This window comes from Sapajus apella, unplaced genomic scaffold (genome assembly GCF_009761245.1).
Source record: "Sapajus apella isolate SASKATOON/1434 unplaced genomic scaffold, GSC_monkey_1.0 scaffold4, whole genome shotgun sequence".
Lineage (NCBI taxonomy): Eukaryota > Metazoa > Chordata > Mammalia > Primates > Cebidae > Sapajus > Sapajus apella.
This window is the reverse complement of record NW_022436944.1, coordinates 19,294,254-19,366,342: the sequence shown is the minus strand read 5'-3', so window position 1 is coordinate 19,366,342 and position 72,089 is coordinate 19,294,254. Positions and strand designations below refer to the sequence as shown.

General features: G+C 36.5%; 1 protein-coding gene and 1 pseudogene across 2 annotated transcripts; one reads left to right on the top strand and one right to left on the bottom strand.

Annotated features, from left to right (window-relative positions):
• Positions 1-14,938: 14,938 nt before the first annotated feature.
• Positions 14,939-15,272, bottom strand: LOC116540356 (annotated as a pseudogene).
• A 1,763-nt stretch (positions 15,273-17,035) lies between these two features.
• Positions 17,036-62,737, top strand: AGTR1 (angiotensin II receptor type 1). Of its 2 annotated transcripts, none has more exons than XM_032263830.1 (3): positions 17,036-17,287; positions 27,217-27,300; positions 60,732-62,737. In XM_032263830.1, exon 3 carries the CDS (start codon positions 60,779-60,781, stop codon positions 61,856-61,858), a length of 1,080 nt encoding a protein of 359 aa, XP_032119721.1. In that variant the 5' UTR covers positions 17,036-17,287; positions 27,217-27,300; positions 60,732-60,778; the 3' UTR covers positions 61,859-62,737. The 2 variants fall into 2 exon arrangements, with proteins under 2 accessions (XP_032119721.1, XP_032119728.1); XM_032263837.1 differs by lacking the exon at positions 17,036-17,287 and adding an exon at positions 17,335-17,467.
• The last annotated feature ends 9,352 nt before the right edge of the window (positions 62,738-72,089 follow it).

The following is a 72,089-nucleotide window of genomic DNA, read 5'->3' as shown; positions in this document are numbered from 1 at the left end:
GTGTTTTTTGGAGTTTATTGAGTGGCAACAAATGGAAAGAAAAAGCATTTATTCCCTAAAAGAGTGACTGCTGTAGAGCTATTACAAGTTGGTCAATTTAAAGCCTATGCTCCTTATATCACTTAAAAATATGTATAAAGTGGACACATATAGAAGGATATTTGTTCCAATAACATTTGTAATATTAAAAATGTCAACCCAAATGTTTTGCAATATTGGTTGTATAGTGGTGAGCATAGCTGCCTTCCAACCCAAATGCTTCTCCACAATGGAATAAATGCATGAGGTAGGTATGGTTATTCAATCAAATACCCTATCATAATAAAAATGAACAGCCTAAATCGATACACAGCAACTTGAACAATCATTACCAACATTTCAGTGAGCAAAAGAAGTAACATGGAAGCAAATACATTAACAGTATGCCTCCCTCTATATAAAGTTTAGAGACTTGTTTGGAATATACTCATATGCAAAAAAACTATATAGAAAAACAAGGAAATGATGACTATACAAGTCAGCATAATGGTAACTTCTAAGGGGAATGGAGGGAAATTTGATAGGAAACTGATACACAGCGGGCTTCTGAGATTTTGGCAATGTTGATTATTTTTTCTTACTTGGATGTCTTTACATGGATGTTTGCTTTATAATTATTCAGTACAATGTATATTTATTTTGTGTACTCTTCTATATTTGTGTCATATTTTACAATGAAAATGTTTTTAAAATTATTACCTGAGTTTCTGTTATTTTAAAAGTTTGAATTTTAGAATAAGGAGCCTTCTTGGTAATTAAATAGATAATCTCTTTCCAGGGAACTTTATGCTTAGAAATAACTTCCTGTGGTTTCTAATCTTTAATTATAGCACTCACCAGATACAATAAATTAGAAGTCCAAAACATTTTGTTTCTGTAACCTCTTTGGAAAGAACATCTTAGGTTTATCTCCATTGAGGAAGATGATTTGTTCCAGCACACATTTGTTTTCAGAAGAAGAAACAGCATAAAAAATATAATGGCTTGGTCTCAGAAGCAAAGAATTATAGTATGAAAAATCATTAAATTACAACTAAAGTAACATCAGTGTGCCAAAAATACACATATATAATTGGCATCTGAATGACTTTGGACTCTGGGATGTAAGGGTAAGGGGTCAAGTTAGTGATGAGAGACTAATATCCCCAGGGATGTCTGCTGAGAGAAAGTGAGTCTAGGGCAGAAGGGAAAAAGCCAACTGAAATTAAATGGAAATTAAGCTAGGGTCTTAATTAGAGCTCTGAAATGATTTATTCACAGAAAACTTCATCTTCATATAACATTTTGACTTTCATACTTTGAAATTTAGAAAAGTTCTGTCATATCTTGGCTTTGTTTTTCCTTTAAAAAACAAGCATATTAGAAATGTGACTTACACGTGGTAAGAAATATTTAATAATTTGGCGTGTTGAGTACTATTATTTTTTCTGCCAATTTATTCCAACTTGCCTTCTATTTTCATACGAAGTGTGTTCTGGAGCTGTACTATGCTTCTTTCTCCTGTCAAACTCCTTTTCTGAACATATTTTTCTCATAGCCTAAAATGTTTCTATATGCCTTAGTTATGCTTGCATGTTCAGTTACATTTTATTTTAAATGATTTTCCTTGGAGTCCTCTTGCCTTTCCTTGTTAGCACACACTAAAGACTCCAGCCTTGAAGGGTTTAGTTATTGTTGCATTAGTGGGTAGAGTGGCCAAGACACAAAGGAAATAATTACTTCTCCTTCATCAGGTTGGGTAGGTAGCATTGTCTCCAAACTCCTCTGGATAGATGGAGGCCCTAGTCAAATTCGAACTGCAGGTAGAATTTAGTCTTGAAACACCACCACTTGTACTCTCTTATTATTTTTAGATTATGTCTCTACAACAGTCTTCAATTGTTTTGAAAATAAAGGGGAAAAGAGATGCAACTTTCGATATGGTTAATATTAAAAATTTCTTCAACATGGATTAAATTAACACACTCCATTATGTTTCAACTATTTACAAACATCTTTAAGTTTTTGGCAATTTTTTTTCACCCTTGAAATGTTCTATTTATCTACTCCCCTAATGGCTAGAGGATAGTAAGGGCTGACCATGACAAGACAATTATCCTACAAATGACATCATTTAAGCAGGCCTCTTTGCACATGAGTAGGAATTGCCCAAATACAGTGACGTAGCAAGAGTTGTAATTCAATTTTCCTGAGATCTTAACAATTTTAGAAGCCAAAAACTCCATCTAATTATAAAAAAATCAATACGCGTGTATGTCAAACTTCAGAAATAAAAATCTACAAGGATTTGACTCTACTGTAACATAGCATTTAAATCAAAAGATCTCTAAATACAAGTAAATAGATGAATATTTCATTCAAATCTTATTTAAAATATTACCACTAAACCCTCTTGCAGGTTGCAAACTTACTTAGAAATAGGAAAGAAAGCAGAATATAATAAAAAGGGAATTGAGCTAGAATTAGAGGATCTTGGTTTCTAATCTACCATCTGTTAACTAGATGTCTATGAATACACTGAATTCTTCATCCTCATGTTTTTTATCTCTAAATTGTTGGTAGTAACACCAGACTTATCTGTCAAACGGAATTATTTCAAGGATGAAACTGAATTCCTTTCAGCCATCTTAGAAGCTTTCTTAGAAGCACAATTCAGAATAGAGACCACAGGAAAGAACAAGATGGCTTAGTCCAACCTCAATCAAAAGACAAGGAGAACCAAAGGTAATCTGTCCACCTGAAAACAGAAAGCTGTGTTCTCCTACCTTCCACAGGATCTTGTTCTGCCAATGATCTCTACTCTCCTACACTTGTGATCTCTCTTCTTTTTCACGTGGCTCTTGTATCTACAAAAATAAAAATGAAAAATAAAAGGTCAAATTACCTACATGCTGAAACAAGCAAATAACACAAGAAAACTTTCCTAAGCATTGCCTTTCCCTTGAACATCACATTTATTGTCTTTTTCTCCCATTAAACGTTTAAAAATCTCTACACCTATTCTATCCCTTCCTGATTATTCCCAAAACTAATACAAAGGGATTTCTGCCCCTTCACTCTACTGAAACCACTTTTGCTAGGTTATCAACTGCTTCCTACTTGCAACATTCAAATAATTTTATTTGGACTCAAATGCTTGCATTTAACACTTTATACTCTTCTTTTTCTTTAATCCATGGATTAGCACACCACAGCCCACTCCTTGTTTTTGTATGGCCTGTGATCTTAGAATAATTTCACAATTTTAAATAGTTTGAAAACTGAAAAGAATAGTATTTTATGACATGTAAAAAGCATATGATATTGAAATTTCAGTGTCCACAAATTAAGTTTTCTGGAACACCGTCATACCTATTTGTTTGTCTACAGCTGTTTCTGTACTATAGAAGCAGAGCTGCCCAGTTGCACTCTAGTTGCTGTAGAGACAGGATAGCCTGAAATATTTACTACCTGGTCTTTTACAGATTAAGTTTGCCACTGTAAACTTAAACTCCCTCCAGCCAAGGTTTCAGGATGCATTTCCTGGAAAAGTTTCTACTTCTCTGATAAGTCCTCCCTGAGATGTTGTGAAGATTAAATAATCTAACATATACAAAATACCTAAGTATTTTAGGACAGTATTGTCCCAAAGCTTATGTTTGGGACAATACCTTATTAGCTCTTTGTTGAATCATTCCCCTCTTTCTATGTCCGTGTTCCCCGAAGATTCCATTTCATTTTTTGTTTTCTCTTTATTCCTTACACTCTTCTTGTTAACCTTATTTCCTTCCATAACCTCAAGCATCATCTCCATGCTGATGACTTCCACAGCTACATATCCAACCCAAATTCTGCCATACCTGGATGTCTTTTAGAGAAAACAAACTAAATGCATTTAAATTTAAACCCATCCTTTACCACAAAATTTGCTCCTTAAAAAAACAAAAACAAAAACAAACAAAACAAAACCCTGTTTTCAAATTTTCAGTACTGCTATCCTCCCAAACTCTTAGCCCAAAGACCTCTTGATTTCTGCCTCTCTTTCACCCTCCACGTCCAACCAGTCCATGAATCCTTTGTACCACATTTTAGAAGCTTGTCCCAACATCCACAAATCCACCACTTTAAGTTTACTTTATTTTTCTTCTGGAGTAAAAAACTCATCTATCTGCCAACAGTCTGGTCTACTTGTATCCATACTCTACATTTTCAAGAATTGCCTTTCATCTTCCTATATAACAAATGGGATCATAGGACAACATGCTTCATCATCTCTGTGACTCACACTCCCCACGGAATACAGTCCAAACACTTGAACCTAGCCTTTCACAGTATACTCATTCCTTCAACAAATATTTATTAACTACTATGTGCCAAGCTCTGTGCCAGATTGTGGATAGGACAGTGAACAAAATCAGCATGGTATCTGCTTACAGGGAGATTCCAGTCCTGCAGAAGAGACCAAATATTAAACGAAGAGCCATTGCATTTTCCATCCATCCATATGGAAAAAGGTACACTTTTATAGTGCCATCTGCATGTGCAGTGACCTCTGTCTAGCATACCCTAACCTTCAAAGTAAGTCTCAAATATTTACTCCTCTGGTATGGAAACTTTTCCCAACTTGTGGCTGTCAGAGTTAATTCTGGCCTTCTTTAATAATCTCTTAATTACTTAAACACAGTATTATACATTCTTACTGCTCTCACCTTACTGGGATGTGAACTTCTTATCTTCAAGGACTATGTCTTATTGATGTCCCATGATTAACCTGGTAATTATTATATTTTGTTTAATTAATGAATTATGTCTCCTCTGTGATTAAGGGCCAAAAACCAGGTTAGATCTATGTTGTAATTAACAATAAGCAATATTTGATAAAATAATAAAAATATTTAAAGAGATAATATATGTTGCTGATAGATAATAAAAAGTAGTATTTTCTGAATTTCTAAGTAATTAATTTTAAAAACATGACTTTTACATTTATTTCATTCAGCAAAAGCCAAATGATTTGCCAAATAAAAGGCATAAAAGCTGTTAATGCTTAATTTGTATCCAATAATTTTGTTTCTTATTTTAGTATGTTCAAAGTATATTTTAGTGAAATATAAATCTCTTTGCTAAGAAATATTTGAGAATATTACCCTCACAATAAGATATTTGTTTTATATAAATAATATGTTTACATTTTGTAGATATTCAAGTCATAAACAATGCAGAAATAGAGAATGATGAATGAGCTGCAGAGTCAAGAAAATCATTGTAATAATAAGTAGCCTAATTTTTAAGATGTGCCAAAGGGGAGATCCAGGAAATTACCAAGCAGTTAACATCAATACTAAGAAAGAATAAGAACAAATAATAATAGAATTGATCAGGAAGTACTTAGGCAAGAACAATTTAATGAGCAACTAGCAGCATGAGTTCATGTAGAAAGATTACGGAATACAAACCAGACACAAAGTGTGAGAACAGGCAGAGTCAGCCCAAGGAACCTGAATTTGTCTATTTTAAATTATATCAATAGCCATGTGAAAAAGTGTCATAAATTAAAATTATCCTGTGAGGTTCATTTATATAAAATTAACCTCTGGCTCATATACTAGAAAAGACAGTATTTTATTTAAAAACTTTCCTATTCAGAAGATACCTTCCAATCCAATGATACTTGCACTCCTGGACTCTGAGTTGTGCATATGAGTGCAGCTGATATTAATTAATCTTAGCCCACCTCCCAACAAATGGTTGCATAAATCTTGTTAATAACGTGGTTTACAAGCCAGCCACATACGGCTGTCTTTGTGAGTGCCTATGAAAACTACTATAAATGAAGTCCTAAAAAGATGGCAGTTATTAGCAATAGATCCAGGGGCTACAGGTGGTGCAGCAAGTTTTACTTTTCTATAGATAATTAGATTCTGTGTAAGAACTTAAAGCAAAATCTGTAAAAGTATTTGGACTACAAAGTGAAGTTAAAGATTCTAAATGGGACAGAGAAAGCTTCACTCATTAAGGACTGTCTCTAACATAATGGAGCTCAGGTCAGCTGTAAACAACTCTCCTCTAGAAAGACATGCCTATCACTTATTTATCAGAGAGAAACCTTCTGCTTGGATCAGGAATCATTCAGCTCACTCAGCAGAGGCGGGAGTGTGCCCTGGCCAACAGGGGCATTCTCAAGGTGGCCGGGTGCCAAAGAAGCATTGGCCAAGTGGACAGTCTGCTATCATGACCTCTATAGTGGGTAAAGGACAGCCAACATAATTGTGTGACTAATTTGTTTGACAGTAAAGAAGGAACCACCCACCAAAACTGAAGCAAAATAAGAAATATGGTGGAAAATATTTGGGTTTTATTGTAATGACACAATGAAAATTTAACTGTAACTGGGACAGCCTGTCCTCCTTATTGTTCCTCAGCCAGTTAAGCTCAAATACAATTTTTCAAAAAAACTTTTAATCTCAAAGTCTGTTGATTCTTTATATAGGCCAAAATATATACCCTTTATCATCTTAAATATCTCCCTTTTTCTTACCTGATACTTCATTATTCAGCACCTCCATTTAACATATAAAGCTTTCTTCTCTTAAAGTTAAATATTTAACTAATTGACATAATTCTCAGGTATACCAGTTTCTTTATACAGAGTATGATATGTGTATTTGCTGGTTATCAGCCATGATGTTCATAAATTTAAAATACTCACATATAAAACTGTCCTGTTGAGAATTTTATTTTGTAATACTTTTCCTATGATCCATCAACATTTTTTGTATTGGTGAATATAGTAACCTGGCTTTTTTTAGAAAGTGAAATTAATTTAATACAAAAGTGATACATCTTCATTTACTATATCTGACTTCATCTCTAACATTAAAAATAGCTTTTTTCTATTAGTTTTCTCTTCTTCCCTCATGAACATTTGTGTAATTTTTAAAATTTTTAACTCATAAAGCAAAACATAATTTAGAATAATACATTTTACTCTTTTAGATTATTCTAATCCTCTACAAATTTTATCACATTTACCAGCTTATTGGATAATATTTAAAATAGCCTTCTGCCCTGATAAGTTACAGAACCTTGTTAATGTTCATTCTCTATTTCTATAAAGATAATAAGAAATAGTAGAAATCCTGCCTGATTAATGATCTGTGAAGTTTATAACTTAGTTTTTTAAGAGGTTATATCTGTAAGAGGTAGAAAATAAGAGGGATAAAGTTTACTCACTCTGCATATTCATTTCTAACAGTATACCATATAGACAACTGAAATAAATCACCCGAGAAGTAGGCCCTCATTATAATACACAGAACTGTACGACAATTATACTAGTTAGGCTATAAACATGCCCTAGTAAATAATGTTCAACAATACTGTGTGTTTTGTTTTGCTTTGTTTTTTGTTGTATTCATCTCTTTCTTCACAGCCTTGTAAAATTACTTAAAGCCAGGATATAAATTTTGGTAAAGTGTGTTACTTAAGATAGATTCCTATCTTATCAAAAGCATTTCTTGGTGACCGAATTTAAATATTTGGATAACACACATGTAGAATTATTGGAGTTAATAAAAATGGCTAACATTTACTGATCTCTAACTACAAGCCAAGCACAGTTCTATTTGCTTTTCCTCATTTAATCCTCATTCACATTGAGTTAGGTGCTATTACTACCCACATTTTACTAATGATTAAACTGAAACACAGAAATCTTAAATAACTTGCCCAAGTTCACAAAACTAGTAAATAGGATATTGGAAATTTCTTATTTTAAATGCAAAGAGATATCTGGATGTAAAGATATTTTCATATCTTGGACAATTTTCATATCTTGACCAAGCTCCATTGGTGCCTCTTGAGAGAAAGGAAAAAGGACTCTAGGTCTCTGAACTCCTAGTTAACATTACTTCCCATAAAATCATGTTACATTTTTATTTTCAAAAACAAGACATAAGTTCAAAGGAGAGAGTAGTGACTTCTGGCAGATGTGATCAGGAAAATTAGGAAACTGGCATTTGATCTGAGTCTTTGAGGATAGGCAGGTTTTTCAAACAGTGAAGGTTGGAAGATAACCTAAACAATGGGTCAGCAGGGGCAAAAGGATGAAAGCAAAAAATGAAGAAATGTGAAAGGTATCCCTCAAAGAATTTAGTAATATGAGTAAAAATTTTAAGAGCAGGGCAGAATGATGGAAATTGGAATCAGAAATAAAGCTCTTCTTATAAATTGAAAATTCATAAAGCTTAATGATATTCTTAGAAAAAATTAAAAGAAAGGAACTAGAGAGTGGTTTCTTTTACATTATAAGTAATATAAGTAGACATTTGCATGAGTTCTCATTTATAATCTCCAGTGGCTGTGTAATGAATTTATTTGTAATCTACATAGGTTAATAATATAATATGATTACTCTAACCCTGTGCTTTCTCTGAGATTAAAAAAAAAAAAAGCCACAGAACACACAGTGACAGACTAGGTTCACACTGCTGCCTGCCACAGTATCCATCTCAAAAGCCTGGCTCGATTCTCTCAGCATCTCTTGACTATGATGGATTCCACTTAGAAATAAACCTGAACATGATGAATTTTTATCTACATATAAACATAACACCCTTTCTCACGTAAATACCAGCTGAAATTTTATGAAATGGCACAAAATTTGGGAGAACCAGCTGCATACTCAAAACCAGAGGAATGCCCTAAAATACAGACCTCGGCACATTTACAAGGTTGAGTCACTGGGCCTTCAAGTTTAGTGTCAGCAAAAGCTGTCCACAAAAGTTTCCCTCAGTGGCCCTTGCTTTCCAGATGGATCCTATCTTAAGTTCCCTGCCCTCTTGTTCATTCTGCTTATTATCTATACTAATTGTTATATAAAATTTAGACAATATAAGCAAGCCAAAAAGAAAATGTAATTTCAAATTACCCATAACCCCTATATTCAGAAATAACCACTGTAAGGATTTTAGGAAATACGCATCCAATCTTTTTCCGTGTGTGTGTGTGTGTGTGTGTGTGTGTGTGTGTGTGATGTTTCACAGTTTGGATAACAGTGTATATATTGCTCTATAAACTGATTTTTTACTAATTATCATATCATGAACATTTCCCATATAATTAAGTATCCTTTGCATTACTTTTAATGGTTAAGTTCTATTCTAGAGGTATCATAACCAACCCTCTACTTGAAAGATATTAGGTTTGTTTCCAATTATGTGCTATTATACATGGCAATGTAAATAACATCCTGTATATAAAGCTTTGCTCATATCCATTATTATTATTTAGAATAAGCTCCTGGTTGATGAGGTTATACAACAATCCAACAAATACACACACACACATTTATATTTGTGTGTTTATAAGTGTATATGTATATATACATATGTGTATATATATACACACACGTATATATGTGTGTTTGCGTGAGAGTACCAACTTCCCCACATTCTTGCAAAAACTGAATTCTGATATGATCTTTTCTTTTTAATCTTTGTTAATTTTATAGATGAATAATTGTGCCTTGTTAGTTTAAATTACATTTTCATTATTAGAAAGAGTAAATTTTTTTCATGTTTATTATATACTGCATTTCTTTTGCATGCCCTATTAAATTTCTTCTCCAGAATAATATTTTGAGTTGGGCCTTTGGTAGGTGATCTAGAATCTGATACCAGCCAAGCCCTGGCCTCAGCAGAAGTGGGGTTCTGGGGCGCTGTCTTTGCTCATCTAGCATTTCAACAGCTTGGCTTTCTTTGAGCTGTGCGTTCACACTTCCAGCTACACAGTGACGGCACCACCCAATCCTGCCTCACGTGGCACGTACAGAGAGGAGAGAGAGAAAGAAAAAGCCTATACTTGAGTCCATACCACCAGAACTGCAATTATACCAAAATTTTACAATTTTGATACTAGCAACAAATTAATCAGAAAAATAACAAGATGTTTTATTCCTTTTTAAAAAGTATCAAAAAGCCAGTATATTCCTGACCATGCCTCAAAATTGCCTGCTTTTCAGTAAAACCAGCTACTATCCATTAAGCACTTACTATGTGCCAGACAGAGTCTGAAGCTTTCACATATACTTTTTTCCTTAGCCCTGACAAATGTTTAGGGAACATTATTGGCCTTTATATTAAAATCCATATTAGAGGGGTAGCTTGTTTAAGAGTACGGAGTGAACAATAGCAAAGTTAGACTTCAAATCCCTGCCTCTAGTCAGAATTCTAAGGCACATCCTTTTACTTAAGACCAACATATTAACACAGTAGAAAAGCCCAGGATTTAAACTATACTGTTACTCAGCCAATTTGTTACAATAATAATGATACCATCAATTTCTTGAACACATTTTCTTCTTATCTGCTTGTTTCCAATGATATAATATCTGAGATCAAATCCCACCCTTTCAAAAAGTTTTACCAACACAGTTGACTCTCTAAGAAATTTGCAGTCTTCAAAACTATACCATCACTTCTAAAACCAAGTTGGAATTTAGTTCAGAAGTGACTATGGTTAATGATTTTCAGCAGTAAATAGATTCAAAAATATAAAGATCTCCTGAATCTTAATATGCAGAGGAGCATTTTCTATTTTCAATCAGATTCTAGATTTTGGTTGTCATTTACTTCTGGCTTCTTTACAAAGGACTTGTGACAATTGGTTCCAAATATCTGTGATGGCATGAGGTAAGTCTCACAAAGAGTCCAATTTCAATGATTAGAGACATAAATGAATGTCTAGAACAAGGTTTACACCATATACGAGAGTCAGATGTTGTGTCTCCTTTCAGTCCAGACTAGCAGTGACTTTTATCTTTGTTCCCTCATCACTTAGCATAGCATGAAATACAAAGAAACTCAATAAACATTTGCTAAGTAAATAACTCAGGAGAGACAACAGAAAACTCTATACACAGGAAGATATTACATAAAACAATAAAAAATAATGCCACTGTGGGTTCTTGACTGCTAGAAGGCATGTTACAAAGGGGGAATGTCACATCCAAGAAAGTGTTGCCTATTTAAATTGGAGTACTCCAAGGCTTGGACATCAATGCTGAAAGACAAGAAAAATGCCCAGAATCCTAAAAAAAAAAAACTTCAAAAAATCTTGCTGTATCTTCACCCTTCCTCTATTTCCTGATTTCATCATGCCCTCTCTTCACTGCCAAACTTCTTGGAAGGTTCATTCCTGCAGCCACCCCTGCCTCCTTGTCAGTTACCTACCACTAGACTCATCTCCTGATTCCAGTGCCCTTTCCCTTATCAGGAGACTTTCACATCTAATTCCTGGTTACTCTGGTCTTGAATATAAATGCAAATCTTTAAAATCCACCAAAATCTGTGTATATCTTTTCTAGCTACTTAAACTAAAAACAAAGCACTCTCACCACGAAAAAATCAACAACAAAGTAAATGCCTTTAAGCTCTCCAAAGGAGGCCCATCTCTCTTCCAATTATAATGGCCATTGTGACACCTGTGCAAGGTTCTTCAGTAGATGAAGCTGATCAGCTGCCTCTTACAAGCTCAATGAACCCCTACCCCCAGTTATTTTTGTAAATTCTCTGTATTCTGTCTTGACTTTGTTTCTTGCCCTAATTTCACTGATGTGGGCGTTTTGTCTGTGCTAATCCTAGCCTGGTCCACTGTTATTCCTACTTCTAACATCTCCACACTCTAATCTACCCTACACATCATGCCTCTCCTCACTCATAAGCCTCAGCCATTCCTCAAGAACCAAATTAAATTCAAACCTCTCTACAAACTTGAGCCCCACATTCATGATAATCCATCTTTCTAGCTCTTACTACCACACCCTCTAATAGCAAATACAAGGCCTTTTATGCCAGACAATCTGGACTCTTGTCTTTGCCTCTTACAAACCATGTAACCTTGGATAACTTGCTTAATTTCTGTACCTTACCTTCTTCGTCTGTAAAATCTGTAACTTTTATATACAGATTTGCTGTAATGATTAATTAGATTAATAGCTATGAAGGTCTCAATAAGACACCTGATGTATATAGTAGGCATCCAGTAAATGATAACTCATCATTATTCATCATGTAATCTAGAAAAAATCAGTAACTATCTCTTCCCAAACAAATGACACTTTGTTGCCATGGTACTTTAATATAGGCTGTTCCCTTGGTCCTCAGCTCAAATCATGCTGTCTATCCTTCAAGATCCATTTCAAATAACATTTCCTCCAAGGTAGAGTTCTCATATGAACTAAAAGTCAGTCTTATGTGAGAGCAATTTGCTTGTATTTGTGGGGATTCTTACCCCAGGAATACAGTGAACTGATAAGACAAGGCTCTGTCCCAGAGGCACAATCTAGTGGAGAAGGAGATGCCGTTTCCCTTCTGGTTAGCACACTCAGGACTCAGGAACCATGTCTTCCTCAGCTTTGCAGTCTGAGAAAGTTCTCCTGCAGAAACCTATGGTTATTACATGTTCGATTACATTTGAGTAGATTTGCCCTTTTTAATTTTATGAAAATTCAAAACATATAAGTCATGTCAACATATGATATGTTGCTAAATAAAACTTTTATTTTTAAAATAGGTTTTAATTAATAACAACTTAGATCATGTTCCTGATCTACAATGTTGTCTAGCACAGGGGTGTACACCACTGCAGAGGAAGGCATGAAAGATAAGAACTAAACTCCTTTTCTTTCTTCAGAAACTTGGAAGCAAGAAACAAAAGTCAGACATTCATGTCTCTACTCATCTACACAACTTTCATATTTACCTTTTTAAAATATCTTTATTTATATATAATCTACATATGATCCAGTTCACCCATTTAAAGAATTAAATTAAGTTTATTCCAAAGCTTCCTCCTTAATGTTTTTAATTTGGCCTAAAAGTTTCTCAGTATGTAGTGAACTGTAACGTAATTGAATATTGAAAAGACTGTAATCTACTCTTGTGCCAATCACAAAGTTTCAGCATGTCTACAGTGACCAGACATGCTGTTGTTCAAACTGTGTTCAAATAAGGCAAACAACAAGCTGTAACCAATTCTGCTGTTTCTATCCTCATTTCTGTCTTCTGTACATCACTTTCCTCTTTCTGCTTATAAATCTTTTTCAACCATGAGGCAGCACTGGAGTCTCTGAACCTATGCAGTTCAGGGGCTGCCCGATGTACACATCATTCTTTGCTCAATTAAACACTATTAAATTTAATTTGACTAGGTTTGTCTTTTAACAGAGAAGTACAGTTCAATGATTTTTTTGTATGTTTTCAAAGTTGTGTAATGGTCACCATAATCAAATGTACAATTTTTTATCACCTTCCAATTAGCAGACACTAGCATTCCCTCCTACCCAACCACTCTCAGCCTAGGCAACCAAAATTCTCTACAGTTATCTCACTTCTGAACATTTCATGTAAATGGATCATACAATATGTGGTCTTTTGTGACTGGCTTCTTTCACTTAGCACAAGATTTTCAAGGTACTTCCATGCTGTAGCATGTACTTTATTCCTTTTATTGACAATATTCCGTGATATGGAGATATCACATTTTGTTTATCTATTCATCAGTTGATAGATATTTGACTTTTGCTTATTCATCAGTTCATAAATATTTGACTTATTTCTGCTTTGGGGCTATGATGAATCATGCTGCTGTGAATTTTCATGTCTATATTTTCATGTGGACTTATTTTTTCATTTCTCATGAGTATATACCTAGGAGTGGAATTGTTGAGCCATATGGTAACTCTATGCTTAACATTTTGAAGAATTGCCACTGTTTTCTAAAGTGGCTGCACTATTTTATATTCCCACCAACAATCTATGAGGGATGCAATTTCACCACATTCTGGGCAACACTTGTTACTATCTGACTTTCTGATTATAGGTATCCTAGTAGGCATAAAATCATATCTAATTGTTGCTTTGAGTTGCATTTTCCTGCATCTAATAATGCTGAGTTTTTATGTGCCTGTCTACCTTCTTTAGAGAAATACATATTTAGATACTTTGCCCGTTTTTAATTGTGTTTTTATTATCTTTATATGTTCTGAACACAGTCCTTATCAGATATATAATTTGTAAATATCTTCTCACATTCTGGGGATTTTCTTTTCACTTTCTTGATAACCTTGGAAGTACAGATGCTATTAATATTGATGAAATACAACTTACCTATTTTTTCTTGCATTGCTTATGCTTTTGGAGTTGTATCTAAGACGACTTTGCATAACCAAAGGTCACAAAGGTTTACTCCTGCGTTTTCTATTCAGTTTTATAATTTTATCTCTTAAGTTTGAGTCTGTGTTCTATTTTGAGTTGATTTTCACATGTGGGTCAAACTTTGTTCTTCTGCATGTAGATATCCAGTTATTCCAGCACCATTTGTTAAAAAGAGTACTCATTCTACATTTTTCAACCTTTTTCAAAAAATCAGTGGCTCATAAATGTAAGGGTTTAATTTATGGACACAATTCTGTTCCATTGATCTTTCTATCTATTCAAATGTCAATACCACACTGTCTTGTTATTGTAATTTTTGAAATTGGTAAGAATATTGTAAATTTGGAAACTGGTAAGTTTGTTCTTTGGTACCTCACACTGCCACTGACTTTTACAATAACTCCATTCATTTCTGCAATAAAAGCTTGCTGGGTTTTAATAGAGATTTTGTGTAACCTGTAGATAATTTGAGGATTAATGCCATTTTAACAATATTAAATCTTCTAATCCAGGAACATGGAATGTCATTTCATTTATGTAGGTCTACTTTATTTCAACATTTTTGTTGTTGTTTTCAGAGTACCTGTTTTATACCCTTTTGTTAAATTTATTTCTTAGCATTTTTACTCTTTTGATCTATGGTAAAACTGTTTTTATCTTTGAATTTTTAAATTGTTAATAGAGTTCAAATCAGTGTGTCTGGTTCATTTCATTTCCTTCCCTAACAAACCAGGGTGCAGGAATTGCTTCAGTTTCTCTGCCTTCTCTTTGTCTGTGATGACTAATGTACGAAGGTATCTGCTGCATCAAACTTTAAACTTCACATTATCCTTTTTTTTCTTGACCTTGACAGATTTGGCACATTTCACCTGGCTGTAAGCAGAAAGTCCTTGATTTCCTTAACTTTTGGAGACATAGTGGCGCGGCGAGCAGGGAGAGGACACAGACCCACACAGCAAGTGGTGAAAACAAACAGTGGAATTGTTTCTTAATTCCATTTGTTGATTGTTTATTGCTAGTATATAGAAATACAACTGATTTTTGTATATTGATCTTGTATTCTAAAACTTTGCTCAACTTGTTTGTTAGCTCTAATAGTTAATTAGCTGATTCCTTGGGTCCTTCTTAATACAAGAGCATGTCATCTACAAATAGAAATTGTGTACTTTAAGTGTACTTTAACGTGATTAAGTATATTAGTGCACTCTTAAGTATGTAAAGAATGACAGCTTTTAAAAAAATAAAAAATAAATTGTTTTGCTTCCTTTCTAATCTGGATGCCATTTATCTTTTTTTTTTTTTCTTGCCTAATTGCCCTCACTAGAACCTTTAGTGCAGAGTTAAATAGAAATGAGAAGACCAAACATCTTTGTCATGTTCCTGATCTTAGACATAAAAATGTTGTCTTTCAACATTAGGTATGATATTAGTTAAGTTTTTCATAATAAACTTTATAGTTTGAGGAAGTCTCTTTCTAGTCCTAGTTTGTTGAGTGTTAGCATGAAAAAGTGCTGAATTTTGTCAAATGCTTTTTAAAATTTTGTTTCAACAATCATGTGGGTTTTGTCCTTTATTCATATTTTTTCCTTCTTTAATTTTATTTTTCATTGATACACAACAAACGTATATTATTTGAGGTACATGCAATAATTTAATGCATTCATGTAATTTGTAAAGATCAAATCAGTGCAATTGGGATATCCATCACCTTAAATATTAGTCTTTTCTTTATGCTAGAAACATTCAAATTATTCTCTCCTAGCTACTCTGAAATATACAATAGATTACTATAAACTTTTGTCACCCTACTCACCTATCAAACATTAATTGATTTTTGGTTATCTAATTTAATACTGCTTTCTGGCATCAATCTCGTTTGACCATGGTGTATAATCCTTTTATTTGTTATTGGATTCAATTTGCCAGCATTTTGTTGAGAATTTTTTTTTTTTTTTTTTTGAGACAGAGTCTTGCTCTGTCGCCAGGAGCCAGGCTGGAGTGCAGTGGCGCGATCTCGGCTCACTGCAACCTCTGCTTCCTGGGTTCAAGCAATTCTCTGGCCTCAGCCTCCCAAGTAGCCGGGACCATAGGCGGGCGCCAGAACGCGCAGCTAATTTTTGTATTTTTTAGTAGAGACGGGGTTGTTGAGAATTTTTATCTATACTCATAAGAAATGTTGAACTGTAGTCTTCTCGTGATGTCTTTATCTAGTTTTGATATCAGGGTGATACTGGCCTCATAACATGAGTTAGGAAATCATTCTTTATTTTTTAGAAGAGTTTGTGAGGAACTGATATTATTCCTACTTTAAATATTTGTTGGGTGTTTTTAAATACATTTTTAAAAACGCAACTTGGGTAGCGTGTCCAATAGGAGGAAATGATTTTCCACCCTTCAATTTCATAACCCTGGAATTAATCCATGTAATCTATGATCCACAACGGTATTACCAAATTCAAATTACTCACAGAAAAGAGAAAGAAGTTCCCTAATTTGTCCTTAAAAGTTTCCCAAGTTCAAAAAAAAAAAAAAAATGTTAAGGAACATGAATCTCCGCCGGAAAGGATACTCCTGTACACCCAGCTCACTCTCCCTCACGACCCCTCGCTAGGCGGGGTTCGGGGCCAGGTGAACGCTGATCTGATAGCTGACACGGGACTACTGTGGCATCCTTGCTGCCGTCAGTATCCTAAGAGGGAGGAGGTTGGGCCGGGAGGGTCTCCCGGGGCGGGGCGGAGGAGGAGGAATGCAAAACAGAGCCTGGTCCCCGGAACCCAAGCAGCAGCAACGCCCCTCACTATAAATTCGGAGCTGTCTCGTCGCCGATGATTCCTGCGCCTGACAGCCAGGACCCCAGGCAGCAGCTAGGGACAGGACGTCTGGACCGGCGTGCCGCCAGCAGCTCTGCCGGGCCGGGGCGGTGATCGATGGGGAGCCGCTGGAGCGGACCCAGCGAGTGAGGGCGCACAGCCGGGACGCCGAGGCTGCAGGCTGGAGACCCGCACCAGGGCAGCCGGCCCTCGGCGGGACGTGACGCAGCGCCCGGGGCGCGGGTGAGTCCCCACCGACCGCCGGGCATGCTTGGGGGACTGCAGGGGCGGGGTGCTAAGTTTCATGTCACAGTGTCCTAACTGCTGGCTCTATGCTGGAAAGCTCTCGGTGACCAAGGAAAAGAGCGACCATAGTTCTGGTCAGCGCCTGCCCTTGGAGCTGGCCACACTTTCCCAAATCAGGTGAGGGGGCTTCTGGAATGGGAGGGAACAAGGGGGGTTTGTTTGCCACCTGCCTTGAAATTCTCAATCCCATTTTGACCAAACTCTTCCGCATGCAAGAAATCTACAGAAATAACTTACAATTCAATAAACTTTCTTCCTGAGGCTTTTAGTTAACTCTTGTCTTTTAGCCATCATCTGAGTGGGAAGCCAATATGACTGCAGAGCGTTCGTTTAAAAGTTGTGCTACTTTTGAGGCGAAGTTAAGAGTGTCCCCATCCATGCCCTTTGCTTCGCAGACAATGTCCCAGCACTGCTCACCTCCCCTTACCTCTCTCCCTGCAAACCATAGCGGTGGGTCCTAGACACGGGACGTCATTCCAACCTGGGCCAACCTCTCCCACCCTCAGGCTTCCCAGATGCCCTTTGAATGATCACACTGAGGAAGGAGAATCAGGAGGTCTCCAAATCCCAATCCCTACAGGCTTAGCCTTTCTATTTGTGTAACTGAAACAGGATTTTAGCAAAAGGTCTTCTGGCTTCCAGGACTAAACAGAGCCTCTGGCAGGCCACTGCCCACTCACCGCTCAGCACTCCACTCCATCCTCCAATTTTCTTAAATGTCCAGGTCAACGTCTTCACAGTACCAATCCTGCTAGAGCACCTCGAAGACAGCAGCAATTCGTCTTCCAAGCGTCTCCTTCTGCACCGCTTTTATGGCTACCATTTGTGACCTGGCTATTGAACTCACCTGGGCCTTTTCTCTTCGTTTGCTAATAGCCTCGTTAAGTATTAAAAACCTACTCCCAGCCCTCAGGTGCCTTCTCTTAATGAAAGTTTGGGTGCTCACTTTCCCCTAGGATCAAATTTGGGACTTGGCTACATTTATTTCCTGTGTCATTCTGAGAAGAGAAAGTAACAGTAAGAGGCAGGAAAGTTGGCACCCTATTGATCTACTTTATTACTTTGTTGAGAAACTTGTGCTTCCTCCTGAAGGTGCTGTATCCCAACATGATTCTCTTGTTAGTTACCATCTGAGGATCGTGGCTCTCCAGGTGTTTATTTCCCATAGCATATTCTTTAACCCCCTTACAAGTCTTCTCTAAGAAAGAAACTGCCATACTGCCCTTGTCTTTTCTGGTGTTTCCCTAGCTATAAAGGCCACACGTGCATAGCCTGTCCTCAGGCCGTGATGTATTCCGTAGTGATGCCCTGGTACCTTCCTTCCTCTCCACCACCCTTCCTGACAGTGTAGGGCCAGGAAAGCATGGGGAGAAGGGAAATGGAGACTCCCACTTAAGTGGCTGTGTGATAGTAGGAGCATTATTTAACAACTCTGAACCTCAAGTCTCTGCCCATAAGATCCCCTCCAATGATATAATTCTGTAATTTCTTTTTTTTTTTTCTGGTTATTGCTTTAAAATAAAAGTCTAAGCTTAAGGCTAGGTTATAGAAACTGCCAATCATAATTGCTAAGTCTCAACATCTGCTTAAGTTTTGTGATTCTTAGTTTCAAGTCTGTTATCCACTGTGTCTACCCACCCACCCCCCACCCCGCCGCACCTTTTTTCCCTTACTGCATTGTTCTTCATTCCCATCCTCAGGCCTTGATTTCTGGTTTTGCTCTTCTTTGACCTTAAACTGAATCAACTGTTTCATAATCCAACTCAGAAGAAAACTGGTTTTCTTCCACCGGTTCCACTGATGCCAATGGAAGACTTGTCTTCCTTGCAATTTTCAAAAAATGTCTTTCAGTCATCAGTGCTGTGGCAAGGCTCCTGTCCCACAGCATTCTAAGTTTAAATCTTTCTCTCTCTTACCCTGGGTCAGTATTCAAAAAAGGACAAATTTGTGGGCTGAACAGGTTTCTCAGTTTTCTTTTTCTGTTGAGTTTGGGGTCAGAGTTATGTGTATATGTGTGTATATAATTTTGTTTTGGTTTTTTGTTCCTGCTGCTACTTAGGACTACTGTTGTTATTTCGATTATGACTAATTAACACTAATGACTAACTTTCCCCTACCCTAGAGGGAAAATAAGGAAGACAAGTCTAATCTGCTACTTACCCAAAGCCCAGGAAAAATACTTAGCCGAGAAGGAATTTAAAACTCATAGTTTAAATGCATGATGCATGTCTGCTGTCACTTATGTGTGCTGCCACAGCGCCCTTTCAAACATAACTGAGAGTTGCTGTATTTTGCTTTCGAATTTGTTACAGGGACAAAAATAGCGACCCCTCACATTTACGTGTTTTGGCTGCTTAATGGGAGCTCCTGCCCTCTAGCCCCATGCTTACTAGTTTACCTAGCCCTTTTCTGTTCAGTCATGACTGGAGATTGCCAAAGAGCCTCCCAAGTAGGCTACCAAATTAAGAATTGTGTTTGGAAGTTTGAAGTAAGTCCACGTGTTGTAAAGATTAAAACGCTGTTTTAAAGATATGCTGTGGCAATAAACAAATAGGGAGACAGAGCAACAAAATGTGACCAAGTGTCCAAGCCTAGGTTAGGAACACTTTTCTCCCACGTTATCCAGCAAACTGACAAATCAGCTTTTCAATACATAAGGATTGGAAAATGCAATTATTTCTCTTCAAAATAGTCCTAATGTTCCTTTTTCAAAATTGCCTAAGATCATTGGATCATGTGGTTTGTGTTTCTTTTCACCTGGGTGCTTGTTAAAGCAGTATACTGAATCTCTGATAAGCAACAGTAAATGTGATTGATTTGTATCCTAAATTTAATTATCACTTTACATTTTGTTTTATTCATGATATGAACTTTAGCTTCTAAAACTCAACTTTTTAATAGCTTAATATATAAAGCCATCTTAAATCAAGGAATATCTATAGGGGCTTAGGTCATATTCAATTGAATTGGCAAGCGACTACCGATATCCTATTAAAGCTCCAAAATACAATGTTTCAATCACAGAAAGAAAAAAAAAAGACCTTATAATTTAAAGAACTATAAAGTGCCAGATGTTTCACTAGTTATTTACATTAGTGACAAATTACACAACTGGAAATAGAAAACAAAGTATATGTTTAGAACAGTCATAAAAGGACTAGTGACTATTGCTGCTAGCTGTGGTTGTATTAACATTAAAATATTTGCTATCTGATTTTTATTCTTTTTCATCATAGCATATGCTCACAGGAGAAAACAGATTTCTTGCATATGAAAATCAAAATTGTCTTTCAAAATATTACTTTACATTATTCTTATAGTTACTTTTGAAGGGTTTGAATTTGTTTTTATTTTTCTTATGTTTGTTTCCTCAATAGGTGCATTCTCTGTCTTAAGTAGAAACAAATGTCTAGAATCTGTCAGTGATTGTCAGTCTCCTTCCTATTCCCAATAATATTTTTAATGTGTTGTTAGTCTCACATTTAATTATTTTTCTAACGTTTAAAAGTTTGGAAAATTGGTAAGAAATGAGTGTGCCTTGTTTCCTATTATTACAATGTGACTTCCTATTTCAAGCCTCAATTCTAGATATTCTTAAAATTTAAAATCGTAGAATTAATAATCTTTCAGTTCAATCTTTTTTTTTTCCATGTCTCTATTACTAAACACAATTACAGGCATACCCATTTTTGACTGCATTCTAGCCCGGGCAATAAAGCAACACCCAAGTTCTCTCTTTCTCTCCCTCTTCCTCATTCTTCCTCTCCTTCATTTTTTCTTTCTTTCTTTCTTTCTTTTTATTCTTTCTCTTTGTTCCTTTCTTTCTTTCAAAAAAAAATAATAATAATCTTTCAGTTCAAGTCAGCTTTGATATGATTTCTTGTCCACCTATACATACATAGATGCCTTCATCTTCACCAAATAATGTAGAAATTTTATTTAAATCAATGGATTTAAGTACTCTGTATGTTTAACTACAAAATAAGAATATTGAGAAATACACATATGATTGTGTCCATTTTTTTTTTTTTTTTTTTTTTTTTTTTGGCAGAGTCTTGCTCTGTTGCCCAGGCTGGAATGCAGTGGCATGATCTCAGCTCACTGCAACCTCTGTCTCCCAGGTCCAAGTGGTTCTCCTGCCTCAGCCTCTCTAGTAGCTGGGATTGCAGGTGCAGACCACCACACCTGGCTAATTTTTGTATTTTTAGTAGAGATGAGGTTTTGCCATGTTGGCCAGGCTGGTTTCCAACTCCTGACCTCAAGTGATCTGCCTGCATCAGCCTCCCAAAGTGCTGGGATTACAGAGATGAGCCACTGCACCTGGTCTGATTGTGTACTTTTAAAGAGAATTTGTTATTGCTAATTTGCTAAGTTAATTTAGATATTTTCTCATTCTATATTAGTCAGAGCTCCTCTTATCTACTTTGGAAAGTGAAGAATTATGTCTATGAAATATATCAACAACAGTTACAGATACTTACAGAGAAAATACTGTGGATCTGAATGATATTAGGCCCTGAGGACACACGCCAAAGTATAAAAATTGTCTTTGCTATAGAGAGAGAGTAGTCAAACTAAACACATATTTAGACATATCTCTAATAGTCTAATGCCAGTAGGGTGGGAAACCATTTAAAAATGGCCCCTCCTTCTGTCCTGCCTATCAGACCAAATGGAGTGTCTAAAGTGGTCACACTGTTTGGGTCTGGACGCTTCTGTAATAACCAATACTCCTTTCCCCTCCTCGTGAGATTATAACTCCTTTGATAGAATGGACTGCACCTAATGCATCCTTGTTTTCTTTTACTAAGTGTTCCATGAAGTCACTTACTTGCCCGTTTGTTGCTTATTTATTTGGTTTTGGCTAAAACTATAGAAAATGTTAAATATATTTTTAGATCATTATATTTTAAAAAAAGAAATGTTAAGAAATAATTTTTCTAATCTCACTTAGGTACACTTTCCTATTACAATAAGAAATTTGATGCTTTAGCCTTGCTAATTGAAGAGCTAAGCATAAATACAGATTTTCAGCCTACAACAGCAATGGCACAGGTAAAGTGGAAGAAAGAGTAAGGAAAGAAAATATTAAAACAAATAAAAGGTTGAAATATCAAATCAGTGGTTCTTAAGGTGACAGTGGCAGATAAGACAAGAATACTGGAATCACAGAGGGGGCATATGAAATCTGTACATTTCATCCACACCTTCTTTTCTGCCCCTGTCCTTATTCCACCTGTTGAGACACATTGTATTACCAATTAGCAGGAAACCATCTAAAATTATCTCACGTATCACAAGCCCCATATCAGCATCATGGATATCATCTGAGAGTTTGCTGGACCTGCAGAATCTCAGACCCTGTTCAGACCCATTGATTGTATAAGAATCTGCAGTGTAGCAAGATCCTCAGGTGATTCAAATGCACATTAAGGTTAAAAAAAAAAAAACAGTCCACAGTACCTGTGGCTTGTTTAGAATAATTATGAAGAGGGGTTTTCTTGGCTCTTAACATTTTTAATAAATCTAATATTTATTAAGTACATAAACATTCAAAACACAATGTTCAGTCTTTAAATGTTTTTTACTTAATCCTCACAACAACCCTGTGAGATAGTTACTGTTTTATCTTCATTTTATAGATTGGGATACTGAGTAATAATGAGATAAGTAGCTTACCCAAAAGCAGTAACTGATACATTCGAGGTGTAAACATAAGAATTCTAATTCCATTGCCTGTACTCTTAGCCATCACTTACAGTGTCTGCTCAAAACTAAGCTACCTACTTTTTAAGACAAACTAATTATTTGAAAATTTGTTTAAGGTTTTAATTTGAGATCAAATTCTATTTCCCTCATAGATTTTTTTTTAAAAAGCAAACAAGATCTATTCCATTTTGGTCTAATGTTTTCCTGTCATCTTACTTTTAAGTGCAATAATGGGAAATTCTAGAAATTCCTTCTTTAGCTGTTGGAAAAAATACCAAAACTATGACAGCCTGTGCAAATCCACTAAAATGTATTTTAGATGACTACTTTTTATGTATCAATTATATTTCAGTAAAGCATTTTTTAAAAATAGTAGATGACATACTTTTAAAAACTAACCTTTGAGCCCAGGCGTGCCGGTTCACACCTGTAATCCCAGCCCTTTGGGAGGCCCAAAGGGAGGGTCATTTGACATCAGGAGTTTGAGACCAGCTTAGGCAACAAACTGAAACCCCCATCTCTACAAAAAAAATAAAAAATTAGCTGAGCATGGTGGCACACACCTGTAGTCCCAACTACTCAGGAGGCTGAGGTGGGAGGATCGCTTAAACCTGGGCTGCAGTGAGCCATGATCACACCATTGCACTCCTGCCTGAGTAACAGAGAAAGACCCGGTCCCTAATAATAATAACGATTTTTGATATCTCTGTTTTTTCCCATAAAAATCCAAAATTTTCTGTTTACCTTTTGGTGCTTTCATGCTATAAACTAAATTCTCTCTTGGATTGAACAAGTTATTTTCTATTTTCTACATACACATAGACTGTTCAGCATTCCAACTCAAATTACATATTACTTTTTCAGCTTTTAAATAAATGCTTATTTGCCACAAGCATGATTTACAAAAATGTAGTGAAATATAGTTACTAACCAGTCAGTACTCAAGTAAGTGGTGATGTATTTTAAGCCAGTGGCTTCCCAAATGATTCAGTCCCTGAACTATTTCACCCAGTACAGGTGGATTCTCTGACAGCCATCAGTTGGGTCTGTCCAAATGTCTGTTTTGGGTCTGTTTTGACAGGGGCTTATTGATGTTGGCCAAAAGAGAGATGTCTATGGGTTCCCCGTGATCATGTTTGAGAGGGAAGCTGTGCCAACAGGACTGAGCAGCCAGTTCAGTGGTATTGAGAAAATTTGTAGGAGATAAAAGTTCACCAGCTGCTTGAATCTAGAACTATAAATATTTGGGTAGCACTGACATTATGACATCTAATTTGTAAGTTATGAGTTAGGGCAAAATCAGTCCAGGCCTGCCATCATGACAAGTAGTGGAAGTTTGAAAGGAGGAGAAATATCCAAAAGATACCCTACCCATAGGAGGCCGAGTTTCTTAGTACTAATAAAAAATAAAATACTAGTGATCATCCTCTATAGCACTTAAGAGTCCCCTGGTGGCTGAGTCCAATCTGTACAAGGTTTTCTTTTTAACAGCTGGAAAAAAATCTCATAGCATAGCGTTTTTTTTCTAGTAAATTTCATATACTTAACAACTCTGTCAGCATATATACTTCCCTTCACACTTACAATTTTATCAGCACATATGCTTTACTTTTTGACTCAAATACTTCTTGCCATTCAATTCAAATGCTTCTGCCCTTAGAATGAGAATTTTCCATTAACCCAGCTTTAATAATCTAACTCTCCTTCCCATTCAAATGATGTCGCTCATATAAAACATATTGTATGATGATGTCCCCCAGCCCTCAGTTACACAGTTAATTGCTGCCACTTTATCATGAATGTAATATAGTTTGATGTGATTCTTGGGTAATGATTTCTTGAGTATGTCCTGGCCTTTTATCTATTGAGTTATCAGAATGGATTTTTGAGAGAACAAACAATTATTCGTATTCCTTTTAATTTCCATTTAGTCAAGCCATATAATAGAACATTATAGTTGTTATATATTTTATATGAATATAAAATATAACATAATTTATATATTTTAAAATAATGTCAAGGAAAGATAATTGTGAGTGAAAAAATCGGTGTGTAACACATGAATCATGAGTGTGATCCCATGTATGTGTATACTTTGTAGATGCTTGTCAAGGTGCCATTAAGGTCATGGGTTATTGGCATCTTAATAAAATTCATTTAATTTTGTTAGGGTTGTTTTGTTAGTAAAATCACTTACATATTTTTTAAATGCATGCAAATCTATAGAGCCAATAAGAAAAATGAGGAAGAATATACAATACATCTTAAGAGCTTTTGAGAATGATTTTTTTTCTTTTTTTTTTGTATATATCTGCAAAATTTTCTAAAATGAATCTCTCTTGATTTTATATTTTTCATTTTGTATTTTTCTTGGAATTTCTATTACTTTATTTATAATTCACTCTAGATTTTAGGTACTAGACAACTAGTAACTCTCTGGAGAATGGTACTATAAATCTGACCCTTTTTGTAAATTTTTTTTCTAAGGCACACCAGTGCCTCACAAAGAGTCCACAGAATTCACACCGTCATGGTATTCTATAGAAGAAATCATTTTATGTGAAATTTCTTTTGTTAATAGATCCTTCTAATGCTAACATTATTCTGTATAACAATGCTAAAGTTGGTATGCCTAGTTGTTTAAAAACTAACCTATATACAGTCTTCTTGAATAACTCAACTTTAAATTAAAATTATTATTTAAAAAATCCTCCTGTATATAATGAAAAATATTGATGAATTTGACTACATAAAAATAAATGCTAATACAGTAAAAAAGTACCATAAGCAAGGAACCTAGGAAAGCTATTTACCAGCCATTACATGTAAAATTGAAGTTTCCTTAATATAACGTGAGCTCTTTAATGTGAGAAACAATAAACCACCTAATTGAAACATGAGCAAAAGCCATGGCTGAGCAAACTAGTAGGAGAATATCTATGGAAACAAAAGGAAAATGAAAAGAAGTTCAATCTCATTCATAATTAATGAAATGCAAGCAAAACAAAGATATACCTTTTTACTTATCAGATAAAGAAAAAAGATAAAATCTAGTTTCTTGGTATTATAAATTGGTGTAACCTTAATAGAGGGCATTTTGTAAATATCTATCAAAAACTTAGCATATACAAACAATTTGATTCAACAATCTGCTTAGAACTTATTCTGCTAATATATTCATGTAAGCATAAAAATGCATATATATAAATATTATTATCGAGACATTTTTGTAGCAGCCAAAAGGAAAACTGAAAAAACAAAAAAGATTAAGGCTCATTAATAGCAGACTGGTTACATAAATTATGTGTCAGTACAATCAATGAAATATTGTACAGTCATCAAAATGAATGAGGCAGATTTATATATGCTGATGTAGGAAATCTGCTAGCCATGATAAGTAAAATAAATAAAGCAAAGAAGAAAATACTATGATGTATAGAAAGAAAAAACTATAGATATACATATTTATATGCATGTGTATGCATTTTTTATGAATATACATATTTATATGCATGCATATGCAAGTCCTAGAAGGAGACATAGGTAATTATTAGTGGTACCTCTGGGAAGTAGATGCAGAGAAAAGTAATAAAGGGTAAGGATATGTTTACTTTTGTTTCACATCCTTCTGTAACTTGACATTTATACGACACACTGGCACTACTTCTATGAAAAAGAAAAGAGAATAGGTAAACTTTTAAAAAGGTATTTTTAAAATTATGGTAAAATAAAATTTGCATAAGCTTTATACTAAAAGTAGAATCATTTAACCAAGTTTAGTTATAGATTCACAAGTAACAATCCAATCTATTTTCATATTCTTATGTTTAGTAGCCATGTCTATAGAAAGAAATGGCTTAGAATAAGACTGCACTATTTTACCTCAAAATATTCTTTTTCTCTTTGCCTAATGTATATCTACAAGGGCATCGGGGAAGATGTTGACAACAGGCAGGAAGATGATAAGAACCTATGCCTACCACTTAATGCAATCTAACTCTATATAAGGAAAAATATGTTCTTGATGTGAACCAGACGGTTTTATTTCCTTCAAAAACATTCTTAAGATGCATCGTTGAAGCTTACTCTGTAAATTAAAAAATAAAAACCTGACTATATTCAGTGAATTGCTTTAATCTTTTTATTTTCCTTTCTAGGTTTGATATTTGACAAATTGATCTAAAATGGCCAGGTTTTTATCTGATTAACTCGCTGATGCCATCGCAGAAGGTCTGCACCAGGTAAATGCCTTACATCTACAGCAGTGTGTTTGTCAGTAGTTTTCTCTAACGTGTCAGCAGTGGGGAGAGCACAAGGGCCCAAACATGTCATTGTCTTATGAAAGAAGTAGAGGAAGCAGAAAATAATGAAATCCCTGTCTTAACCACGTCCCCTCCAATTACAGATTAAGAACGTATGTATTTATATGGCTTTAAATGTAAATAACATCAGAATTACTAATCTATTTCCATTCATGTACTGATGATGAATCATGTGAGAAAGTCCTTTGCCAAGGACTCCATGTGACCACAGGTTATTGCTCTGAGCAGTGTTCATCCTGTGTAGAGGTTAAGAGGACCAGGAGGGAAATGACTGTATTCTCTTGTCACCCACTTCCTGGGCGATTTGGGTTCTCCGATGCCCCCATGCTCTTTTTCAGATGTCTTAAGACCATAAACCTTAACAGTTGACCTGCTGACCTTCAGTAAACCCAAATGTCTCAGAGTCTCATTCTCACATACTTCCACCTTCCTCCAGTGAATAGATATAGGAAAAAAGACAATGTGAAATTGGAGATGGAGGTGCCCTCTTGCCTTTTGACTGGCATGAGTCACAGAGCAGGGCATTAAACTCTCACACAACTTGGTGTGGAGCACAGCAGGGTTAGCCAGGACTACTTTGTCTATCTAACATTTGTTACATGGGCCTGCATGATATTTTTCATAACAAGAGTCTGGGATTTACCTAATAGGATTTTTTTCCCCCTAACAAAAACTCAGCTCAAAGAACAAACCCTCAGCTTCTTCTAGTCCTCTTCAGGGAAAATGAAGAGTAGCTTGTCCTATTCTGAATGTGTTGTGCTCCCATTTTATCAAAGTAGAGGATAGTTAGAATAGGTAGGAGCTGGGTGGGTAGATAAATACTAGAGGTGACGCTTCTTCTTTGCTGTAATAGATTGGCAAGTAGGAATAATTTTTCTGGAAGGTACTCCACAGTGGTGGTGTTAGAAAACGATTGAGAACAGCTTTGATCTTAGAGATAAAAATATGAATGCTTTACAGAGTTCTGTCAATGGATATCTTTAGGGATATTTTGTTTTGGGAGGTTTTTTTCTGATTTTGTTTTTTTTTTAGGTATAGCAAAGCTTGGGAATCTGGACTGTGCATGTTTTCAGCAAAAATCCAGCTCTGGAAAGAGTGTATTAAGATACATATCCTAGGATGATACGAAGACAGTATACTTTGTTTTACATCTTAAAAGTATCGAACAGAAGTTTTGTCCATGATACCCAATCAGCCCAATAGCAGAAAAAGCAGGACAGTTAACCCAGGGGTGGTTCCTACTGGAAATAATTCTTGAAATCAGCCTTCCTTGTACTGTATTTGAGGAGTCTTTGGTTTCTAACACTCACACATTTGTAGCAAAACTTCAAAAATAACTGATTTTTTGCTTAGGAATAACAAAACATAAAAAGAAGAAAACATGCTGTAAAATTCTCAACTTTTTCAAACCTTTAACTTTCAGATGAATAAGCAAAACATACTTAATTCTAAGAAGCTATTTTTTGTTTGTCAAAGAACTGATGTTATACCAATTCTAACACTAATTAGCAACTTTGCCCTCGGTTTCCTGTAAATAATCTCCAAAGCCCTATCCCAATCTGTGAGCAGTATACTGAAATACAAAAAGTGTTCACAAAAGGACCTTCTGAACTTTGCAATCTCCCTTTAAAACTTTTACCAACTTAAAACTACAGAACTCTGATCTCTTATTGATTTAAAGCAGTGATGTGTAAACAGCATTTCAGAGCTTGTTTTATAGAACCAAAAAATTCATTCCGAAATCTACTCATGACAATTGGGAAAAACCTGGTTGGCACAATTAAATAACTGAAGAATCACATTCAATGGCTTAAAATTTATAGACCTGCACCATCCAGTATGGTATCCATTTACTGTATGTGGCTATTTACATGTAAATATAAATGTATTACAATTAAATAAAATTAGAAACTCAGCTCTTCTGTTGCACCCTAGTCTCAAGTGCTCAGTAGATACAAGTGGTTAGTAGACAGACAGCACACATACAGAACATTTCTATCATAGGAAGTACTATTGGGCAGTACTTCTGTAAACACATTTATTAATAATGCAGCAGACTTGACCTGGAACCAACCCAAATGCCCACCGATGATAGACTGGACAGGGAAAATGTGGAACATATACACCATGGAATATTATGCAGCCATCAAAAACGATTAGTTTGTGTCCTTTGTAGGGACATGGATGAACCTGGAAACCATCATCCTCAGCAAACTGACAGAAGAGCAGAAGATCAAACACTGCATGTTCTCACTCATAGGCGGGTGTTGAACAATGAGAACACATGGACACAGGGAGGGGAGCACTACACACTGGGGTCAGTTGGGGGGAAATAGGGGAGGGACGGTGGGGGGTGGGGAGCTGGGGAGAGATAGCAAGGGAAGAGATGCCAGATGTAGGTGATGGGGAGGAAGGCAGCAAATCACACTGCCACGTGTGTACCTATGCAACAATCTTGCATGTTCTTCACATGTACCCCAAAACCTAAAATGCAATAAAATAAATAAATGGGAAAAAAAAATAAAATAATAATAATAATAATGCAGCAGACTATCATGGCCACTTGGTAAGAAAGTTTTCTGCTCTTTTAAACTTATTTGGGAAATATTTAATATTTTTGAAATTCCAAATTTCTCAGTGTTAGATTATCCAATGTATAGCTGTCACAGGCCACATGTTCTTTTTCCTGTTTGTATATTAAAATATATAGAATTGGCTGGGCATGGTGGCACATACCTGTAACCCCATCATTTTGGGAGGCCTAGGTGGGCAGCTCATGAGGTCAGGAGTTTGAGTCCAGCCTGGCCAACATGGTGAAACCCCATCTCTACTAAAAATACAAAAATGAGCCAGACGTGGTGGGGTGCACCTGTAATTCCAGCTACTCAGGAGGCTGAGGCAGGAGAATGGCTTGAACCCAAGGTGGAGGTTGCAATGAGCCAAAATTGTGCCACTGCATTCCAGCCTGGGTGACAGAGAGAGACTCCATCTCAAAAAATAATTATATATATATATATATATATATATACACACACAGAGAGAGAGAGAGAAATGTTTCATGTGCTTTTCTAAAGTTGAGGTTCTTGATTTTTTTAACTTTGTGAGAAGTACTCGCAGTTACATTGAGGTAAGAACTAAAATATATGGCTGTTGCCTTGGTTACCGACATTGCTGACAGCTTCAAGTAAGCAGAAGTAAAAAAGATGTAGGATCATTTTTAATGGTCAATATTTTCTTCCTTAGTCATTTCTTTCTGTAAGATTAAGTATTCCAATAATGATAAACATTTCTCCATCACACAGACATAATTAAAGCTGATTTTTTAAACAGTTGGAGAGCCAAACCAAACAAGTACTAGAACACTTCTTTTTTTAATAAAAATGTACATATTCAAAGCTTTTATTTTTATTTAAATTGCATGTCACTGATATGGTTTGGATATTTGTCTTCTCCAAATCTCCTGTGGAAATGTGGTCCCCAGTGTTGGAGGTGGGGCCGGGTGGGAGGTGTTCAGATCCTGTGGGTAGATCTCTCATGAAGGGCTTGGTGGCCTTCCCATGGTAATAAATAAGTACTTGCTCTGAGACTGTGGCACCTCCCTCCGCTCTTGCTCCTGCTCTCACCATGTGACATGCTAGTTCCCTATCGCCATCTGCCATGATTGTAAGCCTCCTGTGGCTTCACCAGAAGCAGAAGTTAACACCATGCCTTCTTATAAGCCTGCAGAACCAGGAATCAGTTAAAGCTCTTTTCTTTATAAATTACCCAGTTTCAGATATTCCTTTATAGCAACATAAAAATAGACTCACACAGTCACAGATAATCGTTTTTCATTTTTCATCAATATAATTGCCCTGCTATATTCTTTAAGTTCTTAGTCACTATTTGTCACTAATATGATCCCATTAATAAAATGAGTCTCAGTTACTTTCCAGTCACTCATACCTAGCAGTTCAATTACATTTAGTTCCTGGACTAATGATCATGTGTTACACAAGGAAAGAAATTAAAAACAAATTTGTCTTTGAGTCATCAAAGCATCAAGGGTTTGAAATAGCTATATAACTATCTGTTTAAAAAGGACATAAATATCCAGCTGATATTTCCTTTACACATCTAATAGTATCATTTTTCAATGAAAGCATAAATAATATAAGTTTGAACCCAGTTTGGAATTTTAAAATATTAATCTCAGTATCTTACAGAAAACAAAAGCAAGATGAATGCTAGCCATTTGTGTTCTTGGTGTTTTTTTTTTTAATAAACAGATATGAAGCTTGCTTTATGAAACATGTTTACTCCAAATAACCTATTCACATAATTCACAGTAACATTCTTTCTTTGCTTAAATAATATAGCTAGATGTGCTTAGCACATAATTCTATAGAAAATAGTAATTTAAATTAGATTTAGATAGAGATAGATGATAGATAGATAGATTTTTTGAGACAAAGTCTCACTTTGTCCTCTAGGCTGGAGTGTAGTGGCATGATCATACTTCACTGCAGCCTTAAACTCCTGGGCTCAAGGCATCTTCCTATCTCATCCTCCCAAGTATCTAGGACTACAGGCACATGCTCCATGCCCAGCTAATTATTTTTTAAATTTTTTGTAGATATGGGATCTTGCTACAATGCCTAGGTTGCTCATGAACCCCTGGCCTCAAGTGATCCTCCCACCTCAGCCTCCCAAAGGGCTTGGATTGCAGGCATGAACCACTGTACCCAACCAATGTTAATATTTTTAACAATTAAAAGAGCTCAAAGAAACAGCTTTTAAATTTAGAGGCTCTGTTTTGCTGACAGGAAAACCTTTTAGCTAGAATCAAGAGAGCTGTTGTCTTTTCCCATCAATTAGTCATTCCTTTTAAGAAGATTTAAATGTATGAGTCATTTTTTAAATTCCAGAAAGATCTAGTATATCTCAGAAATGTAATAATACAGTGCAGACCTGGTGGAAAATAACTATTTATCTGAAACTGGGCCTTAATGCCTTTCCCAAATCTAAACAAATGTTAGACTCACCCAGAGAACTGGCTCAACAGGAACAATGTAGTATTGCAGGTCCAAAATCCAATCCAAAGCAGCATTCTTCCTCCCCACATCTAGGCAAGGCCAAAATACTTCTGCACACAGTATGGACACCACTAAAAAAACCAGAGCCACTGTAGATAAAACCATTCAGGGGGTAAGAGCTGTCTTTTGACCCAGAGCTTACACCTTTACTCCTCAGTAATACTCCCCCATCAAAGAGGAAAGATAAGAAGGGCAGTTTGCTGCCTCCTGGTCCCTCCAGCCTGGTCAGTGAACAGAATGGGAAGATACAATAGCTTAGTGTCTTCCTGAAGGATGCAAAGCAAGAAATCCAGTTTGCTTTAGCAAAGTGAAGGCAATGCAAATTCAAGTCACTAATCATAAAAGCATCTCATGTTATATGTAAGATTATTGTATAACAGTAATGGGCCAGCCATATTTTATTTAACACTGAACCATTAATGAATGCTAGTCTTCCTTTTACTTATCGCATGTTTATCTATACATGACTAAACAAATAGGGAGCATTGGAAATGGTCCTGTGAAAATTACTGACTCACAATATATCGGCTGAGTTTGGGGCAACTGAGGTAGTAGGAGGCTTCCCCTGGACTTCGGCTAGAATGTAGATTTAAATCGATGGATGAATTAGACAAAACATACTCTCTGAAAGAGAAATGCAATATGCACTAATTAAGTGAAGGAAAAACCTACACTATGAATAAAAAAATAAATGTGAATAAATATGAAAATTTGAATTTTAAACTCCTTAAGATAATGTGACAAATGGAACAGACCTAATTTAACATCTTAAAGACATCTGTGTGACCTATTTTGCAGGGTTTTTTCCTTAGGACAATGCTTCAATATTTTTAACTTTCATATTTAATCATTTTTTTCTTTTTTGGTTTCTATGGTATCACCATCAATCCATATTGGTTGGAGGGGAGGAGTGAAAATATATATATATATTCATATCTCCCAAGAGAAAGTAATTCTGAAATCTTCTTCAGCAATTCAGTCTAACAATTAAGAACCCTTAAGCTAAATAGAAAAATTCATTTCACAGGAAACTTTTATTCAATATGTATAATTAGTTTTAGTTAACTTTATTAATGAAATGTCGCAAATCAATTAGGTTTGCAATAATCAGATGCTGAGGACCCAAGAGGAACCATCACAAGAGGGGAAGGTGATATACAATTTAGTTGGGAAGCAAATGTAATTAGATTTGATCAATTGAGTATTCTTGTCCTGATGTGGAGTCAGTCACTTACCCAAGCTTGAGAATATATTTGGAAAAGAGGTAGAAAAAACCAGTATGACTTAGAAAATGTCCTTGTGGTCCTATTGACCACAACTGGTAGCCAAAAAGGCCTTTGGAACCACAGGTAGACAGGTTTTGTTCAGACAGGGCTGTTTTAAATTTCTCTTTAAATCTGAGTGGTTTTACATAGGGCAATATATAAACTTTCCTATTTGCCACAGACTCTACCACTCTTTAATGCCTTATACTGGGCATTTCAGTATAAGGTATTAACTGCCCAAATCCCAGTGGCATTTCAGTTATTTAACTGCCCAGATTCCAATGGCATTTCAGTTTGCAACTATCATGACCTAGAAGTTAGTGATGGAACAGTTATGAGGTACCTTAAAGTTTCTTCCCTTTGCCTCTAGAATAGGAATATCAAAGGAATGTCATGATGCTAGGAATACTTCCGAAAGAGGATATTAGACCCCAGGTATTCCTACTTAGGGCTACAGTTTGCATTAGATTCTACTGTGTTTCAGTCAGTATTTTTGGATACCTACATGCCAGACACTGTTCTCAGCACTGAGCACAAAGTTATGAGCAAGGTAGACAAAAATCCTTGGCCTCATACAACTTACATTCCAGTGCATAAAGGCAAAAACAAGTAAAATTTATAATATGTTAGATGGCATGGAAAATGGAAATAAAGTGAAAGGGAGGCTTCAGGTTTAAAAGTGTGTTTAGGAAAAGTCTACTTAGGAGGGAGGAGGAAGCTATATGGACATCTAGGAGAAGATTGCTCCAGGCAGAGAGTTGAGCAAATGCAATTTCCCTGAGGCAGCAGTGTGATGGCATAGTCAAGGCACAGCGGGTATGCAGGGTCTTCAGAAACCACAGAGATGAGTAGATAACAAAAGTGAAATCAAGTATTGAAGAATATGAACTGACAGGAACTAGAGACATTTAGAATGGATGCCAGAACAGGGGAAATACGTGGAATTTTAAAAGCTAAATGATTTAAAGACTTAAAATGATCTGACGTGTAGTGAAATGTTCCCAAAACTGCAGATTTTCCCAAGAAACCAGATGCATAATTTAGTCCTCAATGAGTGGTTCTGTGGCAATGACTCTAGTAATCCCTTCAGGACACTTAACTACCTTATTTGGTGCTTTTGGTATACTTCAAATGTACTCTGCCTGCCACTGGCCTATAATCCTGTGTCTCTGGGCCTGAAAATACAACTTTTAAGTAGTAGAGGGTTAGGACTATACAACATTGCCACTAGATTATTTTTAATGAAAGTTTTGCCATTTTAGATAAATACAGCAATGTATTCAAATAAGTCCCAGGGATACCACTGAATGTAAAAATGTCAAGTACTAGTTATTCCATTTAAATTATTTTATCTTCAAGTCTAATAAGAAAATTCTAAATAAAATTACATATTCGGAACTGTGTTTGTGTCGTCCATCCACATGTAAGTAGCAATAAAATTATTTAACGGAAAATTTCAAATCAGCTAACTCTAAAAATGTACAGATAGTCTGAATGAGAGGAAATGATCCTCACTTTGTGTTAATTTTCAGTGGTAGTGTTTTCTCATAATTCCCAGGCTTTTCTTATGTCCTATTATTCTTTAAGATTTCCTAATAAGGATTAGGGAATAGGCGTATTTAACAATCTGTGTTTGCAGGTTGGAAACAAGAAAATGAAGACTAATAGTTTCTCTCCTGCTAATTTGATTTTCTACAGCTCCTCTCCTACCAGCTTAGGCAGAGGACTTAGTTACTATTTCCAACAGATGGGAGCTAAGGAAAAGACAAGCATCTGTGATGTCATGACTCCCCCAAATGGGTAGCTGCCTCACTGGGCTCCATTAGAGACTTCCCCAGAGTAAGAAATAAGAAACTATCATGAGTAGAATGAGAAAAAATGCAACTTCCTTTATTTGAGAAAAACAATAGTAGCTCGATGCTGGGAAGTTCTGTGGCCTAAAGGGCTTTGAAAATAATGTGATTTCTGATAAAATAAATAAATAAATAAATGCCATTATTCTTGCTTACTGTCACTGTTTCGGTCAAATAGGATTTTATCAAGCATATTTCAAATTGTTCTAAGTCTAAGTAAATTGGCAATTAAATGTTATCATTAGGATGTATTTTGATATCAGAAAAATTAGACCATAAGAAAGTTAGTTTACCCTCATATTCATATATATATGTGCTTTGTGCTAAAAATAGTTATTTAATAGGAATCTATGACTTTAATAATTTATTTAATCTTTATATTTCTCTGAGCCTTAGAGAGTTTGTGACTTGGATAACTTTCAAACAACTAGTACCCTGATTGAAATCCAGAATTTTGTTAATCACTATGCAGTGTCACACTTACCCCCAAACTGTATACTGTCAAAATGCCTTTTCAGCAAATTAAACTGAATTGTGTCCAGGGAACTGCAGGTCTAAGCAACACTAGCGGAGGGGTAAGGTGGTCCTCAGCAAGGCCCATGTCCTTTTCAGAGCATTCCCCCAGTGGCCTTGTCCTCCTCTGCAGAGTTCCTCAGCTATACTCCCTTTCCTAGTCCCCCCATCCCACAATGGAACCATACACTTGTGTCATAGAAGCCGTGGTCTCACAGAACTAAAAAGCAGGCTCCTGGAAATAGGGTTGGGTTGAGTTGACAGAGATGTGTAGGGCTCTTTAAACTGAATTATAATCCAAAGAGGACAATATCTTGTCCAATTTCAAGTCCTAAGGCTGGTTAATAGTACAAATACAGTTATTTATTTATAACTATACAGGAATTTATTTCCCAGTACCTTTTACATTACTAACATCCCATAAAACCAGCCAGGTAAGGAACTAGAACATTTTGAGAATGCACAATACATAAGCTTAAACAAGAAGTTTTCATCCCCAATTAAAAAATAAACTAGTTCATCACAACTTCCTTCAAGTCCTTCTGCTTCTGATTTCTCTCTTGAAAAGAGATATTATACAGCGTCTTAGAGAAAACGAACATTTCTAAGTCACAAGGAATGGAATAACCAAATGGTTGAAAATTGCATTTTAAGCAAGATTATGTTTTTTTTTTCCTTTGTGTTGTCTAAATTTGAATAGTTTCTTAGCCTTAGTTTTTTAACTGCTCTGAAAATGGTTTCTGTCCCTGGTTGACTCTTGTTTCAATGCAATATTTTGTCTGGTAGAGTCACAGAGTTAAGTCATCATTCAGATCAGAAAAAAAAAATGATACAAATTAATCTCAATTGCACAGTCTTATTAAAAAATAAAAATAAATCTCAAGTCTAAGAATGAATCATCTTTGAGACTCTCCCAACTCTCCCAACTTGGGATCTAATTTTAAAGGTAAAAACTTCAGAAGAACTGTTGGGGGAGCTGCTGGTGCCAGGTACTGTTTCACACACATGGTCTTTCTTATCCATTGCTCACAACACTTAGTCGTAACTGTAATTATTATCATTGTATTGTGTGTCCATTGTATAAAGGAAGACAGAAAGGATCAGAGAAAATAATTCATTGTACACTTACTAGTATTAGGTACCGTGTCAATCACTCCATCTGCATTTTCTTGTTTAATCCAACAACAACAAAAAAAAGGGCTAAGTTATCTTATTGGCTGCATTTTCTTTATAGAAACTGAGCCTAAATTTCCCAAATGGCTAAGCAATGCCAGGGACAGCAACTCAATTTTGGGAATAATTCCAACACCTTGGTTCCAACCATTTTTCCCCCAGAAATAACCCACCAAATTCACCAGAGACTAAGATCTTACTGTTACTGTTTAATTAACTGCTACAATTGCAGCATTTTAAAAAATATAAATGAGCACTGTGCTAGTATTTAATTATAGGTTTATACTGATATTGGGTGCAAGTATAAGTTAACATCATTTTGAATTATAGTAGATCAGTCAGGAGCGCTGAAATGAATGTTCAGGAGAGAATAAAGCAGATATTTTTCTGTCACATTTCAGTGAAGAAAATTGTTAATTCATATGCCACCAGTCATCGGCAGAAATGCAACAGGAAATGAAGAAAAACTTAACTACTTTAAAGATGGTGGTCTGTAGTACAAATTATTGTGCCATAAATTAATTCCCTTCTGCTGTAGAATTGATCATTTTGATTATGTAGACAAGCAGTACAAGACATTACTAAAATTATTCTTGAATCCTAGCTTTGAGAGCTATATAAAATACTAGGCAATTTGCCTACAAATACATAGAAAACAATTTTTAAAAGGATTGGGATGAGTTATTTTCCCCTCTGTTAAATATTAGCCTTTGAAATGAACCCAGCTGATCTGCCAAATAACACTTGCAAATTGTTGTGTTTTAATAAAGTGACAGACTGAGAGGGAAGCCACACTAGACCTCTTTATGCTTTTAGAGTGTTACAGGGCGGGAGCATTATGCAATAATGCCTTTGAAAGGAAGTGAGCTTCCTAGCATTACACCTTGCCTGGCAACAAATGTAGCCACTTACTGAAATTCAGGCGTAATGATAATCTATGAAAATCTAGCATCAGAATCCCAAATCTCTGGTGCAATACTCAGTAAATTACAGCTTTTATGCCTGTAGTATTTTCAGCCATTCTATTTAAATATGTGAATATATGAGTGTGAAGTTCTTTAGGAGGCCTGCTCCATATGCTAGGGAAAGGTTTTGTCTATTTCTAATCAGGATGGCCCTGTAAATGGGACATTTGAGGTCTCTGGAAGGCTCAGAGCCTGGGCTGTTACTGGCAGAGGGTAGACCCAAATGGACTATTCTAGTGAAAATCTCTAGGTGAACGTGGAACACAGTGAAAACCTGGGGTATGCAACTTGCAGTAGAGGCCACCAGCAAGTGTCAACTCTATTGTAACTTTAACCAGGCAAGCTCAGTCTTATGCGTTCATTTTTAAAATGGCAACAGAGCCTTTTAAAAATAAGACTGAAAGGACATTAGTTTTTAAACCTATATAGTATGACTAATTAAATAAAATTTTATTTTAAAGCCGACATAAAAGTAGTAAAATTGATGTTTTACATAAATCAACTGGGAATCCAACAACTTCAATTTTTATCTTGTTGCAGTAGGAAAATAAATGCTTTGAAGTTTAAACATGGGTTTTAAATATATTGGCATAAAAACTATTTTGCAAAGGCATTTTGAAGAAAATTAATTTTGTTCACGTGATTTGTGACTGTCCATGATTTCCATGTTTAAGAGTGTGAAGGTTGTGCTCGGCTGTCTGCTAGAAATAACAAGGTAGACTCAGTCTTGTTCCAAATGGAAGGGTTCCTATTAGGTTTCTGTCTTCATTTCTTAAAGTGTTGTGATTTTTTTTTTATTCCCTGGTGTTATGTCTTGAGATTTTAAATCTTAAAACATGCAATTAGGTATTGAAGTTGAAAGCTGAAAGTCTCAGCTAGCTAGTAGTGGTTTTTTAAAATAGGTAATACAGACCTCTAGTGGTTGAACAGTTTGAAAACCTCTGCAAGAAAAGGAAATTGTGCAGAAAGTGCCCGCATTTTAAGGGGGAAAGTTAGTTAAAATTATTCAGATGAAAAAAATGTACATATCTCATAGAAAAAAAAAGCCAGAATGGGCTTCGGGGAAGGTGGCACACTTCCCATCCTTTTAGATGTTCCTCAGTTCCTCTAAATAAGCAAAAACTCTAGCCAAAGTCATAGCAAAAAGCCTGGGTCTGTATTGTTTTTCTCTAAAAGACCCTATGAACAGAGCTGCTAGATTTCTGTGTTATGTGAAACATATATTTTGTACACAGTTTTGCCGCACTGGAGCTTTGCTTCCTTTGTACTCCAGGGCTCCCTATGAAAACAGAATCTCCAGCCACCCCTGCGTGCCTGTCCTGTTCTCAGGTTCTGTCCATGGACAGCCACACTTCAGTGAGCTCAGTGATTGAATGGCCCCTTAGTCTACATGAGGGAGAAACTCCATGTGCCTCTAGACTAGTGCTTCTCAAACCCTAAGGAACACCGAAGTCGCCTGGGGAATCCATTTAAAATGCAGACTCTGTCTCGGTCTGGGGTGGGCCCTGAGGCTGTCTTGTTCTTAAACTCCCAGGTAATGCTAACGCTGCCCATCCAGGGCCACCAGGAGCAGCAAGCTGGCTCCATGACAGCTCTCTTTATTTCTTAATTACACTTTTTGTTTTCACTCATTTCTTCTTAGTTTGCCCTTTTACTTTAATGACATCTCTTAAAATTTTAATATTTGAATTTGTAAAATATTTAAAGTTCTCTTTCACTTCACTATGTACAAGTATCTCTGAGAACCTGTTATTGAAGTTTTAAGGAGTTCATCTCAGATTTTAAAAATAGATTCTGTGTCATCTGTTCATCTTGAAAAGCTCATGGTAGTTTTGAGCATCTCTCTAACTGCTTGAAGCTATTGGGCACTTGTAGGCACAATTAAATAGCTGATTAGCCATAGTGGGAGAGTGGGTGAGACCAGGTTTAGTGCATATGGTAGATGTGTAGGAAACTAACAGCCTAAAAAGCAACCACATCATAAAATCAAGCAAAATAAAACACACACACACACACACACACATAAGCTCAAAGCATAAGTGTCAACAGATCAGAGGAAAATATGGAAGAAAGGATTCTTCATACCAAATCTATTAAAATTCCATCATCTAAATAACTTCCTACATAGCATGTTGTTAACCTTATTTTTGAAATTCATTATTTTAAAACTTATGTCATGGGGTAGTCTTTAAAAGCCTCTTGCAAACTTTTAACATCTAGTTGCAAATCAAAAATAACATATAAACAAGCTGTAGCATAGAGGGAGTACATAAATTATCATCATTGCGCTGCATGAATAGTAATTCACAGGTTTGGCTCAGACACAACTTAGATGAAATAATTAACTATGTATAGTACTTAACAGTATAAAAGTAATTAATCTAGCTGCTTCATACTGGTTTGGCCTAAATAAACATGCAATAAAAAAGCCATAGGATTTTATTATTTTTTTACTCACATTACTACTTTAGTACATTGGAATTTTAATATGTCAGAAGAAAGATATCTTTGCATTAAAAAATCATTTTCTTTTCAAATGTTAATGTACTGATTATAACTGAGTTCCATATATTTATAATTGTGGGCAGATGTTCTCAATTAATAGTTTTACTCATTCTACTTCACAGTTTAGTGAAAACAATTATTTTAAATTAAGGTGTAAACAAGAAAAAATGAGATTTTTATTACTACAAATCACGCAGATTTTGTTGATTGTACTATAATTCTGTATAGGTGTAGCTTTGGCAAAACATTTCAGATAAGCTTGTGTTTTGCCCCATGGGTTCTGGGAGGAGGTGAGTTGTTTGTTTGGCCTATAAGGACTTTACTGGCAAGTTCAGAAAGGTAAAGGGCAAGGTGGTTAACTGGCTAGAAGACAACAAAGAAGGTAGTTATCCCTGTGTGGTCAAGAGAAAAGGGCTCAGCCGATCTTGCCCAGGAGAGAGAAGGTTCATTCAGCTCCAGTCCTTTTGGTAGAAGCCCACTCTCAGTGTATGAGTGTTCCTTTGCCTAATCGTTTAGACTATAACATGTTTTCCCCTATATGACTGCATCGGTTAATCATTGTATTATCCTCACTTCATAAATAGGCAAAGAAGAGGATGAGGCTGTTCCAAAATTAAGTAGCATGTAAGATGCAGGAGCAAAACTCAAACCCAGAGACTTCTGCTTCCAACCAAGATGGAATAACAGGGACTAGATTTACTTCCCCACGTAAAACAATTTTAAAAACTGGAAATACATATGAAACAATGGTTTACAAGAGAGTGGACATCAGATAACAAAGGGCAGTAATCCCTGCCCTTTGTTAGGGGATAGGAAACAAATGACCTGAGATTGCCCCAGCCCACTGCCTGGAGGGCGTTTCCAGGCATGGTACCGGGATGAAACACCCAGGCAGAACTCGGGGTTCTCCCTGAATTGAGGACATGGAGCTGGGAGTCCAGAGAGACCAAGGAGGCTAGAGTTCAGAGTACCAAAGAGTTGAGAGCTGCACAAAGAAAGAACCCAGAGATCTGCAAAGGGTACCCCGTGTGCTTCAGTGCATGTGGGTAAATAATCACCCAAACGTATTAGAACAAGTCTGAGAGGTCATCGAGAACTAGAAAATAGTTTCTATTTCCACCAGCCACAGTGGAAAGTCTCATAGTTCATGGAGCATCAGGTAGCATACTCAACAGGTTCTTGCCTGAGGAATCGGAAAAACTTAGCTCTAGACTAATTGATGCTCTGGTCTCACCTAAGAAAGTTTAAAAGTCCTTCATGGCCCAGGCTCTTTAAGAATACAACAACTAAGAAAAGGAAGTTTCCAGAAAAGAAGTTAACATGAACTCTTGAAATCACATCAAGACAACTCTTGGAAGAAATATATTTGCATATCGAAAAGCATAGAGGATTTCTTTAGTGTCTTTGCCGATTTTGGCTGTAACAGTGTCTTTCTAGAAATATTAAAATAAAATCTTGACTGCTTGCTAGTTTGAAAAAAAAAAAAAAACCTTAAAAGTCAGACTGAAAAGAATCAAATTATTTGCAAGTAACTGCTGCTTTTCAGAAAAGAAACTGGGGAATTTTTGTAGGAATACAAAAGCATCCAATATTCAACAAAGTAAAATTCACAATGTTTAGCATCCATTATAAAATCACCAGGCATGCAAAGAAGATAGAAAGTACAACCCATAAAAATAAAAAAATTTAAAAAATGAAGAGAAACAGATCCAATCAGTACTGACACAGATGATAGGATTATTACACTAGGACATTAAATGGTTTTTATAACTGTATTTCATATGTTCAAAATGCTAGATGGAAGTTTGAACATATTAAATAAAGACATGGGAGAGATATATATATATATATGACTGAAATTGAACTTCTAGAGATGAAAACTACAATGTCTGAGATGAAAACTCAAACTGGGACTTCAGATGCTAAGACTACATTTGTTTCACATCCCCCACACATTCTTCCCTGGACACTGAGTTTCATCCCAGCAGCTGAATATTTCATGCTTAATACTTTCTTAATGCGGAACTCTCAGAAAAAGTTCTTCATTCTAAGAAGTGGGAAGGTGCCACTGTGTAGCCCCTTTCTCATCTCACTGTGACCCCTGCTGGCCTGGAGCAGACTCCACTCCCTTCATGCACAGATAATCCTTCACTCTAGACTGAGCCTCCTCATGGAGGTAGCCATCAAGCCATCAACGATACTCAACGTGGCTCGTTCTGAGTCAGTTACAAGAAAGTTTGCATTATCAGACCACCATTTTCCATCTCTGTTTTCTGACTCACCCCAAAACTCTAGTTTAAAAGTCATCAAGTGTTATCTCTTTACATGAAATACAATTAATATGGAAGTCAGCATTTTTGCAGCTCTCTACACTTCACAACTAAGGAGCTGTGTATGAAGTCATGAACTATGTTCTTCCGGCCAACTAAGCAATTAAAGAAAGTATACATGTCCGTGTTGTCCTGGTACAGAGTTTGAAATATGCTCATGAGAATTAAACTATTTTTTCAATAAACCTGAAAATCAACTTGCTTGTCCAGGAAGTTTTCTTAGGGTTAGAATCCCAAACAATGAATGTGCTAGCCAAGTGTCACTATTAATCAGGAATACTCCATATTCATCCAGGATTAACCCTGTGTAACCCCCTGAGTCAGTGTAGAAGATATGTTCTCTTCATGCATTTTTTTTTTTGTGTGTGTGTGTATTCCCAAATCTGCAGTGAATGTATTTAGGAAATATATTAGTATAAAAAATACAAATGTAGCCTTATAACATAAATGTACAGATAATTTTATACTTGTAGCAAAGTTCATTTTAGAAACATTTGACAAGAACTGTTCAAAAAGAAATATTTTCAGTATTTATTTAAAATGTAACCTCCTCACCAGTCATATTGCCAGGGCCATTGAGTGAGTGTGGCTCTATGAAAGGGACTGAAAGCCTCAGTCCCTTTCAGTACTGATGACCTTTCAAACACTAGATAATATTTGTTGAGTAAATGTCAAAATAGTATGCAAGAACACCGAAATCATAGATTCTATGATGTATTCATTCACATAGAGACATCACTTTGCTGCATGCTAGAGCAGCAAAAGCTCTAAGAGACTTAACAGTATGTTTTACAGGATAGAAAAACGAACAGAGAAAAACAAGTTGCTAGCAGGAACAACGAGGGGTAGGGGTGAAGTTCAGGCTGCCGTTCCAAATGCTTTCTCAGACTGAGTCAGGCTCACCTCACGCATGTGCCGACTGTGCAGGCTGGCTGTGTGAGATCAAAGGTAGGCAATAGCCTCATCCCATGACATCTCTGTGTTTTCCCATAACCTCCAACTACTCAGCCATGAATTGCGGAATGTAGAATGGAAGGGGGAATGTCTAACAATCAGAGACATACTTCACGTCTACTGTAGTTGGAGCATTGGTATGAGAGTCTGCAACATCTTTCTGGGGCTTGGAGTCTCTTCTCAGTCCTAAAATGAGACGGTTGGCCTCGATCCTAAATTTCAAATTGGCTGCCTTTTAAATCTCATCCACAGAAGAGTTCTGTTAGTTTCCAAGTGTTTGGTTTTTTAAAAAATATACATTAGTTAAAAACATTTTAAAATAGGATATTTCACATGAAATTTGAAATTTTAAGTTTATATTTTAAAGTTAGCTGTTTCTCCCCTCCGTTACATTTGGCACAGTTGGCTACAGCTGAGAAGTGACCCCCTGGGTCCTCTCCAAGAAAGGGGGAGGGCCCTCCATTCACCATCACGTCCAGTTCACCCATTTCTTCCAGCCTATCTAAGTATTTGAATATGTGAATCCTGGAACATATAATGAATAGGGACCATTACAACAATACAATGCTATGAATCTCTGACTTAAGTGGTTACAAGGAAAACAAGACTGTAGAGAATAGTAGTTCAACAACATTTTAGGTTAAGATAGGCTTTGCTTGGATAACCTGGAAACCAAAACATCTTTGAATATATGTGTGTGTGTATATATATATATATATATATGTGTGTGTGTGTGTGTATATATATATATGTATATATATATACATATATATGTATATATTCTCATATTTCTCTGAAGAAGAAAATCAATAAATTTGATCCATAAATTTCTTTCTATAGCAGAAATTTTTGTAACTTCCTGACTCACAAAAGATAAAGCTACTCTCCAAAGCTAAATAAAAAGTCCATAAGTTGCAGAATGACTTTTTGTGTAATGAGAACATATTAGTTTCTGATAAGAAATAAACCACGTAATTTATCCAGGGAAGGGCTCTAAGCTGATCATTGACTTACTTATGCAACTATAGCTACTGGAACAGACCAATTCCAAAACCATATTTTCTCTGAGTTGGAATCTCTTTCATATCAAAATATCCAAAATTATTAGCATATTATGTTATCCTCACAAAGTCCTAATGAACTTCACAAATCTGCCTGCTCTATTCTAAGTACAAAAAATATTTAGTCTAATTTGTTTTTCCATTATTTTATATAGTAATAAAGTAATACCAAAAATGTTATTACCAGAAACAATACAGTGTTGTATAATTATTAGAAAGTGAACTCATGAAATCCTATTAAAAAACAACAATTACCACATGTTAAGTCAGATAATTCACAGAAGAGCCGTATGAATACTAGGGGAGCTGTAAGCAATGAAATTTTTTCTCTGAATCCTGCATTTTGAAGGAAGTTTCTGTCATTTCATCAGTTGAGGTATGATTCACCAACCAACAATCTATAGTGTGATATATTTTCTTCCTCCAATGTAAAGTAATCTGTACTTTATGTGTTGATTCTTTCACTTATTCCCAAAAATTCTTTAAATTGCTTTATGGGATTAATAAATTATATCATTATATATTATTATATTATGGCTTCTAACATTCTAATCAATTTTTTGGCCATATATAATAATGCAACAAATTACATATGTAAAGTAAAATTTTATGAAGCAATTTACTTAGCATATTTATCAGGACATATGAATACATCTTGAAAATATTCATGATAGTAACAATAACATTTATTATGTGATATATGGCAATTCCCCCACCAACTTATATTTAAACCTTATGTTAACAGCAGACAGTATATTTTCATCCCATTTTAAAGATGAGAAGACTAAGACTCAAAGAGGGCGAGAAAATTGGCCACTTACACGATTAGTTAGAAATGGAGACAGGTTCTTATCCCTGACCTATGAGACTGCAAAGGTTGGTTTGTTTTCTATAAGGCCAGCCAGGTAATAGACTCTGATAATGTTAATTAATGTTCCTTTTTAAGATTCTAACTGCTGAATATATATCTCTTGGTCTATAAGTTAGCTTAGCACTTTAGCTATTTAGTAAACTTGTTTTTTATTGTATCTAGTCTATGCATACTGCATCGATAAAATATACTGACTTTTGAAGAAATTATTTTGTATACATAATCTTAAAACCCTCTTCCAAGGGCAAGGTAGAGGCTTCATAGTATTAATATCATTTTCATTTGCCAGATTAAAACTCAATGAAGGTTTAATGATATGTCCAAGATCTCAATTTCTAGAGAAAGAAGAATCCCCCAATTCTAGTCTAACATTTGTTGTAAGTTTTTTTTTCCCTTGTTAACTCCTATGGTCAATTGATTTCTGTTTGTCGACTTCTTAAGTTACATTGCTTTTTTACTCATTGCCTTTGGTTTTACGTATTAAGATTAAGCATCAGCATTCATGATATTTTTCACTCTTAATTCTGAGTGTTTCCATCTGATTGCTTTTCTAATTTTTGCACTTTATGGGCTTTTTCTTCATTTTTTTTTAACCAATTATCCAGAAAAGGCTGTATCTTTTGAAAGCTCTGATGTTCTCAATGAAGAGACCTTTTAAATGACCTTGTTTGTCTCCCACCGAGTTGCATATCACAACTTCAAATGTCTCACTAAAATGTTACCCATTTGGCATCAGTATACAGAAAAGGCTGCACTCTGAGATAAGAAAGAAGAACAGTGGTGTTTTCACAGTAAGAGAATAGAGTTCATAATGGGAAAGGGGAGAGCATAATTTCCTCTGATTTAGCTGGTCTTTCAAACTTTGTGGTGCTTTTCTCCTTGAACTAACCTATAAGAAATTTGTAAGGAAAATGCCACAGGAATCAAATTTGAGGCATAGATGTCTATTAATATTGCTCCTTAGAAAGCTTTTTCCCAGAATTGTTTCTCCTTGCCTACAGAAAACTGCACCATGCCTTTATTAGTCAGAAGAGCAGTTTTGTAGAGAAGGCAAGTAACAGAGAGTCAAACTAAGTAAGTGAAACTCTGCAATTGTCAAGCTTCCAGAAAGTAACATTTATAACTAGGTATGTTTGTCTTCTCTCTTTCTCGCTTCCCTCTATTTGGTTTAGTTCTAATGAAAGCCCTGATTACATGTTATATTTAATGTACTGTTCTGCAAAGAAGAAAAGGCCTAAGGTGAATGCACAGCTCAATTTACACTTCAAATTGCTGTCAGTTCAGACCCAAGGATACAGAATGAAGCCCTGTGACCCTCAGTCACATTCCCTGCAGTGTCTATGGCAGTGATACCACAAGAGGGCAGAGTTTGACTTCCGGACTAGGTGGCTTCCTCCCTTCAGTGCGGACCTTGGGGCCACCACAACAGCCATTAATCTCTTGAAACCCTAATGATGAATCTGAGCTCAAATTCCCTCTTAAGCAAAAATCCTGAAGTTATGAAAAATGCTTGCCATAGCAGATATTTAGTTAACTCCCTGTTTGAGAGCTCCTACTAAGCACCTGACAAAGCTTTAGACTTCTGAGTGGTTACCCAATAGGATTTTATCTTTTGTGAGGAATCTGTAGTTTTCATGGGAAAATATAATGCATGAAACAAAAGCCACCAATGGAATTCAGTATACAGTTAATTCATTCCATAAAAGTTGAGAGATACAAATTATCAAAAAGGGCCAGAGCAGGGCTTTTCAGTAGCAACACTATTGACATTTTCGATTAGATAATTCTTTGGTGTGGGAGCCTGTCCCATGCATTGTAAAATGGTTAGCAGTATCACTGGTCTCTGCCTGCTAGATGCTAGTTAATACCCCACACACCTCCCTCTCCCACATTGGGACAATCAAAAATGTCTCCAGACACTGCCAAATATCACTGGAGTGCAAAATCACCCCTATTGAGAGGCACTGTATGAAGAGATGACCATACCAAAAAAACAAAAATAATAACAAAGCCTTGAAACATTACTTTCAGGATGTCAAAAATATAAGGGCCTGCTTTCTATTCCTGTTTCTTCACCCGAGAAATGGGAATAACGATGCCTTCCCTCATAGGTCTCTTAGAAATGAAAGCAATGAATGCAACACTTGGCACATAGTAAGCATCCAATTAATAATAAGGGATCAGTGTTACTATTGCTAATATTTAAGCCACTATTATAAGTCCTTTCTATTAATCAGCAGAAACAAAAAGAAGTATAAGATAATTGTATATTAAACTTAAACAGTTGTATGTCATTTTGGGCTAAAGTTATGAAGCTGAAAGATTTAATTGACCTTTTCCTCATTGATAGAAATCATCTCAAAAATGCTCCATCTTCCCTGTGAAAGCCAAAGGCCAGCAGCTTCCACATCCCCGAATCTGATGAATAGTTAATGATCCAGAAGTAAACTGTTAGGTGCTTCAGGGAACTTCTATGTAGAGAGAAGTTCCATGTAAATATTTCTTCAAAAGGAGATTGAGAATGATAATTCACTTTTACCCTCTTAGTTTGATTTATAAGTTTCACCTAGCTGGCAAGAGATAAGAACCAAAATTAATTGAGGAAAAGAAAAATAAACAAATGATTTCAAGTGACCATGATCTACAGCTGGAACCAGTAACTGCAAAAATTTTGAAACTGCAAAGGAACTGGGCTGAAGAAGTTCAGCCAAAATTATTTGTTTATAAAAACTAGAGAGTGTTAGATATTTCTATCACACTGGCTTATCATTTGAAGTTTCTGCTGGACCTAATGAAATTGTACTCTTCTCTTTCCTGCTGTGGAGTTCCTTCCCTAACCATAATTGCTTTCGGATTGGTGACTTGTAACTTTGAGAACAGGAAGAGCCTCAGCTTAGCCAGCTGGAAGAACCAGAGGACAGAGTTTTAATATCTCCTGAAGACAAAAAGCACTACCAGGGTTGTCATAGCAGCGTTCAGAAAGAGTGGAGTCAACATTGGCAGTTGCTGACTTGAACAGTTCTGTTGCTAGTAATAAAAGCAGAAATCATATGCTGAACGTGAAGGTGAGAAAAGGAGAACTTGCAATGGCAAAGTTAAAAAAAAATGAGGAGATGATGGTCTTGGTGTGGTACAGGATGTTCCAAAAATTTCTGCTGTTTTTAAGCAGTTACTGCTCTATGAGCAATGTGCCACTTCCCTACATAGCCTTCTATGCAGAAATGCTATATTTCTACTTCACAACCCAGGAGGTGCATTTTATTTTACATTTAGAGGAGGAACAAAAATCAGAAGGCAAAAATGGTGCATTATTCTATACAATTCTCTTGGAAATAGTTCATTTTTAACTTCTGCTCAGACACCACACAACTACTGAGAATATATTTTAATTTCAAATCTGATGTGTGACATCTGGTAACTCATTTATTGCTAATGAAGTTTTCACAGGAAGCAACAGTCACCGGTAGCTCATCTTATTTTTCACTTGGCAAAGTGTTGTTTACCTTTCATTGGCCTGGCATCCGTGTCTCTTATCACAGGCTATTTAATTAGAAAACGCAAGTAGCCTAACATGGAAAGGAAATGGAGTGATAGATACTAGTAGATAGAATGGTCTGAATATTTTTATTACAGAGATGTAATGTCATTGTAATTCATGTTTTAAAATTATGCAATAGTCAAAAGGAATTCTCAGAGCTAACAAAACAGTCTGGTCCAAACAGCCTCTCAGCAGTGCCTTTCAGCATGCCCTCTCTGAGTCTTTCCACCCCTTGCTGGTACTTTAGTTTCTTCCACTTCCAGCACCCGGTGCAGTTTCCCACTTTCTCTTATCCAAATTTGTTCACAGAAAAAAAAATTAAATTAGTCATTTACACCACAGTGTGAACTTAATCACACCAACAAAAGTCCCAAAGCTCTAGGATCTCATAGCATTTCCAGATCCATGATCTCATTCAGTGTTTTCAACAATGTTTTGCACCAGACTGGACACATGCTTGCTGCTTCATCATCCTCATCATGAACATTATCATTACCATCATTTTCCAGAGGGAGAAAATGATATTCCTAGGTCAAGTGAAAGGCCAAAGGCCCCACAGTTCATAGGAGGTAAATCATGTGCTTGATTCAGAACTTTTGGTTCCCACCACTATGCTCTTCCTACTGTCTTAACTCTGGTTCTCACCTGAGCCATTGGGTTTCTTCTCAGGTAGATGTTAGTTCTGCCTGAGACAGTATGAAGGTGGGTATTCCACCCTATGTGAATTATAGGAATTTCAGATATCTATAAGCAGCTGAAAAGGGGATTTTACTAGATGACATCCTGCTAGGCACACTTTATGCCAGTCCTGAATGTGTAATAGAAATATGCAGTTTAATGAGTAAGTTTCTCATATTTAGTTTTTGATGCCTCATAAAGGTTAAATGAAAATATTTTAGCTGAGTGTACTTTTATTGTTTGTTGGATTTGGTTTTGCCTGTTAATCAGGATTATCAGCATTTAAGCCAGAGTTGCAAATTAAGTTGCCTACAAGGTAGTGCTTTTCAAATATTAGTGTGTATCAGAATTACCTGGAGGGCTCATTAAACACAGCTTGCTGAACCCCACCCACAGAGTTTCTGATTCAGTAGGTCTGTAGTGGGGTCAGAAATTTGCATTTCTAACAAATTCCTGGGTGATGAGGATGCTGTGGTTTCAGGAACCACACTTTCAGAACCATTCCTGGAGGGGCCAACTAGGGGACTTCCATGAGTAAAGCACCTACACTGTGCTTTCAGTACAGGAGCCAGCCCAGTGTGATGAGCGTTTGAAATGTGGCTAGTCTAACTGAGGTGTCCTGGAAGCATAAATTATACTCTGGGTTTTGAAGACGTGGTACAAAAAATGTAAAGTATCTTAATAATTTTATATTGATTACATGTTGAAATGACAATAGTTTGGTTATATTGCATTAAATAAAGTATTTTATCAAAATTAATGTCACCTGTTTTTACATTTTAAATGTTTTTAATAGAAAAATTATAATTATATATGTGTCTCACTTTGTATTTCTTTTGGACAGCACTGAACTAAAGAACCAGAAAATAGAGGGGTATTAGTGAACTACAGAGAATTCAAATCCCCAAAGCTGTAAATGCTCTGGTGACCAAAGAAAATATATCTGTTGGTCAGATTTGCCCTGAGGGGTCAGTTTGTACCCAAACATTTGCTGCCACAAGTATTAAATGTAGAAGCAATTCAAAATCTACTATTTTACTTTACTTTCAGGGTTAATCAAGTGTCTTGTTATAATTCTTCAAATAAAAGCATTATACTAATGAAAAATATTTCTGCTGAGCTTCTGAATAAAAAAATTTAGCAGTATTTTCAAAGTCTGAGCTTTCTTTAATTAAATTCATTTTACTTACCCTTTTATATTTTAAAAATGCTTTTATGTCTTCCAAAGAACTTACTTTTTATTTTTAGCAGTCCATAAAATAGAGGTGAGAACAGGTGTTGATATTCCCATTCTAAATATTTTGCAATATTTAAAGGAAAACAGAGTGAAAGATTAAACTGCCTCTGTAAGATTGTGCTGCTGGTTACTGGCAGAGCAGACTGTTTGCTAGGACGGAAGTCCAGTGCTTTCTCTGCCAGATTGTTCTGCTGTTCCTCAGTTTTTACAGCATTTTGATCTTAAAAAAAAAAAAAAGTAAAAAGAACTATAATGCATACAAAATTGTGTTTGAAGAAAAGGAAACTACGTGATAAAATCAAATAAATATGACCCTTATAGCATTAGTTTTCTTAAAGGCCCTTTAACTCTTCAGAATGTTGAAACTTTCTCTTGAAGGTCACTTCTGATACTCTGCCCTCACCTCTGTTTTTTTATCTGGGCAATTAGACCACATTAACTAATTGCTAAACTTTAAAAAGTTGTATTTTGTTACAAAGAATCTGAGAATAGGTCAATTTTCTATGTTAACAGTATCACGTTGTGCCCCCCTCTTCATAGGACCATGTAATCTTGACTCTCCAACTTCATGACAAGCTTTTAATTTTGATTTTTGACCATGTTCCAAACTGTACTATTTCACCTGGTAGTGTCAATAAATAACAAAAGGGATGTCTGAAAGGGTTTACAGCCTTTGGCCATAAATGGAATGAAACAAACTAGGTAGGGCCCAAACTCGTAACATTGACTTCATTAGTCTAGGACCACAACCAGCTATCTAAATGTTGTGCTTGAAAAATATTTCTTTGAGTAATAGTCAATTTTTTAAAGGAAAGGAAAAACTGTGCCTATCATAATCTTATATTGTTTCTTTACTTATCTTGAGTAAAAGATAAATTTTTTTTCACTTTGTTGTTTTAATACAAAGAGTTCTTGTGTTTAATATAGAATATTATTAAATCAATGTGGCATTAAAAGTATCTATATTGATAGCTGATTTAACAATATATGATAGCATTAATCAACTGCCTTATTATAATTCTTGAAATTGTTATTCTACTTGTCAAGCAATTTTGCCCTTCTCGTCAAAAGATGCATACCTATTCAAAGGAAGGATTATAAAATTTCAGTGCTTTAGAAGATTCTTTTCAAAGAATATAACCAACTCCCTGAGGATACAGAGGTTTAGGGAAGCTAAATGACTGGTTCAGGGTCACCCAGCTAACAAGTAGGAAAGCTAAAATTAAAACCTCAGTCTACTCCCGCATTTTCCACCAATTTGCAGACTATGATTAAAGAATATTTCTTCTGCAATCAGAATATCGAGCAATTTGGAGAAACATGTACAGTATATTGAATATTCTAGCTTCATTTAAAATTTATGATTATGTGGTTTGTATAATGTTAAAAGCTTTAAAATGAATTGCCACGTGGCCAATAACCCTAACATAAAACCCATAATACATATAAATTCTGTAATATTATCATAATTTCTTAAGGGTACAAATTAATAAGTGCCTCTTTTCCTCCCCAATAACTTTCCTCACACCCCTTAAAATGGAATTTGACATGAGATAAATAGTTGCTGCTGCTGAATTAAAGTTTCAAAGAAATAAAAGTGAGGTGGCGTCATATACGAAATCTGTGGTTTTATTCACAAGTTGGGTGAAGCAATTGTTATTGACTAAGCCCACATCAGTGCTGCCTTTTTCTCTGTTGAAAAGCTTGTGAGTAGTTTGCAAGAGCCATATTATTAAAAATGATGTTTCCTCCCCCATGATGGCTGAGATACTAACCATTGAAATGTGACGATAATTCTTGTGGGAAAATTCTATGAGTCCGTAAGTTTGAAGAATTTGGGAGTGTAAGAGGACAGGGGTTCATTTACTTATAGGCCTTCTTCAAAGTCAGGTTTTATTTTTCTTTTCTCCTAGTCTCTGGAGTCTCCTCTCTCCAGACACCCTGGAATGCCATTCATGGCCTTTTATATTTAACATAAGAGCATTTTCTAGCACCAACATGTCAAGGGAAGATGTTTTATTATTATTATACTTTAAGCTCTAGGGCACATGTGCAGATCATGCAGGTTTGTTAAATAGGTATACACGTACCATGGTGGTGGTTTGCTGCATCCATTGCCCCATCATCTACATTAGGTATTTCTCCTAATGCAATCCCTCCCCAATCACCCAACCCCCTGCTGTTCCTCTCCTAGCCCCCCATCCCCCAGGCCCCAGTGTGCGATGTTCCTCTCCCTGTGTCCCTGTGTTCTCATTGTTCAGCACCCACTTATGAATGAGAACATGTGGTGTTTGTTTTTCTGTTCTTGTGTCAAAGGAAGATTTTTAAAGCATGTAAATTAGGCTTGATCACATATCTTTCATTGCTGCCTGTTTGTCTTTACTTTTTGAAATAAAAACAAAAATAGCCAAGAATTTGAGATAGTGATGTGTATGGGAGGAACTGGGACATTCATCACAACCAAGTTAGTTTATGGTAAGTAGGAATTTCTAGAGTAGAGAGAAGTTTAATTGTAGTTTAGAGTTTCATTAATATACAGTAGTCTTGAACAATTCCCAAGAAGCTAAAATGTGAGATTAACATTTTACTTTCATTGAAATTGATATCCTGAATAGAAATTTCAATATAAATTATAAAGTTTCTGAATTTCCTTTCATAAAGCTGGGTTCTTTGGGTTCGTAGTTATTTTGGATAAGCAAGGGGGGCTAGTTGGAAAGGATGGAACATTTAACCACTGTCACCACAGTTAGTCACAATTGGTACATGCAGAATTAATAAAGCAGCTTGCCTTGTTTTTATTTCTTGTGAGGTCAGACAACAGTGGATGATATTGACTTGGGAAGAGGGCCAGAAGCCACTATTTACCATGTATATATATATCAGAGAGCCATTTATTAAGTTTGAGGAGATTGAATCTTAAGTACTTAATTAATATGACATTAATAATTTAATTAAATGTTCTACATTGACAGAAATATTCACTCAGGAATTGCAGAGGTGAACATAAACATCTCCAAAGAAAGCATTTAACATGAAGTTGGGCTAGGATTACCAACCAAGATCATGGCATTCTCCCATGCATCTGACTTGAAAGCAGTATTTGTCTCTTGCCCCATGGTGCCAGGTGGTCTGCCATGCTTCCCTCTTCATGGCTGCCAGGTTTCCCAGTATGGAGGCAAATACAATTTGTAAAGGCTCAAATGCTTCATCAAAAGTCATGACTATAATCCAAAGCTATTAGGTTTAAGCAACTTATTTGGAAATTATCACCTCCAAATAACATGTAGGGCAAACTCAGTAAAGATGAAATGGACAAAGCAGGCAAGGAATCTGCCCTTCCTGCCTTAAATACAAAATGCCAGATCACAGCTCTGAATAAAAATTAAGACATTGGGCCAGAGCAGGACTAACACTAGATAACACAGCTGAGATAAAGTTCCAGTGACTTTGGCAGTATGAAAGACAGGACCACTAGACACATGTACTAAAGGCAATTTAAGCTGTGTTGCCAGGAACTGAAAAGTCACTACCTATTCATGATGAAAGTCTGGAAAACTTTTGCTTGAGAGTGGTATAGATACTAATTTACTAAATACTGCAGACATGTAGTATCTGCAAATATATATATATATATATGGTTGAAAACTAACACACAGACACACGGTTGAAAACTAAGCTCAGAAAAGAGCATTAAAAATTATTCCAGATCAAGGGACTGCTGTATGCCCAAGCTGAAGCTTCATAGCCTACCATCATCCAGATACTCAGCCTTCCCACCAAAAATGAACAGTCAGAGATTACAAAACCTAAGCAGAACACCATGATCAAGAAACAGTGTTCATAGGTGTAATAAATAGAATTTATACCTGAGGAACTATAAATAGTAAAACAATTGTGTAGATATTCTTAACAGACATATATTCAAAATGTTAGGGAAAATAAACGAAGTAGAATTCATAAAATAGGAACAGAGGGCTAAGAAATAAGAACAAGTAGATCTGAAAAAGAAACAAGTTAAAAACTCTAAAAATATTAGAGCCAATTTCTATGAGTCAATGAATTCACAAGTGAATAGCTATCCGTTATGTCCTGTGGCATTACTGTGGTGGAGTGGGGCGGGAGAAGCAGTGTAGAAGCAGAAACAGTTGCTTTCTAATTCTGAATTATAAAATAGGAACAATAAAGACAATAGTTTATTGAAGAGGATGGTTTAGTGGGCTGTCCAACACTGTAAGCAAATGGCTTACAAACACTGGTCTATTCTTTCTGATGCTTGAGAGAGATACTTTGATAGAAGATTATTCTAAATGTAATTACTTGGTCTTTTGGTTCTCTCTTTATTATCATAGGAAACTATGGGGTATTTTTTTTTCTTTAGATTGCAAACTAGTTTTAAAAAGACTTGTAATGAACAATTTAATTAGATTGGTTTTGGCTTGCCTAAAAGCTTAAGAAGGTATTAATATTCCAATCAAAAGTCTTGGGAAAAGCATTCTTAGAATTAAAAAAAAAGGAAAGAAAATCTTCATTCTTATGCTTTAAGAACCAGGGAAGCTGTCAAAGAATATGAGGTAACTCTTAAAAAAGCAATTGTTAAATAACTGTGGTTGGCCACAATGAGCCAACACCTTTGTTTGCCACAGACTTGAGGTTCCCACCTGACTCTCGACATATTTATTCAGCTGCTTAAGATTATTTTTACTCATACGTCAAAAGAACAAAAACCTGGAATTTTTAGACTTTTAATGGCAACAGAAGGAACTTACCTATGATAAACATTTTTCTTTACTCTCATGCGTTCTTAACCCATGGCTGTTCTGAATCAATGTTTGCCTTGTATTCAAAAAATAGTAATGAAGATTTAAGTAAAACATATTCATTAAGCAATATGTGAAAGATATACCAAGTGCTGTCACATTATCTCATTTTATTCCTACAAAGATCACGTGTAATAAATGTCACTGTTCTTGTTTCCTACAGATGAAAAAACTGAGGGTTATGTTCAGAGAAATTGGATGACACCCAGAGCCACACAGATTTGTATGTGGCAATAGAGGATTCCATTTCAAGTCTTTCAACCCCAAATTCATCTTCCCTTCCCTAAGGGAAAATAGTGCTATGGAATTCTTATAAGCCACAGAACTTGGATAAAAGGAATAGTAAGATCAGAAATAGGAAAAATTGGAAGAGGTAGATCCTCCTGTGTTTTCAATCAGTGTTCTACCTACCTATAATCCTTCCAGGGAAAAAAAAGCAGGATGTAGCTGAAACATAGCTGCTTTCTAGGACTCACAAATTTGGTTTTCTAGTCAATTACATCTCTCTCTCCTTCAACTTCTCACCAAAGTAGTATCCTTTCTGCTTCAAAGAAAAAAGAGCCCCACTATTTCACACTCATTTATCATCAATCCAAAGTAACTATCAATCACAAAAGTCCCATCTTTCCTTCTCTCCATAGAAACAAATTTCTCTAGGGAAGATTATCAGTAGCAGCAGGGCAGACTGGGAAATGGCCTATGTCACTGTCCCATGTAGAAATACCCAGTGCACATCCAGATCCCACACCCCCAAAAGGATTGTGCAATATCTGTTAATTTACGAGAGCTGTTTCCCATAGATGATGCTGCAGGCCTTAGTAAGAAGGGGGAAGTTCAAGTGATGACACCATCGCTACTCCACCTTGGCTGGTCGGTCTCCAGGTGCCATCTCGTGATCCCTCCCTCCCCCTCACTGTCCTCTCACCATCCCTCCTCCAAAGCCTGCACTCCCCACCAAGCTGGGTCAATGATAAACACAGAGTATTCCACAGGCCTCTGATATAACATTCAACACACTAAAGATAATACTGTGTTTAAGGCTCCTGTCCTCCCAGGTAGACTCAAACAGTGCAGAGGAGGAGAGCTGTGAGTTTATTCACTTTGCATCCTGGACACCCACACATAGTAGGTGTTCAGTGAACATGTAATGCATTGATCAATATCCACTGAATGTGCTATTTGCATTTCTGCTTCCCTGTGCTTCCTTCCACTGTTTCTATCACCTAAAATTCTTCTCCCTTTTTCCTTCACCCTCAAGTACGAGAAAATCTGTTTCCTTCCTGGGTAGAGAGTCTTGGTCATTACACAAACATTTATGTAAAATGTTCTTTTGATTGGTATATTCAGTGCTATGTCCATATTCTTTCAAGTGAATTTTCTTTACGATAATAATACCTCGCTGAAGTTTCCAGAGATGCTCCCTTAGCTGTTCAAAGCAGCCTTTTATATATTAAATACCAGTCAATATGAATCAGTCGTAACTGAAGAAAAGGCTGACAGCCTGTGAAGGAGTTGGAGTACAAAACTATGTTCATAAATTGGTTCTCACAAATGCAGACTTTTACCCATAGAAATTGTATTATGGATGCTGGTTATAGTTTGAGACTAGTTAATAAAATTCTACTTACTCCAAACACAGGATTAATGGAACCCACATGAGTTGTGTGCTGTCAAAGTAGAGTCAAGTGGGGAAGAAGGAGAAGAAAATTTCCTCCCTGTTCTCACAGCTCAGGTCACCCAAGGGATTCTAGAGCATAAAGTGTGTTCCCATCTATTTTTTACTGCCCTTATGCCCAAGCTGAACCAAATATTTACCTCTGCCTTCATTTTTACTTATGGAGTTCACCCAGGCCATTTTCAACCTTTGAGGTTCCTTAACCTTTATATTTCTAATTTTTTTCTAAGCAAAATCCAGCTGATCTCTAATAGATGGTTAAAAGGATAGCAAATAGGTACATTAATCCACATTAAAGCACAAATGACTGCTAGCCATAACCCTTTAATGACTAATTAATTTTTAATAAAGAAGATGTGTTTATATAAATGAATTTATACTTCTAAGTTGGCGTAAGTTCAGAAACAATAATAAGATGAACTGGAAAATCAACAAGGTATAGGGAAATCCTCTGGGTGAGGAAGAACTAGTCATACCTCCCTAAAAGCCTAGCCCTAGTTTCTGTTAAATTATTTCTTCTTTTCATCTTCTGTTTTCTAAACCACAAGTTTGAAGAGCACCAAGAAATTTTCTATTTATTTTGTTTCAGTTTTGTTTCTGTTTTCTTTTCCAAGGTGAGGCCCAGGTTGACATTGAGTACTCTTTGTGAAACTCTGCAGGGACTAAGATGTAATTTCACAGAAATTAGTCTCAATACTCTATATTCATAGCTGCAAGTTATGTGCTGTTCACCCATTCATTTGTCCATTCAGCCTCTCATTCGTAAGACATTTATCATCTGCCTCCTGGAATGTACCAGGGCCTACACTAGTAAACAAGGAAACAAGGAAACACTAGTAAACTTTAACAGCCTCTCCCCACAAGCAACTGACAGACCAGTGGAGAACATAGATATGTCAACAGATGATTATAAAGTGTCAAGGTTGGGAGCATGGCTCACGCCTGTAATCCCTGCACTTTGGGAGGCCAAGGTGGGTGGATCACCTGAAGTCAGGAGTTCAAGAGCAGCCTGGCAAACATGGCAAAACCCTGTCTCTACTAAAAATACAAAAATTAGCTGGGCATGGTGGTGCACACTGGTAGTCCCAGCTACTAGGGAAGCTGAGGCATGAGAATCGCTTGAATCTGGGAGGCGGAGGTTGCAGTGAACTAGTTTCACGCCACTGCACTCCAGCCTGGCCAATAGAGTAAGGATCTATCTCAAAAAAAAAAAAAAAAAAAAAAAAAAAAAACGTATCAAACCTACATCCAAAGTGTCAAAGTGCTCAGAAAAGTTGGGAAGGCTTTACCAAAGATGAGACATTTGGGGTAGATAACACCTGTTTGTGAATGCTAATGTCCCCCTGAGTGAAAGAGGAAAAGGATGTAGATTATATAAGCTAGATACAAAAAGGAACAATAATGAGGACATACAACCAAAAATTTAGGTAGGGAGAACAACTTACTCAGAGAAGGCAAAGAGGCCACTTAAGAACTCCTTCACATATGTTATCTCTTAAAAGCTGACTACTGGGGTTGTATCCCTTGCACAGCATCCCTTTGCACCAAAATGAACAATACTCTAAGAATGTGTGTCAGCTCTCCTGAATGCCAAGCACAACCATGCTTGGCATGGCAGTGGTGTCTTACTTCTGCTCCTCTTCTTCCCCAGGGCATGATGCTACAAGAGAATGCTCAGCCAAGTTCATCTGGGGACTTGCTCCTACTGGAGCAACAGGATTTGTGTGCCTAGCACATCTGCCCACCTAGCTGTCCTGGCCTGTGCCCAGTGCTGACCTTCACCTCAGAATGTGGCTGCACCACATTCGGTGACGTCACTCTCACTGCACCTTCAGTCTCCTTCCTGGGACCTCCTGATGGACTCTTATCCAGGGCAGAATGTGTTGATTTTCTAAATCACATAAATAAATAGTTTGACTGTTGATTATTTAGGAAATCAGCAAATATTTGCACGTCTTTGTGCAGCTCATTCCTGAGCATCTGCTTCTTCCCGGAATTCTAAAAATCCTGCTTTCTCAAGCCCTCACTAAAGACATACTTTCTTGATAATACTAGCCAAACCTATTCATTTGACATCTTTGTTACACAAATAGTTAAGCACAGAGTGAACTTCAGAAGTGACTGGCAGGTATGAAGGTTAGAAGATTCATGCACTTTTGCTAGACTGAGTTGGAAGTTAAATAGTAAGTGGTTACTGACTTCAGAGCCCTGGAAAACCATGGAAAAATCCTATTCTTCAAAGTTGAGCCCTCCCTCCTAACCCTCTTAAATCAATTGCCACAGTGACCAATTCATCAGTTACCTGAAGGTAGCTATTCTGACCACTTAAGGGAGAATACTAATAATCTTTATACCTAAGTAAAGATTGTGAGAGGAAAGAAATGGTTTGAAGAATAAGATATGAATGTGTCACACTTCTGAAATTAATGATAAATGAGTTAATCTTTCTTAGCTCAGGAAAACTTTCAGGTCTTTCTGAAAAACTAATTTAATTCAGTAGTATTTTCTAAGATTTAGGTTATGTTTTTAATCAATTTAGAAACTATGATTTACTTATAGAAAAAAGGGAAAGGACCTAGACAGGTTTATTCATATAGAACCCAAACTCCATTTCTCTGGATGATACTTACCATTCTCTACAAAAGCAATTACATTCTAAAATTTAAATGTGCATTCTTAGACTTTAACAGTTCACAGTGTTTCCTTAGGAAATATGATCTAATATTTTTTCCTAAGACTAAAGTTGAGTTACTAGGTTTACAACTGAGAAATGAATGTTTGTTTGTTTGTGGTTTCCAACTAGAATTCTTTTCTTACCATTTTATTTTTATTTTCCCCAGCTGCATTTGATATAGTGTTTGTGACAAATTCAACCCAGGAGATCAAAATGATTCTCAACTCTTCTACTGAAGATGGTATTAAAAGAATCCAAGATGATTGTCCCAAAGCTGGAAGGCATAATTACATATTTGTCATGATTCCTACTTTATACAGTATCATCTTTGTGGTGGGAATATTTGGAAACAGCTTGGTGGTGATAGTCATTTACTTTTACATGAAACTGAAGACTGTGGCCAGTGTTTTTCTTTTGAATTTAGCGCTGGCTGACTTATGCTTTTTACTGACTTTGCCACTGTGGGCTGTCTACACTGCTATGGAATACCGCTGGCCCTTTGGCAACTACCTGTGTAAGATGGCTTCAGCCAGCGTCAGTTTCAACCTGTATGCTAGCGTGTTTCTACTCACATGTCTCAGCATCGATCGATACCTGGCTATTGTTCACCCAATGAAGTCCCGCCTTCGACGCACAATGCTTGTAGCCAAAGTCACCTGCATCATCATTTGGCTGCTGGCGGGCTTGGCCAGTTTGCCAGCTGTAATCCATCGAAATGTATTTTTCATCGAGAACACCAATATTACAGTTTGTGCTTTCCATTATGAGTCCCAAAATTCAACCCTCCCAATAGGACTGGGCCTGACGAAAAATATTCTGGGTTTCCTGCTTCCTTTTCTGATCATTCTTACAAGTTATACTCTTATTTGGAAGGCCCTAAAGAAGGCCTATGAAATTCAGAAGAACAAGCCAAGAAATGATGATATTTTTAAGATAATTATGGCAATTGTGCTTTTCTTTTTCTTTTCCTGGATTCCCCACCAAATATTCACTTTTCTGGATGTATTGATTCAACTAGGCATCATACATGACTGTAGAATTGCAGATATTGTGGACACTGCCATGCCCATCACCATTTGTATAGCTTATTTTAACAATTGCCTGAATCCTCTTTTTTATGGCTTTCTGGGGAAAAAATTTAAAAAATATTTTCTCCAGCTTCTAAAATATATTCCCCCAAAAGCCAAATCCCACTCAAATCTTTCAACAAAAATGAGCACGCTTTCCTACCGCCCCTCAGATAATGTGAGCTCATCCACCAAGAAGCCTGCACCATGTTTTGAGGTTGAGTGACATGTTGGAAAGCTATCCATAAAGTAATTTTGTGAAAGAAGGAGCAAGAGAACGTTCCTCTGAAGCACTTCCCCACCAAATGAGCATTAGCTACTTTTCAGAATTGAGGGAGAAAATGGATTATGTGGACTGAACCAACTTTTCTAAAGCTCTGAACAAAAGCTTTTCTTTCCCTTTGCAACAAGACAAAGCAAAGCCACATTTTGCATTAGATAGATGACAGCTGCTCAAAGAATAATGTCAGAAACTCAATGAATGTGTTGATTTGAGAAATTTTACTGGTAGAAATGCAGTCTCCCTAGTCTGCTTTCGTCCTGTTACTTTTTATTTCCACATACAGGTATTTAGAATGTATTAAATTGTTAGAGGAGCAACAGGAGATCAGAGTTCAAAATTGTTCTGTCCAATTTCCAAATGGCAGGAAAGCTTTTGTGCCTGCTGTTAGCTATTAGCAACCGTGCCACACTTGCACCTGTTACTGCACATTTCGTTCAAAGATTTGCTAAAGCAGTAGTTGTCAAGTTTCAGAACTTTTTGTGAAATTCAGCCCATGTCTTATAGGTTTACACTGCCAAAACAATGCCCGTGAGATGGCTTATTTGTATAATGGTGTTACTAAAGTCACATATAAAAGTTGAACTACTGTAAAAGTGCTGCGCTGGTCCCAAGTAGTAGTATCCTCCTAGTATATTTGTTTGATTTAATATCTGAGAAGTGTATATAGTTTGTGGTAAAAAGATTATATATCATAAAGCATACCTTCCTGTTTTAAAAAAAGTATGTATCCTGCATATATATATAGATATCCCTAAATTGCTGTTAATTAAAATCTGGCAAAGTTATATTTACTTTAAAATAAAATAATTTTATTGCAATGTATTTATCTTCATACATAAAATAGATACTACTTTATTTTAAAATAAGACAACCTTGAATTAGTATGAATATATTTTTATTTAAATTTTGATACAACTGATAGTCTAATATTATTGGTTATAGATTTTGTATCCTGCCATTGAAAAGATAAAGAAAAAATATTTTGTTCTACTGCATGACACAAAATAAACACAATGTTTTGAATTTTTTAGTTTTTCACATAACAAAGAAAAAACTCTTGCTATAATGCTAAAATAATACATTATTTTACTTGTAATTTGTTTAATAGAATTGTTCTAGTTGTATTCATTATCATTGTAGGAAAGTTAGAAGATATAGAACAACATAAAAATGGAAGTCATGTTTAGTTCCCCCAGTCAAAACATTATTTTAAAGTTTGGGAAATTTTATTCTGCTTTTTTCATTTATTATACACACATATGACCCGGTTAAATATTTTTCTAAAACATGCTAATATTTGTATAATGTTACAAAATATGGGCATACCCCGATATAATTAACTAGTCACCAAATTGGAACGTTGAGCTTTTTTCTGATTTTTCAGTATTATAAATTACACTGAGATGCGCATTCAGGTATGTGAATCTGAGAAATTTCCCATACTCCTGGAAGCGGTACAACTAAAACACACATACGAACATTTTTAAATATTCTAACTACATGTTGTCAAATGTTTCCCAGAAAACATAACAAATTTACAACACCACCAACTAGGTATGAGTATGTATATCTCACCGTAACCTCAGCACGGGGTATTTACTAATTTTTTTTTTTTTTTTTTTTTTGAGACAGGGTCTCACTCTGTCACCCAGGATAGAGTGCAATGGTGTGATCTCGGCTCACTGAAGCCTCATCCTGCTAGGTTCAGGCAATCCTCCCACCTCAGCCTCCTAAATAGCTGGACTACAGGCCTGCACCACCACTCCTGGCTAATTTTTTATGTTTTAGAGAGACAGAGGTCTCACTACACTGTCCACGCTGGTCCCCAAACTCCTGGCCTCAACTGTTCCTCCCACATTGGCCTCCCAAAGTGCTGAAATTGCAGGCATGAGCCACCATACCCAGCCTAAATTTAAGCAGAAAGGAGAGATTTACTATAAGGATCCAGTTGCCACATGCAAGGGCCAGGATGCAACTGTACCTGAAAATTGTACTTTAACATTTCTGCTCCCGTTGCACGGTTGCCTCATTCTTCAGTTTACAGGATTTCAATGCTCCTGAAATTCATACAGGGCAGGCTGAAGTGCTCGTTTTGGCCCAATAAACTGTGGCCAAAGAGTTAGAGTTATGTGTAAAATAAGTGATGGTTGCTGTGGGCAATGGGCTGTCACCTCAGAGAGGCCTTGGTGACTGGGCAGAATTTCCGCAAAGCAGACTTTATTAGGCTCACATTCCCAAATATAAAGTTTTTTTGTGAATAAATATGGTTCCATATGCCTCATATTATTTATATTATTTTTAATTTCATTAATGTAATGCCAGACACTCACCCCAAAGGCCTTCTACTATTTTCACAAAGGATCACCTCTAAAAAATAAATTTTAACTCATCCCAAGCTACAGCATAAACATCTATCCTGTAGGAAATCCGTCCAGATCAGTTTCATAACTGTTATTATTTTTTTCTTTTTCAATAATCTAGGATTTTGTTTTGTTTTGTTTGTTTTGTTTTTTCAAGATGGAGTCTTGCTCTGTTGCCCAGGCCGGAGTGCAGTGGTGTAATCTCAGTCCACTGCAACCTCCACCTCCCAGTTCAAACGATTCCTCTGCCTCAGCCTTCCAAGTAACTGGGATTACAGGCATGTGCCACCATATCTGGCTAATTTTTGGATTTTTAGTAGAGATGGGGTTTCACTATGTTGGACAGGCTGATATCAAACTCTTGACTTCAGGTGATCTGCCCACCTCACCCTCCCAGAGTGCTGGGATTACAGGTGTGAGCCAGCATGGCTTGCCCAATAGTTATTTTAATCCAAATTATTGTAAGCATTTTAAACTTACTGAACTATTTCACAGGTTATAGTTGATACGATTTCTGACAGATAATTGTACTTAGATATCCCCTATATCATGGATTTACTAATGGTGTTAATAACATATTCCATGACTCATTTTCATTTTTATTTTATCAAATCATATTGAGATTTTACCCCATCTCACTTGTGAAATAGATGTTATTAACCTTGATGATTATTCTTGCTTTTTCAGTGTGATCAACCTACTATTGGAGTTGAGGCCCTACTTACCAAAATGTTAGGATAGTATGTCATTATGAATTCTTCATGAACATATTTACAGGTTAGGTAGACTCCTTTTTTTTGATACATTTAAAAAATTCATACAGAAAAGAATATTTACCATAAAGATCTAGGTGCCCAACAGATTGCAAAAGCTACATTTATATTGAAATATATATTTCAATATACAGCCATTTATACCCACTTCTGAGGTATAAATTTCAATACACATAATATTAAAATTCACCTCATTCTAAACTTTTCGGGGAAAAAAAGGCTGGTCAGATTTCTAATGCTGGCTCTTTCTCACTGTGGAAATTCATCTTTTTGGACTGCAGTTACATCATCTCTCAAGTATGGTGAGTTGGCTTGGTGAATGAAGGCTTTTATCTAGTCAGTAATACACTAATTCATGGATTTAGTAATCGTTGTATTGTTTCCCTACTCTGTGCAGGGATCAAGAGGTGTGTAACATATAGCAGCTTGGTATGTAGGATAAAATCACGGCTCAGCTGCTGTGAGCAGTATGAAGGAGAGCCAAGTGAGAAGCAGCGTGATTGCAAAGCACAGAAAGGCTCTCAGAGTTTTGATACAACAGATTTTTCAGTTTCATAACTGTACACTGGTGCATTTTTTCCAACAGTATGTGCCAATCTGGGGAGCTAGAGAAGACAAACTAGACTGAGGCAGGTCACAAAAGTGGTGAGTGAAGAAAACAAGTTTCAAGGAATTTCAGATACTTGGTATGAAGGGTGAGATATCTGACAGTAAAGAAAGTAAATCAAGAGCAAGAGAGAGACAGGTTGAATGGACAGAAGGTTGGAAGCAGCCACACACTGCCCGCAAGGCCAGGGTTCAGATATCACAGGGGAGCCGCACACAGACGCTTAGGGCCCTAGGACCATTTTGGATCCACTGGGCCCAGACCAACCAGAGGAAGAAGGAACCCAAGTATTAGGGTGGGAAGCAAGCCGTAAACAGTAGATGGAATGGTTTGGGGCAATATCCAACCGTATGGATTTTATATAGTTCAGAATGTATTAGAAGTAATGATCAGAGAGTTAAATTTTCAAAAGTTAAAATTTTGACTGTGTCAGTTAACATATGACATCAAAAACTATATCCAGCCTTGTCTACTTGTGTAGTGAACACCCATGGAACCACCTGAACAGTGTCCCTTCTCACCTCATCACGGGAATGTTCTGCCCCACTCAGGGATAGCACTACCTCAGAATGAACCATTTTCCTACCTAACTCCATCTCCAGAGCACAGTTAATTGGTCCAGGCTTGAAGCAGACCACTCAGTTTTTCATAAGGATTTTTCAAACAGGCCCTGATGAGTTGGCCCCAGTGTTGGTATTTCTGAGGTGTAAGCTCGACACCAGCCGCATCTCTCACCGCATGGAAGAAGCTAGTCTGCATGCAGAGTGAAGTAAACAGAAAAGGCAAGAGAGCCGTGGACATGTTTGAGTCCTTGCTTCAACCTGCATCTTATGTCCAGCTGTCTCCCTGCCTACCACTCTCCAGTCAAGGAACTGGAATACAGTGATCCATAGCTAAGATCTGCAAGTGTTTCTTCCTCCTTATGATCAATAAGAATTTCCCTTTTGTAGTGGCCAGCACATCATCCACTGGCCACCTAGTAGGAGTGATGCCATCTGCATCCCAAAACTTCTTGGTCCCTGTCTTAATAAAAGACCACAAGTGCTACCCCGCTCCCCTATGTCTCCGTATGAGAGGGTAAGAGCCAGGACGTTCAATAGTGTGTGTTAAGGGGGAAGACGTGGTGATATAGAAGGACCAATAGTGAGGGGGGCTGAGGCTACTACACCATCTACTATTATAAATTATTGTAAACTAGGTCTCTCCCTGAGATGGCATAGAGGTTAAATACCCTTCTGTTGAATGAGCAATTATAAAAAAATATGATTGGACCATGAAATCATAAGCAGAGAGAGAAACTTAGTACTCATCACCACTTGAGGACCCAAATGTATGGCTTGCATGTTGCCTGGCTCTCTTTGCTTGACAGTGACCTGGAGTTCTCTGGGTATCATAGAGCCAGTGAGCACCAATCCTTCCCAAATCCAATGGAAAGGCCTTTACTTACCAAGCTAACACACCTTACTTGAGAAATTATGTAACTGAGGTTGAAAACTATGCATTTCAATAATCAAGAAGAGCCAGAACTAGAAATCAGACTAAGCTTTTTTTTTTTCCAGAAGCTGAGAATAAGAGAATTTAGCTTTAATAATATTTAATTCCAAATCATTCATATACCAAGAAGTTTTGTATAATAATCCTCTAAGAGTTTAAAGACCATGAGATTTACCCTTCAAGCAGTATAATAGGAAAATATTTATCTATATGCACAAGAGATGTAAATTTGATGAAAAAATGATGTTAATTTTAAAACTATTAAAAGCCAGTTTGCTATTATGATTATTTTGCTTCAAGTATCCAAATGATGATGAGCCAAATATGCCCCTGAGCCCAGTTCTTGATTCATTCCATGTCCTATGAAGAATCTTTAGAAAAATTGAACAAGATGAGAAATAGGGATCCTGGTTCAACCTCCCAGTGAATTGGGATATATCTCACAGAAATTTTTCCCAAGCCTGATGAAGTTCTGCTGTGCCATATGGACATGTACAGTTGCTAAATGATAATTTTCCAAAAATAAGCTTCAATTCTCCAAAATGGCAGCTAGAAAGCAGCTGGTGTTAACCAACAGAGATAAGCCCTCCTAGAGTTCACCACAGAGAGGAGAGCATCATGTCTGCAGATGCCAGATCAGATCTGCTGAGAATCAGCCAGCGCCATGTGACACAAAAGCCCGCAGATGAGGATTGGTCCTGACTGATGGCTTTCTCCTGGCCATTGCTGTTACAGAGGAGTTTCTAAGCAAGTACCCAATGCACACTAAGCAAAGTATATTAGCAAGAGGCTATGTAGGCAATTTTCCAAATAAGCAACCATTAGTCTCAGTAATTCTTCTAGTAAGTGGATAGCAGGAGTAAAAAAAAAAAAAAAAAAAAAAAAAAAAAACTTTCCATTGATGATATCACCTTTATAGCTACTTCTTGAGTCTCCCTATCTTTTCCACCTTCTTCAAGAAATAGTCCCCTGTTACAATTTGCATGCACACTCTTGGTGCAGAATCTGTATAGGGGCTCCACTTCCATTATCGCCAACTATATGATTTAGACCATGGATATGAGAAGACTTTAGCAAATCAGTCCATCGTATTCTTCTGGCTGCAATGAGTTGAGAACATAACCTAAATGAACCCAATTATGGTGAACTTCCTGGTTTTGCCAGGAGCTTTCAGAAAAAAAGCTTGTTCTTTCCCACTCTATGGAACCTAGGTGGATGTGAGGAGTTACTGTAGCCATTTGTCACTCCAAAGGAGAGGTAGGGTTTCTGGAAGTTGTCACAGTCTGTATTTATACTGTAAGTATACAGCCAACAGAGTGAAAGAAGGGACAAAGAATGGAAAGGAACCAAGTCCTTATGACATCATTTGAGAGTTAACTTTCTGTGCTAGAAAGCAGCACAGAAAGCGAGGTCCTCCAGACCTTGCTATCTTAAACCAGTTGGGGATGGGTTTTCTATCAAAATTATCCACCAGGATTTAATCTTCTGCAAAATTATTATAGCTAACATTTATTGAGTTCTAAGTATAGGACAAGCATAGAATTATCTGCTTATATGCATTATACTATTTAATCCTCACAACATCCAGTCATGTTAGTTCTGTTATTATTCAGTGAGAGCAAAAAAAGGCTTACAGATTTTACATAACCAGTCCAATGTAACCTGACTGGTAAATGTTGATGTTAACATTAGAAATCAGGCATTGTGACTCCAGAATCTGTGCTCTTATTTGCTAAGCTATGTTGCTTTCCTCTGCTTCTCACCTCCCCCCTGACCCCCCAAAAATGGCATTATAAATCATAATTTATATTATAAAGTCATACAGATACTTTTGAATATATTGTCCAAGTCTATTTATTCAAAATCAGTACAATAATATTTTACTTTGTCTGAAACCCATCTTACTGGATTTCAAGATAGAATTTCAATGGTCTTTGTCCTTGAAAATTGGGCTTACTAATGGAAAGCACTAATTGACCTTACAAAGCATAACACTGGATTTTACATTTATTGTAATGTGATTTTGGATGAGCTTATATTGGGTCTAGCAAATAAACAGGCTACAACTGTTAACTGTCACAGTAATTACTTAAATGCTCTGGTCCTTTCTGCAGCCAAGAATTTAGATAGCATTTACTAAATAGGAGGGGAAGGGAAATCCCTAAATTAATTTTCATATCGAAGTTTTAACTTCTTACAGCCTAATAGAACGATGTTCTCTAAAATATAATATAGTTTTAAAGAAACTACATTATATTCTGAGAAAGATTTCCTTTTAAGGTATACGGTTCAGGTTTGGCAATAGATTTTGGTGAAGAATAGACCTGTAATAATTAAAACAAAAGTATGATTTATTTCAACTGTGCACAGAGACCCAGAGGATAAAGATGTTACAATCATACCATGAGTCCTAAGGACAGTTGTAGCAGCATCATTGAAAACCACCTTAAAATGGATCCTATTTAAGACCATGAGAGGTAAGGAGAGAGTTGCAACAGAAAAGATAAAATATACTTACTGCTTCACTTTTTGCTCCTGGCTGCAGAGCAAGTAGAAAGAAGAAATTACACCCAAAACATTAAAAAAAAAAAAGGCAATTAGGCTACAGGATGAGGAAATGACTTTAACATGATGGAAGTTCCAGCAGCCAAGATGAATCAGAAAGTAGCTATGTAGCCTATCATGATAGAAAAGCTAGGCAGAGACACAGATCAGTGTTTTCCAACCAAGTATGCGCCAGGCACAGTGGCTCATTCCTGTAATCCCAGTAGTTTGGCAGGCTGAGGTGGGCATATCATTTAAGGTCAGGAGTTCAAGACCAACCTGGCCAACATGGTGAAACTCCACCTCTACTAAAAATACAAAAAAAAATTAGCTGGGCATGGTAGCACATGCCTGTAATCCCAGCTATTCATGAGGCTGAGGCAGGAGAATCACTTGAACCTGGGAGACGGAGGTTGCAGTGAGCCATGCCACTGTACTCCAGCCTGGGCGACAGACTGAAACTCAGTCTTGAAAAAAAAAAAAACAACCAAGTGTGATTGCACCCCCAGAAGACATTTGGCCATGTCTGGAAACCCTTTTGGTTGTCACAACTTAAAGGAGGAGAGCCCTACTGGCAGGTAGTGGGTAGAGGCCAGAGATGCTGCTAAACATCCTGCAATGCATAGAACAGTCCCACACAACAAAGAACTGTTCGGTAGAAAATATCAATAGTGCTAAGGCTGAGGTCCCTGGGGTAGATGAGGAAGGGAAGGGCACTACTGAAGCTATGTGAATGCTGCAGTAAATTGTGCTAAATAATGAAGTGTCAGTCCCCCAGTTTTTGTAACCTCTGAAGTGTCTCTCCCTCTCTTTTTCCTGTGCTCCCACTCACTTTCTCGAATTGCACGTGAACTTCATCCAAATAACCTACTTCATGGAGAAATTGTGTTTGAAAAAAAGGACAGTGTCATCTCTGGGGCTAAGTAAACAAATCTATTAAGCTTCTGAAAAAAAAAAAAGGTTTATTTTAAATTCACTCATGAATGTTAGAAACAAAGGCAGCTGATAGCATGGCATGAACCTAAAGGGTTATAACCCTTCTTCCATGGGAGACAAAATGAAGGTGTGGGTCCCAGTGAGCAACTAATCCTCAGAGAAGACACTAAGTGCAGAAATGAAACATATAAGCATGTGGTGCTTCTGGTACCTTCACCAGGACACTCTACAGTATCTTAGCATTTGATACGAGTCTGATGAAAATTGTTATTGAACAAAATCAAAGGTGTATTTTATTTTTACTCTAAATATTTCCATAGGGGATTTGAGTGGCTTTCAATGAAAAGCACATTAAAACAGAGTAATACAAAAGAAACCAGACAGAAGAATCACAAAAAGGAAGAAGCAAAACCATTGACAGTACAGACAAACAGGTGTTGTGACACATAAGAATATTGGGTTCGGAACTTCCTGCAGCCAGGTTGAAAAGGCATCACTAAATCTCCAGTTCTTTTTATCAAAGCAAGTACAGACCAGGTCCCCAAATGCAGCCGTCCTTTCGACACCGAATTCCTAAAGAAATTTCCCCTGTGGGACTGTGGATAGAGACATAAAGTCACATAGGGATCGTTTTCAAGCATCTTTTTTTTTTTTTTTAGCCTGATTCTTAGTTGGTTGCTCTTGGAATGGTCTTCTTAAAAGGTGAGAGCATGAAGCTTGGTGATGTAAGGGTATCCAGCACTTTGAGACGAGAGTAACACAATGGTGTACTTGACAGGCACAGCAATGTCCTTATGATGTCAATGGTGACCTCTGGGTCCATGAAACCTTAGATAAGATAGGCTTAGACTCCCTGAAACAGTGCAAGATCTCCAGAAATGTCCACAGAAGCCTGAGGAGCTTATGTGTTCAAGGTCTCCTATAGTTTTGGCCATCTGCTTTTCTAGTTCAGTGTAAAGATGATTATCTAACTATGCCATACTGTAAAATGCTGTGTTCCATGGCTATAAGATGCTGTATTCCATGTGAAACAGACATGAAACAGCTCCAGGTACACACACACACATACACACACACTCAGCACACTAACATGCTGTGTCATTAGGGATTACCTTTGATTCTAAAAGTCCTTTGTCCCTTGGAACATTTCTCCTGTAGACTCCATGCAGTCCCAGACTTCACCCCATCTCACACATCATTCCCTTCCTTCTCTGCATCCTTTCTTTCTTGTCATCACCTCCCTTGGAGAAGCAAACCCAGTTTCTATTTCCTTACACTTAGAACTCTGGCCATCCGCCTCATTAACTACTAACATCTGAATGTCAGCCATCCCTTCTTCCCTGCAGAGGTTTGTCTTCTGCCACAAGGGGACTTTCAGGATATTTCCTTAGAGAAATTCCCGCCCACACTACGCGGATAATGAATCCTTCACCTCGTCACTGACGGTCTAATGGTTCTCA

Bases quoted from the DNA above. Each gene is read 5' to 3' on its own strand.
- AGTR1 (XM_032263830.1), top strand. From the start codon at position 60,779: ATGATTCTCAACTCTTCTACTGAAGATGGTATTAAAAGAATCCAAGAT.